Source organism: Coturnix japonica, chromosome 2 (genome assembly GCF_001577835.2).
Source record: "Coturnix japonica isolate 7356 chromosome 2, Coturnix japonica 2.1, whole genome shotgun sequence".
Taxonomy (NCBI): Eukaryota; Metazoa; Chordata; class Aves; order Galliformes; family Phasianidae; genus Coturnix; species Coturnix japonica.
Genome location: NC_029517.1, coordinates 124,239,452 through 124,302,832, shown reverse-complemented (window position 1 = coordinate 124,302,832; position 63,381 = coordinate 124,239,452). Strand labels below are relative to the sequence as shown.

Here is a 63,381-nt window from a genome sequence, read left to right as displayed (position 1 = left end):
ACCCATAAGGCGGTGCAGCAGTTGGCGTGGATCATGAATTGAAGCTACAGCCAACCCAAGTGGAGGTAGATGTTCTTGGGAGTAGAGCTGAATGTCTGTGACATCCTTCGGATCATTGCCTCTTGGAAAGGACTTTGTGAGAAAGAGCAAGGAATGCAGGGCAGCAAGAATTGGATAAGAGTGTAAGATGGCTTCTACAAAATAATAGTAATTTTTAAAAAAGTATGAAGAGGAACATTTGGGGTACAGAGAAGTTTCATGGCTATCCTGCTTACTTTGCCCAAGCCAATTTGCTGACAGTGAGCATTTACAGATTGGTGTTTGAGACCCATAGACCTCATTTCCATTAATTACTGATCAAATGACCGTGGAAGTTCTTTATTTCATTGATTCCAGTGGTCTTCCACCTCTGTCTGTTTTGGAGAACAAAAAGCTTCCTTTCCATACACTTCCCTTGCTACGTGGATACCACACTGCCTTGTGCTACAACACCGTGTGTGCCTTTATAGTTCTTTCCCATTTAAGAGTGTGTTTTTGCTACTGAACATTAGCCAGGGCTACTGGAAGATGATGGGCAAAGTTGCAGTGGTGGAAGTCTTGAATGCTACTTATTCAAATTCAGTGCAAAATAATATAATATAAAATAAAAATAATATAATAATATATAAAATAAAAATAAAACCATTTATCTGGGTTGCTGCTTTACCTGTGTATTTCTCTAAATTCTGAATTGTCAGCATGTAATTACTGTTATGATCATAATCATTCAGAACCTGCTTTGGTCTGCAGTGGTCTGGAAGGTACTGAGCTCCTGTTCTGGGGGTGATCCCTGCATCTGTAGTGCTGCTGCTGCATGCAGCCTCCCTTGCCAGTTGGTTTAGGTGATACTTCTAAAGGTTCACACCAGGGATTTGAGGTTAGAAATTGTGCCCCTGCAATGGCTCAGCTAAAAAATGGGATTTTATTGAAATGCTGACGTTTCTGCCCTGAAACTTTCCTCCCTCTGAAATTCTCAACTCTGAGGATAGCAGATGGGACTGTTATTTCCCAAGCGCTCCTTCGTGACGTGTGCAACGAAAATGTGTCACAAGTGATTGCTGGGGCAGAGATGCTTGGTGGCACGTTGCAGCCCTACTGTGGTTGGGAAAATCAGCACGTGGCAGCTGAGTGTTGGTGACCAGCCAAGAGCAGCTCTCAGCTGATGGCAGGCAAGAGGTGTTCACATCATCCCTTTCTGGATGGAACATCAAAAACGACACAGTCCAATCTATCAGCATTTGGAATCAAATTAGTGCCACAATCCTGGGCAAAGTTTAAAATTTGTGATTTCTATGCTGGGTGTTTTTCTGTGTCATTGTGGAGGGGATACTCACAGCACATGTCCTCCGGCAGGAAACCTGCTGCTTGTAACTCTAAGATGGGAATTTTCCTGCCTGGTGCCCAGATCAGGTGTTTGTTTCGTTCCCTTTAAACACATGGAAACCTTCAGCCAAAAAACCTCTCAACCACTTCCAAAAAATCAGGCTAACCAATTTGGCCTGCAAGAGAAATTCCTAGTGGCATTGATCTTAGAAAGCTCCGGTGCCTTGCAGGGGAATTACTGCAGAAGGGAAATGGTTGTGCCAGTGCTGCTTTTCATCACCTCTAGAAAAATACATTGAAATCTGGTCAAATTATGAGCAACTGGTAGCAACAGCATGTTCCTCTATATGGCAAGGCTGAGTACTAGTGAATTTCCAGGGATTCTGTGGTGTTTATTGATGGCTCTTCAGCCATGGTGGAGTCTTGTGTTGCAGTCACATCAGCTATAGAAAAACCTATTTTCAAAGCAAGGCCTGAATAATGGCAATAGGAAGCAAGTGGTGGCTTGTTCCCAATCACCATAGAATCTTTGATAATTCTTTGATGGTATCTTTGATAGAATTATTTGAGTTGAAAGGGCCTTTGAAGGCCATCTGGTCCAGCTCCCTTGCAATGAACAGGGACACCTACAGCTAGATCAGGGTGCTCAGAGTCCATCCAGCCTGATCTTGGATGTTTCCAGGGATGGGAATCCACCCCCTTTCTGGGCAGCCTGTTCAAAGTGTGTTATTGAGCAGGCAGGAAAGTTGTGTATGCATGTAAAGAAAGAACAGCCTCATCTCAGTGTACAAGGAGACTACACCAGGAAAGCAATGATTACTTTGTTCAGCTCATTCCTGTCTTCTGAGTGTTTTGTTGTTTGTTTGTTTGTTTGTTTTTTACAAGCAACATCATTAAAAATAATATAGCATTGCATAAATGCCTGCCTTAGACAGACCATGCAGAGGGGAGGCAGAGCTGTGCGCAGGGAAATCCAGCATCAGCAGCCTGCTTCCATCCATGTGCAATGAAATTCTGTGCCCAAGGACATCCCCGGTCACTGTGGAGCACAAACAGCGCCCTGATTGTGCCTTGCCCTCTCCTGGAAATGCAGTCGCTGTGGTGTTCCTAATTATAATGAAGCCTGCTTGTGGTGCCTGTTTTGCAAATTTGTTCAGGCGTCCACTTGAAAGCAGTCCTTCTGTGGCACTGGGATGTTCCTAAAGAGGAATCAGGATTGGCTTTCTGTGATGAGCATTTGAAGTCTTGGTCCCATCCATGACCTGCTCATACAAACCCATCTGCTTCCAATTGAGGCTGGCAAAGCTGTACTCTTTTGCAAGCAAAGTTTGTTTGCTCCAGGAGAGCTCTGACTTTGTTATCTCTACAATAGCAGTTTCCAGGGCTGCCACTGTTGTTCTGGTTGAATTGCAGTGATCTTCCAGGGCCCTGGTCCCTGCCCCAAGCCCTCTGTGTCTGGTGCTGTGCAAACACAGAAAGCCCAGGTGGGTCTTGTTCTGCTGAGAGCTCCTGAGATGCACAGAGCACTGCTGGTTAAACAAAGTAGGTCAGCACTCCAGACACACATCCTTACACGCACATTAGCCAGGAGAGACGCAAACTGGAATATTAAGCTGCCAAGTGGCTGTTCAAAACTGTGCACAAGGGCAATTAAAATATTAGCATCCTTTCATGTAAGCAAAGCAAGCAGAAGTGGCAATTAGTTTCTGTTACAACTTGCAGCCCCAGAGGAAAGGCGTCAGAGGCATTTTCTCCTTTGCCACCTGACACTCGCATCTATCCACCCAACAGCCCATGCTGGGACATATGATGCTGTGGGGGAAATCCAGCTATACGTAGACAGCAGATGCCCCGGGCTGCCTCATGTGCGGCTGCGGTCAATGACACAGCCCAGGTACGCACTCACCAAAAGGACACAGGTGCTGCTGGAGCAATGGGTCTCTTTTCTTACCTTAAATTTCAGCCGCTGTGCTGCTGCAGCACTTGCAGGGGTAAGGGACACCCCTGGCACAGCCCTGTGCCCTGGTGCGGTACCTCCAGCTGCTGGCACCACAGATGCCGCTACCAAACCCTGCAAATACCCCAAGCATGGGACAGAGGTTTGGTTCCCCATTCCCAGGCACTTTCATTTGGGAAACAACCATCTGATGCCAGGAAACCAACTCTCTGCAGGGGGTTGAACCATTCATTTTCATCTGGCTGGTGTTTGTTGATCACCACAAACCCAAATCACAGCTCTGAAGCCATCAAGCTCCCATTTGCAACGCAGCATAGGAAGAGGCTGTTTGTTTTCAATTAAGAAAAAAGGAGACAAGAAAAAGGTTACCAAAATGCCTAGCCTTTGTTTTATTGAGTTACAACAAATGAGCAACAAGTTAGAAAAGTAGGTTTTATTCAAACTCCCTAGCGTTGTACTTGCGCAGTGTGCTGAAACAGTGGTAGGGCCTGGCAACGCAGCCAGCTCGCGCTCCCGCGCCCACCGCTGCTCCTCCTCAGAGCTGCACGCACAGACACCTGCACAAAGGAAAACTAGCAGTACTTGAAAACAAGTGCACTCGGGGACCTAGAACTGATCTAACCATTTAGTGGCAAGGGTTAATCAGAAATGTCACTTGTGTGCTACAGCTTCTAGAGCCGGAGAATGGACGTTTGTTTCCATCGTCCATCTCTGTGCCAGCCAAGGAAAGGCAAATAAGTTCAGGTTATGAAGCATCATCGTTTTGTCACCCCAGGCCCTCTACATGTTCAAACAAAAAGTGCTAAAAACAAACGAACCAACAGAAAAAATGTGTTCCAGCGAGATCGTTGGAGAGCCGCGGCCCGGCCCACTTTGTGAGGAGTGGAGCACGGGAGCTGGAGAAGGCGCGCTTCAGAGGAGCACAGGAAAGCAGAGATTTAAATACTTCAGTAGCAAATGGCCATAAAACAAAAAAAAATAAGTCAAAACAGGAAAAAAACAAACCAACCCCAAATCCCCAACTGAACCAGACTGACCCTCCCCTCCCCATAACCCATAGCGCATTGTGTGGGCTGAAATGTAAACGGCTGTGGGGTGGGAACCCGGGATCGGATGTTGATTGGCACCAAAGAGATTCCAAAAAGATTGCAAAACTTTCTTCAAAGCTTTCAGAGAGGCTGTGGGCTCTCCTCCATGGAGGGCTCCAAAAGCCGCCTGGAAGCAGCCATTGGCCCCCTGCTCTGGGTGTCCCTGCTGCAGCTTGGGGTGGGTCGTATGGACCCCTGAGGCCCCTACCAGCATCAGCCATAATGGGATTCAGTGATTCAAAAAAGATCTCCTCTCCCTCCTCCCCACAAAACATACTTCCCTCCCCCAAACCATCCCTAACATTTTCCCATGGCATTGTATGCAAGAATAACTTGCACCTATTAAAAAGTTAACAAAATTTCCACATTGTACAAATCTGTTCCAGTACAGGAAGAGACTGGGCAGGAAAGTGGGTGGGAAAAAAGCTGAGGAGTAACCTATATACAAGGACCCATTTTTTCCTCTCTTTTCTTTCTCAATGCAGTAGTAGGACTTTGGCACTACGTACAACCCCACGACGACGTTCCACCAGAGGATTTCTCGCTGTGCCTCCGCAAGCACGATTTGAGATGCGGAAGTCGCAACGCGCCGTCTGACCCCAGGCAGGAAAATAGATGTTCTGTTTTCAGACAGAATTTCCCCTTCATTGTCAGGACAGTGCAGCTGATGAATATCCCTGCAAAAGATTAAAGAAATGTATTACTTTAAAAGACGTTCTGAACAAATACTCGAGCTGTCAGCTACCACAGCATCCAACTTTCACTCCTGAGGATGCACACAGTAGCACTGCATTTGGTAGGAACCACACCAGAAGCTGATCCCTGTCATAGCCTGATGCTGCAGGAGGATGCCTGGTTGGTTCTGTGGTATGAGCATCCTGATGATACCCCCTGCAGACTGCTGATGAGGACACACGGCCCAGCTTTGCCTCTTGCTGATCCCTTGCTGCCACAAACCCCTTGGGCAGAGCCTCACACTGATGGAGCAGACATGGACACAAGGCAAAGCCTCTCCATCAGGGATGACTTTCAGCATGGTTTCCCCCACTGAGCCAAGTGTGAGAGTGCAAGAAGTGTAAGAACCAGTGCTGAAGCTGCATGCAGCAGCACAGGGTTGCTCCTCTGCACCCATGCTCACCATAACCCTTATTTCACACCTTTTATGAAGGCTTCTCTGTTACCTCCCATAGAAGCAGAGGGCTCTGTCAGGCGTCCACAACTCCAAGAGCAAAGCAGCCCACCCAAGAGAAGGGCAGGGATCTACACCAACAGAACAAGCAAAATCCTCCCTGTCCCTGCAGCCTTTTCTCAGACAACCTCCTGCACCTTCTTAAAAACTGAGAATGTTTAATGGTTGCTTTGGTTTTGCTCCTCCCTCTGGAGTTCTTCATTGCTGTTCAGCCTGTGTCTCCAATGTGGCTTACTGCTTTCTGGGAAAATGGCGAGTCAGCTTCAGATCTGCACAAACCACTGGGAAGACCCACAGTGTCTTCAGGATGCCCAGTCTGGGCAGCAGGCACTGCAGTCATGGTTATGGATAGAACATTGAACCACAAGAAAAATGGGAACTTACTTGAACAGAAACTCCAGTGCTGGTGGCTCTTAACCATCTCAGTGAGGAATGTACAAAGCCACCTATAACTGACATCAGCTACTGGTGGAAAGAATTGAGGACACCAGCAGAACCCAGACGCACTGATGCTCATCAGCATGATGCAGCAGGGACAAAAATCATAGAATCATAGACTATCCCAAGATGGAAGGGACCCACAAGGATCATTGAATCCAACTCCTGGCTCCACACAGCACCACCCAAAAATCAGACCGTATGACTGAGAGCATTGTTTCTGTTCATCTGGCTTGCACAAATGGTGAGAAGAGAGCTGATTTTGCCCCACGCTGTCAGAAGGCAGGAATCTCTCCTCTTATGGATGTGAAGTAAGGCACTCTACTGGCACACAGGGGATATGAGACTTCATTATGTAGTACCAGGAGCATTTGTAGTGGTGGCTTCAAAGCAACTTGCTGCAGCAACTCAGCATCAAGAAGCCACCTTACTGAAACGGGGCTAGTGTTCAGGACACCTGATCTTGCTCCATGGATTTCATGTGACTTTTGCAAAAGATTCAAGCAGGCAGAACTGTCCCTAGAGGCTTCAAGAAGCATGTAGATATGGCAATGAGGGACATGGTTCAGTGGGCATGGTGGTGATGGGCTGACGGTTAGACTGGATGATTTTAACAGTCTGTTCAAACCTGAAAGATTCCACAGTTCTAAGCACAACAGAGATTTCATCAACCTGTGAATCAGATTTCAGAGCCATGTGTGAGTTCTGCTCCACGGAGGTTAGGTGGCTATGAAAGTCTCCCACCAGCTGCAACAGAAGCAGCAACCACTGAGCACACATCACTCCAGAAAAAACCATTTTCTATGTTACGAGGTGCATTAAGGCTGTAATGCAAATACACCCTAATAGCTTCTAGAACTACATGGGAAAACAAAAAGGGACCTGAAAAGTTCTGCAGCAGTTCAGGTTTTGCAGAAGCTGTGCATGAATTCATGCTACAACAGAAGTATGGAATCTGAATGCAGAAAAATGTTTACTTTAAAGAGTGCGTGCCAGGCTGAGAACATAACAACAACGTTAATATCAAAGGAACATCTCAGCAAAATGTAAAGTTCAGCAGTGGAAGTTTCACATCGTGGCTGTGCAAGGATCAAGAGGAGGAGAAATTCCCCTGTCAGCAGTTCAGATTCTGCAGTGCCTCCTGCCTGCAGTCAGGATGGCAACATTACTCCTCCGAGGTGCTGAGGGTTGTGATGCGAAGAATAATCACACTTATATGTAGGAACAAGCAGGAACAATCTCATCTTCAAGCCTCTTGGTCTTTCAGCCATACTCTGGGTGTCACCTAAGATAATGACCCGTTAGTTCAACTCCCAAGTTTTAGTTAAAAATTAAGCAAGACAGTAGATGGCCTTCACTAAACTGAGAGTAAACATCTATTCTGAAAGAAAAAGCAGGTGGATTTTTCATTGTTTCCATCAACGCAGAGCATAGAGCTCCCATCTGACATGTCACCATGGCTGGTCCCATATGGGTACCAGAAAGCAGGTGTCAACAATTCTGGGCTGAGATGTGCTGGGAGGGTAAAGCAGAACAGAAGAGAGAAAGGCTTTGGGCCTCCGTCCTGCAAAATAGTTGTCTGAACTTCCTGAGTGGCCCATATAGTGAAAACCCTGCTCTGGTGCATCACTTCTCAGCAGCTGCATTTTACAGCCCTTTGAAAGCTCCTCAGCAAAAGAATAAACCAGTGAAAGTTTATTGCAAAGCTCCTGTTAAAGTACAACTCAGATGGCCTCCCCTCCAGCTGTAGAGCGTCACAGTCAGCACCAGGGTGCAGCATTAGAGCTTTGTGAGAAAGCAGTCCTAGGTCCCCTCCACTGCTATAAAATCATAAATCATTAAGGCTGAAAAAGGCCTCTAAGACCATCTAATCTAAACATCCACCTACCAGCAGTGTTACCCATTAAACATTATTTCTCATGGTAACATCTCCACATTTCTTGGCCTCCATGGACAGTGACTCCACCACCTCCCTGGGCATCCTTTTCCATTGCCTCACCACACTTCTGAGAAGAAATTTTTCCTAACATCCAACCTGAACCTCTTGTGGCACAACCTGAGGTCATGGCCTTTCATCCTGTCGCTGTTACCTGAGGAAAGAGGCCAACTCCCACCTCACCACAACCTCCTTTCACAGAGTTGTAGAGAGCAATGTCTCCCCTGAGCCCCCTCTTCTATGACTGAACAATCCCAGTTCACAGAATCACAGAATGGCTTGGGTTGGCAGAGACCTCAAAGATCATGAATCTCCAACCCCCTGCCAGGCAGGGCCACCAACCTCCCCATTTACTAGACCAGGTTACCCAGGGCCCCATCCAACCTGGTCCTGAACACCTCCAGGGATGGGGCATCCACAACCTCTCTGAGCAGCCTGTTCCACCACCTCACCACTCTCATAGTAAAGAACTTTCCCCTGACATCCAGCCTAAATCTTCCCTCCTTCAACTTAAGACCATTTCCCCTTGTCCTGCTGTTATCCACCCTTTCAAAGAGTTTACTCCCCTCCTGTTTATAGGCTCCCTTCAGGTACTGAAAGGCTGCAATGAGGTCACCCCACAGCCTTCTTTTCTCTAGGCTGAACAAGCCCAGCTCCCTCAGCCTACCTTCGTAGGGGAGGTGCTCCAGCCCCCTGATCATCCTTGCAGCCCTCCTCTGGACCCTCTCCAACAGCTCTCTGTCTTTTTTGTACTGGGGGCTCCACACCTGGACACAGTACTCCAGATGGGGCCTCACAAGAGCAGAGAGGGACAATCATCTCCCTGGCCCTGCTGGCCACCCGACTCTTGATGGAGCCCAGGATACCATTTGCTTTCTGAGCTGCAAGAGCACACTGCTGGCTCATGTTAAGTTTCAAATCCATCAGGACCCACAGGTCCTTCTCTGCAGGGCTGCTCTCAAGGACTACTCCTTCCAGTCTATATAGATGTCTGGGATTCCTCTGGCCCAAGTGCAAAACCTTGCATTTTGCTGTGTTGAACCTCATTAGGTTCACCTGGGCCCACCCTTTCAAGTCTGTTCCCTCAGCTGTTCCCCATAAGATTTGTGCTCCAGACCCTCCACAGCTTTGCTACCCTTCTCTGGACACACTCCAGGGCCTCAATGTCTACCCACGTACTTCTGCAGTACCAGAACAGCAACAAAAGGTGCCCCCAGCTCTATGTAGCCAGCACAGACTGCTAAGAAAATCTGCACTCCTGCAGCATGGAGTGGCTCAGTCCCAGCACTAACTCTTCAATAGCAAATGGCCTTAGTGCAAGTGTGGGGACCTCTACCAGTCCTGGCTACTGTATTACCTTTGGAAAAGTTTTAAAAACAAATATTGAAGTGCCTTGTACTTGTTAGACATCAGGGGACTATTGATTTTTTTCTGAATGATGCATTCTTTAATTGTCAGTGCTGTGCTTTCTGTCGGGTATGTCCTAGATTAAGGAGACCTCAGCCTGGGAGAGACGAGCTCTGATCCTGTACATCCTCATACATGAACAAAACACTGAAGGTTGGTGAGCTCAGCTCAACATGCCATTAAGAAGTGCTGATGGCACTTGCTCTAGTTTATACCTGTCTAACTGCATAGAGAAACAGACTTCAGGCCTCCGAACAACACATCCTTTCACACTGAAATATCATGTAACACTCCCCTCCTAAAAAACTGGCCCCTCAGCTTCCTTTTAAATTCAGGATCCTGCAAAGAAAAGCTGCTAAAACACCCACACTGCTTAGTCTGGGGCATTTTCTAAACATCTATAGAGTAAGCAAGCAGAACAAAGCAGGCTTGAGGTATTTCTCACCTGCAAGAGGAAAACAGCACATTTGCATGAGCCACTTCAGGCCCTACAGCATTTTTTTTTGCTTGCTGTTGCATACAGAAACATCTCTGGCTCAGGCCCTTCCCCCAGACAGCTTTTATTCTGTGTCAAAGGATGGAGAGAAGGGGTGCAAAGCCAGACATGGCCTCTGTTCGTGGGAGATCAACAACCCCTTAGCAAGAGGACAGTTAGGAACTAGTGTCACCAAGTCAGCCTCTGCACGGCTCCACTGGTATGTTTTACATCAACCTCAGCAGAAGTTGCATTTAAAGGCAGACATTTCAGGAGTTAATCGATTGATGCAAAAAACAAAATATTACTCTCAAATGGGATTTGACCTACAAGGAGAGAAGAAACCAGGCAAACAGCGCTAACCCCTGCCTACCAAGCAGCTGCTTCCGTTTATAGGATGGCCATCATTTGTGTTCAGGCACCTAGCAGGTGCCAGGATCCAGCTCAGGGATACACACTGTAAAGGGGCTATGGGGCACTGGAAGCGCCCCAGAGTGAGGTCAGCTCTGGGAAGCAGGGCACCCCGAGCATTACCTGTCTATACGTGGGCATTGTCTCCAGATATACTTTCAGAGTCAGAGTCTGTCAGCTCTGCCTGGCCCTCAGGTGCTGCCTGGCTCCACATGCCCATGCAGTCTGATGCGGCGTCATCCTCGCCCACCGTCACCTCCACCCAGCTGACCTCCACTGGCTCCTCATTCTCCTCACGTCCATCGTGGCTGTTGCACTCCAACATGTCTGTACCCTCCGCTTGATTCCCCAGCAAAGAGTCTTTCAGTGGTTCACAGTCTCTTTTTGGTCTCACCACCAGTTTCCCCGCGTTCTCTTCATTCAGCTTTTTGTGCTCCTGGTAATGCTGCCGAGATGACTCATTACCATTCTTTGGACTCTCAGTGAGTTTTGATCCCTTTTTCTGATTCTGCTCGTTATGGCCATCAGAATACTGCTGCTGGTACTGATCAACCCATTTAAGCAACCCCGATCTTAGTGAAGACCGGTTTTCCTTGAACCAGCGAACAATTTCAGTTCTTGTGAGCCCAGTCTGGGATGCTAGCTGGTCATACTCTTGTGGTGTTGGCCACTGGGTTCTTGCAAATGTACTTTTCAGTAGATGAATTTGCTCCTGGGTTTTCTTAAGTGTGGCAGAGGATCCTGATAAAGCACCAGGGAGCTGGGAGCTGTTCATTAGTTCTGCTTGGTTTATTGCACCATTGGGAGTTCCTTGTTCCTTAATTTTTCTGTACGATCCCATTGAGTCCAAGACAGCTTGCTCCATGCTGTCCCTTATCTTTCTCCTCTCAGAGAACCAGGAATCAATCTCTCTCCTGCTCAGTTTTGTTTCCACTCGAAGCCTGTCCAGTTCTCCCTGGGTCGGAAAAGAACATCGTAGGAAACTCTCCTCAAGGGCCCTAAGCTGCTCTTGGCTTTTCTCTTTGAACCTCTGCGGTGCAAAATCTGTATATGGGTGGAACGAGCGGCTGTGTCGGCCCAGTGAAGGTGCTACTGGATCCTTCCCTAAAGCATCACCAGCCACTTGCACAATGCCCCGCTGACTTCTGTACCTGTGGTCACTGAACCACTTCTTGATCTCGCTCCTGGAGAGCCCCGTTGCCTCTATCAGCCGGTAGACTTCTGCATCATCGGGAAACTGGCTTGCTATGAAACTGGCCCTCAGCTCTGCTATCTGCTCCTTTGTTTTTTTCCGGTCGCTGGTAGGTGTTAATGGTACAGCAGTCAGTTTGGCAGGACTCTCAGGCACCTGAACTACATGAGGTCGCTTGGCCTCCGGGACGTTTGACAGGGTCTGTATTGTCCTCTTTTGTCCCTGGTTTGGGGCAACAGCAAGTGTGATTGGTGAACAGGAAACTGCTGACCCATTTGAAACAGGAGTTAAAACCAGACCAGTCTGGCCCAGTATCTGACAAGGTAAAGCTGTCTGGATGATAGGAGGGGGAATTTTTGCAGTTGTCAAAGGAGCTGGCAGGACGGTGATGGTTTGGGGGACTGCCTGGATAGTACCATTGAACATCTTCTTTCTCGCCTCTTCCACTTCTTCAGGTGACCAGCTGATACCATGCTTCAAACGTTGCGTAGCAAACCAGATTCGGATCTGTTCTTCAGGATGCTTTGATGCTGCTGTCAACCACGACAATTCTGCTTGTGTGGGGTAAGGAAATTTGTTAAAGGAGTTGATCATGGTTGCATTAGTGTCCAGTGCAGAGTTGTATTTGGTACTGTTCAGAGGTACCGGGACCTTGGGTACAAGGTTAATATTTGGTGGTAGCTGTACAGAGGGCATAACATGAGCTAACACATCCTGGAGAAGGTCTCCGTTTATACACGCGATAGCTTCAGTGGCTTCAGTTATGATGCGGGGGAGAGAACCATCCACGTGGTTTTCCGTAATTCCCTCTTCTGGCTTTTTGGGACCCTTCTTGGTTTCCCCTTTAGGCTTTCCCAATTTCATCATTGGCGTTTTACTCACACTAATTCCCCCATGAAGTGAATCCTCACACTCTGCATTTTCCAGCCCACTGCTCGTGACAGTGACATCATTAGTGGTGGTCTCAATGGACTGCTCTAAAACAGTCTGGTTATTGCGTTTAATTAATTTCAGTTTAAAGTTACTCTCTCCTGGGTGGTACTTTGTGTTGTGGTCTGATAAAGAATCATATTTTTTGGTTGTGAAGTTGCATTCAGCACAGACATACAGGGGGTTGAGAATGACATTTGGATGCTGAGTGTCAACATGCTCTGTAAACTCATTTAAGTTTTGTGTAGAGTAAGGGCAGTATTTACACTCATAACCACCCTGAGGTTTCTTAGACTGACTTTCAGCAGGGGGCTTAGCCTCAACCACTTCGCACTCTTTCACTGAGCTTTCTGAAGGCCAAGTTTTTTTAGCATCCTGCTGTGGTGTGTCAGGCCCCTTCTCTTTAGCAGTTTCTGCACCCTCCGGAACTTCCTGCTCCACCACTTCAGAGGTTCGCACCATACAGGGTGTTGTTGACTTTCTTTTGCTAGCCATGGCACCTGCAAGGTGACTTCTTTGACAGGCTGAGCAATAAACTGGAAAGATCTTGTGAACAGCTCCAACCTTCTTCGTTGGCTTGACTCTTGTTTTGTTTAATTAAGGATTTCTGCCCCAGCTGTGACCATCAGCTCACATTGGCTGCGAGACACCTGTGAAACAAAGCACACCCATTAGGCACTGATCTATAAAACATGGCTTTTGCAGAAAGCCACCACTCAAGATGGGTGCATTTACAATACCATTTTGGACAACAATGAGCTCTTCCTCTTGGTACTCTCCCCATCAACTTAAGAGGAAAAATCTGTCCACACAGAATAAAAGCAGCGGACAATTCACTATGAAGTGTGCCACAGGTAGAAAATGGCTTTGAAACAAGTGGGGGAAGCTGAAAAGACAGGAGGTTTTAATCTCCATGAGAGTCAATGCATTTAGCTGGAAAAGAAAGCAGACGCTGCTATAAATACTGTACCTTTTTATAGAAGCTGTAGTTTCTATTAATTATTATTTTGAAGCATGCAGATTTGAAATTGAGTATGATTATTAAACTTAATTACTTCCCACTGTCACTTACCTTGTAAATATGTCTAGTAAATGATTGTGGTTACTAATGATGGGTGATTTCTAAATAAAGCTATGGGGCTTGCCTTGCTCGTAAAAGTAAAGGCAGAGAGAGGAGTTGATGCAAATTAACATTTTCAGAGGTCTGTGTCTTGATTAGAGCAGATCAGTGGAGGCCTATCAAGTCTCTTCTGGAATGAAAGTTTCCTCAGTACACCACTTTTCACTGTATATTGACTGACAGACAGTTAGCAAAGGTCCAAGATGTCCTCAGATCCCTTTTAAATGGGGTCCCTTCCTGTGACCCTACTGACATTTCCATTGAGTCCCGATCTGTGCCCTTGAATGCCTATAGAATTAAACACTTTAATCCATTTTTAAAGCACGATTCACACAGCAAAGTAGTTTTGGAGTTCCCAAATGCAACAATTCCATCAAAACACATGTATTTAAAAGGATATGAAGTCAATATTAGTCAGTATAACCACGAAGGAAGAAAAACTATGTTGTCTCTGTTACGGTCTACCCATGCTCATCAGGATTGAGTGGATGGAGTGTAATTTAATAGCTATAACAGTCTCATCATGCAAAAAAATAAACTGATATAACTCTCCTATTTGACAGGATACCTTATCTAATGATTCCTTGACTCTACTTTGCTACTCTTCCTGACCAGACAGGCTTGGATATGTAACACTTCCAGGCCTGATGGGAAAATCATTGTTTGCCATCCAAGGGATGGGATGTGGGGGCTTACAGATTGTCATCATCGTTACCCAAAGCATCAGCACCTACGATCAACCCATGTTTTGGGTTTCTGCCATCTCTCTCTTTAAAAAAAATAAAGAAAAAAAATCCCTTTTAATAATAAGCAAGTAGATGTACAATGGAACAAGTGATGCCCAGTTTTTTGCAGATTTGTGCTGACTGACCTTTAAACCGGATTACTCTGAATATTCTGTTATTTCCACATATTCCTTCAAAATTCCCCCCTATTTCCCTGCACAATCATCCTCCCACCCACCAAGTATTTTGTCTGAGCTCTACGGCTTGCTGTGTCCCACTGCAGATGGGATCAGAAACACAAACACGCAACTGTCTGAACACCCCTCTTCCCGCCCACTCATTTTTTTCTATGATTCTATGATTTTTAATGAAGTGTGCAGAACTTAATTATTTCTGATGCTTCTTCCCTTGTATCAGATCTGGCTGAAATGGGTCAAAAGGTGAGAGAGGGCTGCAGAATCAGCTGCCTAAGCCAGGCTGCTGCTGAAAACAAGGTGCAGGTAATGGGGTCACTCCCTTCTGCCCTGCAGATCCCACTGCATTTGTGATGTTGATGTTTGTAGACAAGGGAAGGGAAGTGTAATTTCACCCTGGAAAAGGGTGATGGGAGGAGAATGGAACACAGCTCCCTGATGCTCCTTTGCTTTTCTTCCACCCAGGCCGTGCTGCTTCACTTAATGGTCTGCTCCTTTTCTGATGTGTGACCTTCTGCAAAATTCATGTGGCAACATCAGCGAAAGGAAGAAAGTCAAAAGGCATCAAAGACAGAGTGAGGCTTATTTATATTTCACTATCACCCCCTTCCTACCCACCCCAACAAAAAAAAAAAAAAAAAAAAAGAAGTAAGAAAGGGCTAAGAACAAAAAGATAAAGGAATGGGATGGGAGAAGAAGAGTGGAGAAAAAGAACTATCTAGGTTACAGAATCACAGAATCACCAAGGTTGGAAGACCTACAAGATCATCCACCTGCTTTGGATGAATCAAATATTTCTTAAAAATGTTGAATATGTTGACTTTCTGGAAGCTCAGCAAGTTGTGCCATGTCAGGTAGCTGTGCCAAACTCCCACCTCGCATCAGGGCATGAGGATCAACCTCAGGCAAGGATGCTCTGACACTAAGCAAAGGCCAAGCTCTCTCCAAAGCATATATACAATGGTGGGTGGGAGAAAAATCCAGTCTGTGACAGTTTGAATAGAAATTTTTACAAGCTGTTTCTCTTTTATGACACAGTGTTTTTCTATATTTCTAACTGCTTTGCTAACTCTGCACACCAGTTTTTCTGCCACAAAGTAATCCTTATCCACCATAGCGGATAGTTTTGTAAGTCAAGACCAAAACAAATGAGTTCCAACTCAAGATGTGCTTGTTTTCAAAAGGGAAGCGTGAAGAGACCACAACCAGTAAGATCTCTTTTGTCCTTCAGCCTCAATGCAAGGAGCTTCCCTAAGGAGGGGGAGGAAAGTGAGGCCCAGCAACTATCTGAGCGAGGAGTTTATTGAGACCTCCAAGCTGTCCCTTGAGGACCTCGGTGAGTGTCTCACTTGGGATAAGTCCATGTGAAGTTGCTCTGGATCTCCTGGTCAGTTCTAACAAAGAACACAGACCAGCCATACCACAGCTCTGAGAGATGGGAAAGGTAAACACACAATGATTGCACAAACCATTGGGTTGTACTCACTGGTAGCTGGTTCTCCAGTTAGCGGTGACTCCCAGCATTTGTTGGGAGACACAAGGTACCCCTCAGCAACAGCCAAAGCTTAGCAAGCACCATGTCAAGGTAGGAACACAAGTGACACTTCACCACCTAGCCCATGTTCACCATGCTCCAAGGGACAATATCCACACCCAGTGCTCAATGAATGGGGCTGCACCAGGGACAGACTTATCCTGGCAAACTCTGTCACTAAATTCATGGGTTGGATCAAGGCAAGTGACCTCAGTTTTGGGAACAGAGAAAAGCAGCCCTTGCCCTTGCAGCTGCTATGCCTTATCTTCTGTGGTGTTTCCCATGCTGAATGGGGGAAAAGAGACCACAAAAAAAAAAATTTCATTTTATTGTTTTAAATTTGAATTTTTGTTTTTAAATGAGCAGATGCGCGAAGCAGCAACAGGCAGCCAGGTTAAAACCAAAAGCACTCGCCTCCAAGCAGACAGCTGCCTCTGAGAACCAGCTCCAAAGCAAACCACAGAGACCGTCTGCAGCAACAGGAGCTTTCAGTTTGCTTTGCTTCTGCAAAGCAATCACGATGGAAGCACGTAGGTCAAAAGCAATGTATTCTTTTCAGCATCTCTGCTCAAAAAGTACAGTTATGAGAGAGGCCCCAGCCTGGCTTTGTTTAATTTCCAAGAGCTAACAAACGAACCCAGCCACAGCCCTCTGATCTTTCAAAGCCCAACTCAGAGGGCTCCTGAGCATCAGGCAGAAGAACAAAGAGGCAACTCAGTGGTGACGTGGTGCATGAGCAGAGCAATGCCAGATCCTCTTGCTGCTTGCTTGGCTCCCAGACTGGGAAACTGCAGAGCACCATGCAGGGAAAATAAGCCATGTTTTCAGGTCTGCCTGTCACTGGAAAAATGTCTGTTTGGGTAGCAATGCCACCTTCCAGCAGAGAAAGGTATCTTCTGCCTCTATGGGTTTTTCAAGTGAAGAAAGTTTGGGTGGTGAAAGAACTTTCACTTTGGTAAAGCTCTAATGGTCTCAGTGCATTCCTCCGTTCAGAGCTGTCAAAAATAAAACCCCAATGTGACCTGCTGTTCGCAGGTATACTGTGGTTTTGGTTTTTGTTTTGTTAATAAAAAACTGTTACAATGCTTGTGGTTTTCCACCAAGTCCTTTCCAGCTAGGACTCAGGACACAAGTCCCCATGTTTTGGAATATTACCCTGCCTTACCAAGCAGCAAATCAAAAACCAGTCAACTACAACCAATGTCACGCTTATGGTTTGGCTCAGAGAAGGAAGGACAGCCCCATAACCCCTTTTGGCCTTTTACTCCACTCTCATGGAAGCTGCTGGGGTGGGAAGGTGCATGGTACAGTAGAGCTCCTCTTCTGCTCCCTATCACAGAGACCAAACTCATAATCCTTAACATTGCAGTAATATTGATCTCCTACAAATGCAAGGATGAGAGATGAGAGATTATTTCATGGTGCAAGGAGGAACATGCCTCGGGTGATGTTTTTCCTGCTTTACAACTGTTTTCAGCATGCAGCTGCTGCAGCACTATCAAAAAGCATATCAGCTAGCGCAGCAAAAATGCTGTTGGTCTCCACTGTGACAATACACTTTAAAACATTGCTTAATTATATGCAGGAGAATAAGCAGAAGCAAACCAGGACAAATAATTTCTGTGTGATGGATCAGGGCTGTAAAGATTCCAAAATGGGAAACAACAGAAAAAAAGGAAGGTTTTGTGAACTGCGGAGCTGAGCTTTTGAACATCATTTAAGTGAGAGCAGCCAAGAGCTCTAACTCTTTTTCTGCTCTTTATAAGCTGAATAAAACACAACCAATGGGTTTTGTTTACAGATTGCCACAACAATCATTTTTGAGACATGAACAATAGATTTGAAAACACTACATATTTTCAGTTCTTAGGAGCTGCTGTAGACATTTCTAATTAGAAAATAACCATGTAGATATATATAGCAAGTGCCACAAACAGTGGCATTGTGTGTGATGGCCATGAACTTCTGCCTACATGGGAGAAGCAATTTATGATTTTTCTTTCATTTCACAGGTGAAAAGCAAAGCAAAGTGCCTCCAGGACTTCTGACTCACGTCAACACAACTTGTGAAACTGGGTGCCAATACCTCCGCGAAGCGGGGCAGATGCAAACATGATGCATGCCCAGCTTGGGAGAATCCATGCCTGCAGCAGGGCAACCAAGAGGCTCTGACAAATGCAAGCATAAAACACTACACACAAAACACTGTAAGACTGTGGGTGGGATGAAATGCCTCAAAAGGTGCTAACAATAAGAGAAAAGCCTGGAGAACAGCGTGCCAAAGCCAGTTCACACAAATACTGCCTTCTTGCATTTACATCTCAGCTTCTATTTGTGCAGAGGAAAGATGTGGACAAACGTATTCTGGAAAACACAGGTGTCCTGGAGAAAGCCTCAGTAAGCTTTCCTAGATGAAGCTGTGTTAGCCAGCACCCTGCTCTAGACATATTTCACAGTATACTGCTCACAGTACATTTGCTGAACAAAAATGCTCACTTTCACTCTGTTGCAAAGCCAAAGAAATAGCAAAAATTGTGGGTTTTCTGTGCTGTTGGTTGTATGCATGGATGTGGCCAATCCCATCTAAGAAATGGGTAAGCTGAGCATGGACTAGGCCTGTTTTTAGCATTTTTGCTCTCTACAAAGTGGTAAGAATAACCTACCCAGAATGAAAAGCACCATCTGGTTCAATATTTATATTGCAGCAACATTTGCTTGTCACATTTAAGAGACAGGTTTTGCCCCTAGGAGATATCACCCTCCAGTGCTGATAGGATGGGGAAAGCCCAATGGGCCTGAGGTCGTGTCCTGTGCATGTGGTGGAGATGAGGAACACAGCCAGAATTCTTCACTTCCTGACCATTGCTTCCTCTTCTGGAATATAAGTTGGCTGCCTACAGCTTGAAGACCAAAAGGGGCACGTGGCAACCATGACTGGCACACAAAGGCCAAATCTCCCACTAATGGATGAACTCAGCACAGCCTGGGGAAAGCCATTTTCCTTCATAGTTTGTGCTTCTGCAAGAGGTTTTAGGGTCCTACTGGACATACGGCTTTGCTGGTGCTATCCACTGGAGTCACCCAATGAAAACCAACGTTCTTTCCGCACATGACAAGAAAGGACCTAAAATCCCTGTAGTGCCTTCAGCTGCCCAGGCTCAAAACTCAGAAGGTGCCAGTGAGTGTGATTCTGTGGCCTTGCTTTCTGCCTGGGGAGGGAAAAATGTCAAGTGGCCTCTTCCAAGCAATGAGATGCACGAATCATAAATGCCACTGGATACAAGCGCAGTTGTTCTATACCAACCCAGGGGTAAAGCCTCTTTCCAACACCCTCCATCAGTGGTTTCCTGAGGCAGTAAGTTCCAGAGATCAGTAATGCACTGTGTCAAAATTGTCTCCTCTCATCAGCAACGTGTCTGCTTGGAGGGTGGGTACTTGCATGTTCATCAGAGAGAAATAAAAAGCAACAGATTTCTTAAGGGAGAAACAGAGACACTATAAAAACATTCATTCTAATTAGTTTAATTACTTGTCTGTGCAGCTCCCTGAATCCTCCTCATTGGAGTGGATTAAAGTCACTGGATTTAAGTAATTTTTCATATTGAGTTTTACCCAGCACCATGTGGTGGAAGGACAAGAAATTCACAAACACAGAACAAAAATTATCTGTACACAGCACCTTCAGCTACGTGGCCAAAATCCACAGGTAGCCACATTTGATTTTACACACTAAAACCAGATTATTTCACTTGAATATTCAGGTAATTTCTTATTGTTATTTTGAGTTATGCATTAAGCAAAGGATTCCTTATGGGGCTAAAAGTGGCAACTTCTAGAAACCATTTCCCATTTGTGCAGATTAAACCTCTACAGTAATGTCTGGTCCTCCTTCTACTTAGGCAGTTAATTATTGTATATATTATTATAGATTTCATATATTATTATGCTTTCTTTCTGTTTAGACTTAACAGTTAGTTATTACAGGGACAACATCAGTTAAATGTCTACAGAGCAGGAAGAAAACAGGCTACTACAGAATCAAGGCATTTAGTTTCTTTACAAACTTGCAGAACTTAAGGGACAACACAGAAGTTTTCCTGCTTCGGGACTTCTCACACTGCTCGTCTCCTCCAGCAATTACTCCTACCCTGGGAATCACAATACCCAGCCAAGCACCACATTTTTCAAGTAAAACTAAGGCACTCACAAACACTTTTGCCAGTGAATTGCAAAGGGGAAACAAAAATCACATGTGCATACTGGGTATTCCTCTTGTAAGACTTCAGAAGAGAAATGAGACCCAATGTTATTAAAAAGAAAGTTTTAATTTATCAAAAAGCAGTCCCTAAATCCCACTTCTGGCACAAGGCAGCACACATCACAGCACAAAAGGGAAAAGTGCCTGGAGGACCTGACAGAAGGGAAGGAATGTGGGCTGAGGGCAGGAGACGGGTGGTGACCATTTCTCAGCTGCGTTTAGATTTATGTTTGAGGGAGAGAGAGAAATGGGAAGTCTGGGTAGCAGGGTGCTGAGTCTGAATGACAGACGCCAACTTACTGGATGTTTGGCCAACACTATTTGTCCGACACGTGGAGCATCCCTTGGATCAGCCTCATCCAACACAGCAGCAGCACTGAAGGCATCTACGGAGTTCCCAGAAGAGAGGAAGGAGCTCAACAAGGAACACACAACATTAGTAACCTGCGTGTCTGTAGCTGCACACCTCCCCCTTTGACTCATTCAAGATGTGGTAGAAAAACGCAGATGGTTTGTGATTAATAACGCTGGTGACTCACTGCACCTCTTCCCTTTTCTCCACCCCCAAGGGCTTCTCTGTGTATCCTCACGTTCCCAGATGAGGAGATCAGAGGAGAAAATGCTACAAACAGAATGATGTAACATTGCCCTCCCATGGAATGACTCTAACCTTGCCCCCTGCACTGTGCCACTCTTCCCTCCTGCTCCCATTTCCACTTCCAGTTGCCTGTGCTCTGTTGAACTCAGCGTCTATCACTTCACACCTTTCAGACTGACATTGCAGTCTGAACGTTGGCACTACCACAAAAGGCTCCAGAACAGTTTCCCATTTTATAACATTAGGCCTTGCTTATAATTGTAACACCTAAAAATATTCACCATCCACCTGGAAAGTCCTGAATTACAGTGTCACAAGCTATCGTGGGGTTTGAGGTACAACACACAATGCAGACTTGCACAGTGATGAACAGAAATGTTGCACCTTGAGATTTCCAGAAGCAGGAATTTCAACCAGCCCCAAAACTACCAGCCAGGTTTTCACAGAACCTGGACACTCAGCATCCTCCAGATGAAGCCAGAGGATGTCAGACAAACCTGATGCTACAAACACTTTCAGAGAGCAACAACTTTAAGCAGTCAGTTTTCCTAGTGTTTCCTAGTGCTCTACCCGTTTAAAGGATCAATCGTTTCAAGAGAGGACTCACCTCAAACCATGATAAAATGTAGTTCCTCTTTTGGAGGCTTTTCTTCTCAAAAAGGAATCATGTGATATCCACTATGTAAAACAGGCAGCATTCCTAGGTTCTGTCCCTCATGCAGGAGTCTGCCTTGCATAGTTAATCACAGAATCACACAGAATCACAGAATGACCTGGGTTGGAAGGGACCTCAAGGATCATGCAGTTCCAACGCCCCTACGGTGTTCAGAGGATCCATCGGCCCACTGTCTGTTGGCCTTACAGTTGTTGAGGCAGAACCCTCACACCAGGGCTGTGAATTAAGGCAGCACCATTACCCCATTGCTCAGATGGGCAATTAAGGCATGCAGACATTGTGGCTGACAATTTACTGCTTGATGCTGTCAAATGCGATGGGGTAGAGAGAGTGCAAAAAATCATGCCCTACCCAAGACCACATGGGAAGTAAGCAGGGCTGGAAATTGTACCAAAGATGTCTGTGCACCAGGCTACTGGCCCATCCTTCTGTAAATTCAGGTCATTCTCATGACTCGCAAGTTATTTAAGAGCCTATGCAAAAGGGACTGGGACTCTTAGTTTAGGTCCCAGTAAATGAGTACCAAAGTCACAAACCAACTCCAACTCTCACAACACAGCAGGCTCATGGCAGGAAGCAAAAGATCAAAGGCCTGACCTATCTGCCTTCCCTTAGAAACCACTCATCAGGCCCAACAGCAGACACAGCCGGCTCTGCATGCAGGCTGCAGAGAAGCCCTCTGCTTCTGATGGCGCCAAACCTCCCTCAGTCCTAACACAGGCTGAAAGCTTAGAGGAAGTTCTGCAGCTGCAAAAACACACAGCTATCCAGGCTGCAACAGTTCCTCCTGGTCTTCCTTTGCTTGAATGTTACAGCTCTCATTTTTCCTTTTTCATTTTTGGCCAAATTCTGGAAAAATCCAATATTACAGGGTACTATTCCATGTGACAAAGACCTTCTCACAGCAACATCTCATTCAGTATACTTGCTCTCTCTTGATGGTTCTGGAAGCCCTGAAAATTCTGAAGCTGACCCATGCCCTCCTTGTAACCTTTCAGTCAAGGACAGCCTTTCTCCTGCTATTGGTAATACAAACTCAGTATTCTTAGTGTGCATCACATTATCCTTTAGTCAGTTCCTTGGTCAGCTCTGAGGTAAACAACTGAAGGAGTAACTGTATAAGATGCTCGGCCGCTGTTTTCCATCACCATTATCACACACCATGTCTGCATAAGTTGTTTTATTATACCTGCTGTCTTGCTGAAGTTGTTTTATTACGCCTCTGTTCTTCATCTCCTGCAGTTCCCATTTAGACCACTTCTGCACATCATTTCCACCTTACTGGCTTCCATTTTTATCTAAGCACTTTGTTTTCAACACATATCCAATTATCCCCCAAAACTCATTCTATATAAAATGCTTTACCTTAGTATTTGCTTTAGTATAATCCTATGATCAGTATGATATAGGCAGAGGACCTACAACACCTTCAGCAGAATAGGTAAAGAGTCACAAAATAGAAGACTTGCAAACATTTACATGCATCCTCTCCATAGCAGGCCACAAAAATATATCCCCCATTTTACTGGGGTTTAGGGCATGTAATACATAACGAAAAGCCACTAAACACTGCCTATCATCAGAAGCCAGCTAAAGCATTACTGATGCTCCCAGTGTCTACTACATCTAGAGCCTGAAATTAATAGTTGTTTGGATCTTAAGTTATTCATAAAGTAACACATTCTTGCTCTGTACCACTGTTCTAACTTGTCATCCAACTAATATACTAATATGCAACTAATAACCTTGTATTAAAGATGAATATTTACTTTCTTGAAGATAATCACAGATTATACGTACAACTCTTCAAAGGGAAGCCAAGCACAGAGTTAAAAGCCTTTCAAATCCTTGCTTACTGATGGGGAATGGGCCTGCCTGTACCCCTTTGCTGCTCTGATCTATCACAGGGCAGAGCCACTGCCCTCTGCACACTGCAATGCTTTGCTGTTGGGAGCACTTGGCAGGGCCACAAAGGACCTTTGTTCACACCAGGCCCTGGGTGCACAATGCAATCCTTCCCCCTTGTCACACACTGCTGGGTTTCCATGGCTGGGTCAGAAGCTCTCCCCCCACTGCAGTGTCACCTCCTGCTTCCCATGGCAGCGCTGAAGAACGGTGGGGACAGAGGGGAGTCAGGCACTGCTTTTTTGGGGCATGAATTCTACAGACTCCAACGTGATGAGCAGCACACGATAGATCTGTGAGTGCCAGAGCTCTGCCCTCAGTTTCTTCTTCACAGGACTTTTGCTACCAGGCTGCTGCAAAATCACCTGAGTAAGACTCTCTGATTTCCAGGTACATTCTTGTCCTCCAGAGGCCAGGAGCATGGCATTTAAATTGACCTAACATAATTCCTCTGAGTCACATTTCTCCACTTGCATGAAATCTGGCAGCCCATGTGTGTGTGTGTGCGCCAGTGCAGCAGGGCTCAGAATGCAGCCCTGTAAGTAGTGAGAGCAAGAAGTGTCCCAGGGTAGAGGATGGGAGCTCCAGGAAAAGATGCCAATGTGGGGCAGGGGAGGGTGAGCACAGCCTGAGATGTTGCTGCTGGGAAGGAGTGGGATTTGGCAGCATGGGAGTTTCCCTGCGTTTTCATTTCGCTGTGAAATACAAAGAAGAGATGATTGCTGGATCACTCACAAATTATTTAAAATCAGTTCAAAAGAAACAGCGCTTCTTTTTGAAAAAGGGAGTGAAAAGCATCTCTGGAAAGAAATGAAGCTCCAAAAGACCTGATCATGTACCAAACACAGTCAAGAGACACACTTGGAAATAGGATCAGACTAGCATAGCATAACCCACACCTTCACAGACTTCTGCCACAGAGAGAGCCACAGAGAAGGACACGCTTTGTTTCTTCCATTTCCCATTTCAAACATCACAGGATTCAGAACAAACCAGTCCCTGTTTCCAAACCCAACTCTGATTTGGAACAGCCAAAGTTCAGATGCTTTGGCATCTGCCTGGAACACCCCTTGGACTCCCAAACCACAGAGGGACAATGTTTCACCCAGACAGATTATTACTGTGCCAAGGAATAAACTGTCAATGACAACAAGAAGAAAGAATTGGCAAAACCTCCCATTCATTTCTTCCTAACCAGTGTAAACATTTGCCATCAGGACACCTTAAGCATGAAGGAGCATACTCGACAATTACCTCCTCCTGTCTCCTCCAACACACTTTAATTTCACGTACTCACTGTTTCCTGCACGGATTCATTACAAGTACTGGCCTTTCTGTCTCCCTGGATCCCCCTTGGGCTGCTTCATATCACGTCCAGATGAACAAATTGTAACAATGGTTCTTGAGCAATACTTCAGAAATGCAGAAGAGCAGAAGAAGGGAACCGCTCGCTACGGCGACATCTTACTGAGGAATATTTGTCTAAATCCTTTTATTTTTTCTTTTCAACTGGGTTTCTTCTCCTGTTTCTGGTGAGTAGGAGGGATCTCGGTTGAAAAAAAATCAAGGCTGGTTTATACACATGAAAAACATCTCCCTGGGGGAGTGCGTCTCAGTCGCCTCTTACAAGGTCAATTGATTATTTCATGTTGCCTTTTGGCATGTCAGAAATCTCCTGTTGAGCAATTCCGCCCCACTAAAAAGTATCTGAAGAATTTATTTTTGAGTCGTTTCTTACACGTAATCAATTGTCCCCAAAAGCAAGAAAATCTAACCACTGTTCTCCGAAAAGATGACAGCAGAATGTAACGCAAAGAAGCCACAGGAAGGCAGAAGCACAAAACCAGGAACCGACTCGGGAGGCAATCCTGCTGCTCTATGCATCATCAGAAGGAAAGCAACCTGAGCTTGTGTCTGTAACATCCCATAAGCCTCATTAGTTCAGTTTTCTTCTCTTTTTGTACATTTCAATCTTCTTTCCAAACCAACCCTACCTCTACTTCTTGCTTTAACCCCCGAAGCTCACCCGTGCTTGCCTTACTCATGGATTGTCTTGCTAAAATTTTCAAAGAAGGCCAAATTGAAGTCAGAAGGAAAGCATTAACCCATACCCTCGCCCCATGTCAGGCGCAGGCTCTGGCCCTGTCTTCAGAGGAATGGTGTGAGAGAAGTGCTAAGCCTCACTGTTTCCAAGAAAACCTCTGATTTGAGCAGCTCTTTTGCCTCTGCAGCCAAATGGAGACAGAAACCCTGCAAAACCCTGAGCATAACCATCATGGAAAGCATTCAGCAACAGCTCATGAAATGCTCATTCCATAAGAACCCCAAACTTGAGCGTTATTGCATGGTGCTGGCACTGCAATAATCTCCATTCAGCCCATGCAGGCTAACAGCAAAGTTCTGCAAGAAGTTCAGACTCACATCTCATCTGACACAGCATGTTACCAATCCACAGTGCTGCCTACCAGGGCCACGGAGCGTGAAAAGCAGGAAAATGGCCAGAAGCAGGTCTGCAGCAAAGCAACCAGAACATGCACTCATTTCCAGTGATTTCAGCAGACACTCCTCCCTCCTTTCCTGTGAGCTGAAAATAGGCTCCAACCAACCAGTCACCGACGCTCAGCGAGACGCTGATGTTCGGGATGTGTTTGCCAAAACACGTGTGTTCCTTCCAGGGGATGAAGGAGAATAAAAAGAGCCTTAACTGCACGATATCAAAAGCCACTGATTTTGTGACCTGCTTGTGCTTATTGAGTTCATCTCTCAGTTTTATGATGTTTGTGAAAACTTCTCTCCTTAAAAAAAATAACCAACAAAAACCCTGCTCTGAGATTGGTGCAGTGTGGCAGTTCTTGTCATGGCAACTCATCAGCTCCAAGTGTGCATTTCTGCATGGACCTCACTGCAAAACAAATCAGGATGCGGAAAGTGCATGCAAAAAAATTTCTAGTGTTTGAGGCCAGCCTGGCAATCCCACCACCAGGACATGTAGGGAAGGAACCTCAGCTCAAACCATCGAACACCCACTTGGTCATTTGCTGGTTGGTTATCTGCTTGCTTTGTAAAACACAGTCCATGTATTTGGTTTCCCAAACAGAATGGAAAACTACCTTTGCAGCAGCAAGAGGAAGCACAATTAAGGAAACTGGACCACGTATACCATAAGACGTGCGATGTCTCCAGCCTGAGGACACAGACCATCTCCTTTGGTGCCTGCTAAGGCACCACTGGATGATGCACTATTAGCACCGACCTGCTGTGGATTCAGCACCCACTGAACACATGCTGTGCTTTCAAGCTTGTCTTCACAACCACAAGTCTTCCACTGACACAGCCCCCTCTCCCTCGCCCTTTAATGAATACTTTAGGAATTCAGCACCCTGAGACATTTGCAGTTGCTGACACCTCCAGGCACATGTCATCTTAGGATATTTTTCAATCTAGCTATCAAGCCAAATCCTTTGTGTAACTGCTCAGGATCCAAAGCTGGCACTCAAGCCAACTTTTTCATCCCTCCCATCAGCATTCCCTCTCCATCTTATCACCTGCAAGACACTGCCCTAGCTGCTCGGATTTCAGGCTGGAGCTATCTAGAGTTATTTCTCCTGAGGCTTTATGTGAAAGTTTAGTTGCACAACAGTTTCTGAAGTTTAGGGAATACTATGTTCCACAGCTGAAAAAAAAGGCAAGAGCTGAGGCTGTTATCTGAAATCACCCAACCCCAAAATCCAAATAAGGTGAGAAGAGAAGAAGCAATAGTCCAGTGATTAAGGTTGAGTCCAACAAAGATTTGAAACCACGTCTCCAAGGAGTGTTCAAAGCATTATCTCAATCAAAATTCGTTTTCACAATTTCTTTTTTTGTTTTTTCATGGAAGTGTCACTGGAACAGGTTGCCCAGAGAAGTTGTGGATGCCCCATCATTGGAAGTGTTCAAGACCAGGCTGGATTTGTCCTTGAGCAACCTGGTCTGGTGAAAGAAGTCCCTGCCATCAGCTGTGGGAACGAGGTGGTCATTAAAGACCCTTTCAACCCAAGCCATCCTATCACCTAATTCCTTTCTGATGTCTTTTGCCTTCTTCATCCCCACCAAAACATGAAGGGATTTAGGCAGCTTGGTCAGAAGGAACAGGAGAAACTACTCACATAGCTCCTGCTCTGTGTGGCCTTCAGCAATGCTACTGAGTCTATGGGGAGGAAGGGTCCTTCTACCTTGTGAGGTAATCACGCCCAATGTGACCCGATGAATGAGTGAATTAAGTGTTTTAACATTAGGTCTAGAAAGATGAAAGAACAAAGGGCTCTCTGTGTTCTTCTCATCCCTTGTTTTTAGTTCTAGATCTTATTCTTTCAAAACAAGGATAGGACAGATTTTACTCCTTTTATAGAATAAAGTAGCCTAACTGCTGAGGTCAGTCTCTTTGGACCAACACAGATTCCACCAAGGCAAATGAATGTTGCTGGATTCATTATTTAGGAAGGATGAAGGACAGCCACTGTGGCATTTCAAGTTTCTTCCTTTGAAGACTGGACAATGTAGTGCTGGTATCATATGGCAAGGACAGAAAAATGCCCCTTTCCAGACTGTCCAAAGATACCTTCTCATTGCTTCAAAAGCTGAACAACATCATGGCCCAAGCTGTGGGGTTACAAAAGATGTCCTTTGCTGCCCATGTCCCAGGAGTGCCACCCACCAAGTCCCTTTACCCCCAGACATTTAACCCATGTACAGGAGCCTGAGATGGGATCTTAGCCCCTATGGTTCAGCGGAATCAAGGCACTGTCTGATGCTCGCATAAAAAACAAAATCACACATAGCAGAAACCTACCAAAAGCATACTAGGAGGGCAAGAGAGCAAAAGAGTGATGTGAGATTTTTACCAGTTCTGAAGTAAGAAATCAAGACGGTGTAAGTGAAATATAAGCCTTTCCTCCTTGGACAATACTGTTTCAACATGTGGGTGCACACATGCTTGATGTATATGAAACTATATAGTAATAGCACACCATCACTGTTTTTGTAGAGAGTAAACAGTGCAAGGAAAGAAGCATCTCTGAACCCAGCTCTCTGCTTCCAGTCCCATGTGATTCAAAAGAAGGGCTGTCTGAAGATGTTCAATAGAGGGTCAGTTTTACTCAGGAAGTAGGAGAGCTATAAATCAGTGACTTTAAAATAGGATAATAATAACTGGAAAAAAAAGTAATAATAATAAAAGAAAACACCCAAAAAAACCCCAAGAAAAATCCCTGAGGCTTGCTGGGAAGAAGTAAAACTGGAGAAAAATAGATAAAGATGAAAAGTACCTGTAATCTCTTTAATGTGGCACTGAAGTTCTTATGAAGAGAAAGCAGAGAAATGATAAGAAAAGGAAAGAAAGGAAAAGAAAGCAGCCCGTTGACAACTAGCTGCAGATATGTTTTTCTAATGGGCAGTAGGTCAGCAGGGCATTTCCATCTGGCCTGCTTAAACTGAAGCTTTGATGATGTTACATATATGATTTCAATACAAATTTGATCTTTGTGGAGTTGAAAGTATATTGTGTATGCGTGTGTGCATACATATCACTGCACGGATGATAGTGGAGGGTCTTCCAGTGGGGAAAAAAGGGTGATTTTTGGGTAATGATGAAAACAGCAGGTGTTGGGTTGCACCTCGGCTTTTTTAGAGTTGGGCAGGGGAAATGAGAACAGAAAGGAAGAGGCAGTGACAAGGGGGCTTCAAAAGTCCTGGACAGAAGGGAACAGGAGAATAACTAACCTGCACCCTGCTCTCCACCTGAACCCAGAGCAGGAGCTACCATATGCCCTCGCTTCTGCCCATGCCCACCTCTGCTCCCAAGGTTCAACACTTTGGCCAAGGCAGTGTTCATAAAACACTTTGCTTCATTTTCAACAGCGATTTGCATCTACACATAGATGGAAAGACATCCTAAGCATCCTATTTTAAAAGGTCTACAAAAAAGGAAAGACCATGAATCCACATTCTGCTTTTCTTTGACGTTCCACAGTGTTTTTCCAATCTAATTCAATAAGGTCTGTGCAAACAAACTGGAGCCAATAAGTTTCTAATAAATTAGCCATCTGACTAACACCAACGATGCTAAAGAATGTTTGCAAGGAGCAGAAGTCAAGGTCTGAAGCACAGGTTAGGCACAGACTGAGCAGATCTGGAGTCTGGCTTTCAGAAAACCCTACACTACAACTTCAGTAATCTCTTCAGTTTACTTTATGCAGGCTTAGGATAGGTTAGCAATAATGAGACGAGACTATACTTTCTCTTAAGGTGCATAAGATCCCCAGAGAGCATCACTGTGCTGGCACAGATTTGCTGTACACTCAACTGCACACAAAACACAACTACGTGCAAATGCATTTAATCAAATTGATTCTAGGAAGTCATAAATTGCAGCAGGAACAAATAAGGAGTTAACAATTTCTGATGGCTTTACTTTGCAAAGGGCAAGATAGGATGCATTTTTTTCTTTTTTTCAAATTGAATTTCACAATCCCTGTAGATTATATTCCAGGAAATTACTCCGTTATGTGAACACTGTTATTGAATGACATTTTGGTCCCATTATCTCAGACTCTTCTTGGCATGTGTGTCAGATGTGATTCACCATATGTTTAATGACATGCAACACACTGGTTCAAATATATCCTTCTAATGCAACCAGCCAAGAGAGCCTCTATTTTCTTACGCTTCATGTTACAACTTAACTCAGAAATGCCTCAGTTAGTCACACAGCCCTCATCCAATTTTAAGATCTCCCATGTAGATTTATGGAACTTTAAACAACAAAAGAAAACCTCACGAGACAGATAAAACTGCCTTTCATAAATTTGAGAAAGACAGAATACCATTTAACTGTTAGCACTGGGAGTATCCCAATCCCAATACCTTCTCCAGCATTTTGGAGCTATTCTTGTGGAATGACTTCTCTGTATGATATGATGTAGGATTTTTATAGTGAGACTGTTTTCCCAGACCAGCAGTTTTTCTTCAATTCCAGCTTGAGTGCTACAAAAACAAACAAGCATCAATCCCTGCCCCAAAGAGTTTACGCTGTTTCCTTCCTCGAAGCGGAGTTAGAAGGATTACCAGCTGTAAACTGCTTTGAAGGTAAAAAGGAAAAAAAAAAAAAAAAGAAAAGAAAAATGGTGTGCTAAATATGTGCTAAATATTGCTGTCCCCATGAGTCAACACAGACTTCTCAAGATGCTCTACTAACCATTTATACCATGATAAAAATAGTAATTTAGAGCATTAAGCTAGATGCTTTACAATTGGTGGCTCAGGAACAACAAGCAGCACCAAGTGTTACTGTCTGTGATTTGCCTCGCAGGCAAATCTGCTGGAAGGTTAAACCTAACAAATTTCCACTCATTCAGTCAGATATGTTTTGTTCAGTCCCTTCAGCCCAATGAAGGCAAAGAGCTGAGGGTACTTCTGCCCCACAGAGAGCACAGAGCAAGTGGTGCCCACTACAACTCCAACACACGTGCAGGCGTCCCACCCACACTGCCTTCGCCCTCACTGAGGCAAACAGGACATCAGGCTCCTTTGCTCAAATATGTGAGGTGACATCTGAAAAGGAAAGCACAATTGGAACCCACTGAGTCACCATCACTGCATCTGAAGGTATGTGTATTAGGTGGACACAAAATAGGACACTACACCTGAGCACAGTGCTGCTGATGCAAACTGGAGCACAGGGGGGCTTTCAGAAGGAGAAGCGTCATTTTCAGTTCTACTGCTGCCCAGAGACCTGATGAGCACAGCAATGCATGGGTTGGGAGATTTTGTTGCAGAAGGGTGATGTCAGAATCAGGAACACAACGACTGCAATTCACAGGTGTGCTTCACCAGCTAAACTTACTGGATTTTTTAATTTGCTCTGAAGATTTGCCATTAAATGCACTGGGTTGAGAAAGCAATAAAACCATGCACAAGCAGGACAGGAGGGCAGCTGGGTTGTCCAGAAGCTGTGCAGCATGCTGAGTGCAGCCGAGCAGAAGGGGATCTGCAAATGCAGCCATGGCACAAAGCGGCAGCTTCAGGAGGAGGTGATGAGCCCTGGCAGAGACCTCATATGGGAGGGAGCTAAGGGAAACCCCAGCCACACAAAGCCCCTGCTGCAACCCAGACCGTGCTACACTGCTGCTGCAGGGTGGCAATGAGTCCATCTTGGATTTATTTTTGGCTGGTTGGTCTCATTGGAGCTGTTCTCCACTGGAAGGGAGACGTGCATCACCGTCACCATGTGCTTACAACAGGTACACAGTAATCCTGCACCTCTAACCCTCTGACATACAGCAAGAACACAGAAAAGAACATCCTGAATTGGAGGATACTCAAAGGGATCACTGAGTCCAGCTCCTGGCTCCACACAGGACCACCCCAAAATGGACCCTGTATTTGAGAGCACTGTCCAGATGCCCCCTGAGCCCCAGCAGCTCAGGGCTGTGCCCACTGCCCTGTGCAGCCCCTGTCCCTGACCCCCACCTTCCCTCCCCTGGCACAGCTCCATGCCGTTCCCTTGGGCCCTGTCGCTGTCACACAGAGCAGAGCTCAGAGCTGCCCCTCCGTTCCCTGTCAGGAGCGGCAGCCGCCATCAGGCCTCCCCTCATCTCTGCTCTGGGCTGCACAAACCCAGCAACCTCAGCTGCTCTTCAGTCCTTGCCCTCCAGACCCTTTCCCACCTTTGCAAGCCCAGGCTCTGGTGGCTTTGTACCACATCTTCTTCCTCACAGCCTCCCCACCACCTCAGCACTCGCCCAAGCCTCTCGTCACAGTCAGTAGTTCATCCGAGTGACACAATTACTCAGCCAGACGTGGCTGGAAGGAGATACTCAGCCATCCTCATGACACACAGAAAATGCACACTTCATTGCTTTTGGAGCTTCTCTTAGTAAGGGAAGCAGCACAGTTTCTACAGTAGCACACCCGAGCACAACTTAGGGCTGCAATAGGCAGCGCTACACATTACCCTAGAACTGTGGGATGCTCAGGTTTATAATGTGTTTAATATAAAAACAGCCCTTACAGAATCACAGAATGGCTTAGGCTGGAGGGGACCTTAAAGATTACTGGGATGGGGATTGAGGCCATATTACTGGACTTGTGATACCAAGTGTGTGCGTGGATCCTAAATCGCTAACAGGCATTTGGTCTCGCTTTGCTTTGGGTATCCCTGTCACTGCAATGGCTCTGAGCACTGGGGAGATTCGTCCTTTGTGCCAGCTTGGACCTTTTTGCTGCCTTACATACTGTGAGTTGAAGCCCATATAGCACCTTGCATTGCAGTTCACCCACATGAGGAGGCCAAGCTGCTGAGGTTGCACCAGGGACCAAGCAGTTGAGCTCTCCTACTGCAGTCTATGTTTGCAGCAGAGCTTTTATTTCCCCTTGCAAATCATATTTCAGCTTTTTTAGGAAGAGTCCACATGACACATCAATGGAATCACAACTCCCACTGCACCCCTAGATCATGTCTGGGCTCCCTGAGACAGCCACCAGCTATCAGAGAGGATTAAACAGAGGGATCCCATGTACACAAACATGGAAATGCAGAAGAATGCTTTAAAGAACTGCCTAATGCACTATGTGCAGTACAGAGGTGTTGAGAGTTAGCAGCATGACACAGGGTTCAATATCATCAACAATATTATCACTGAAATTGGTGTTGCTATACAGCATGACTTCAGCATAAATAGGAAGGAAAGCTTTATGTCTCAGTGCTGTGCTGCTCAACCCTATCCCAGCCTTCTGGGAGAGTACCAGCGCCAGGGACCTGGTGAGGCACGACGGAGATATGTGATGCACTACCTGTAGTTTCAGACTCTTCTGTGTCTGTCAAAACACTGAACAGCTTTCCCCTCCCTCCAGGAAACAAAGGTGTTATTTTCCAAATGCCGTTTCACTACAAGATTAAGTGATGCGATGCAAATGGAGACAAAGTGTGCAATACTGGAGTTAATCAGAGAAAATAGGGGCCGGGAGGGAATCCCACGGGAGCGACACATTTATTTCATTATTATACCACAAATGACATTAAGTATTCACCGAATCCCTGAAGGCAGCATGCCTGCATAAGAAGCAACCCCACTCACCGAACCCGCGACCATTCTATAAATAACAGGTATTTACAAAGAGAACTGTTCAATATTTATTTTTCTCTTGAGACTGAGTTCTCTGTTCATTTGTGTCTGCACAGCACCGGGGAGCAGAGGAGCTCACCTAAAAAAAGACCAGGAACCAGTCCAGGGACCGGCCCCAGCACCAGCCTCCTCCACAAGCTGGCGAGGGAAAAGCATCCAACCTCGCATGGAAGAACAGGCAGCGAACAAAATGGGCATGAGCTCATCCGGCAGGCAACGGTAGAGCGAGGAAGTCCGGCAACAAAGCAGCATTTAAGAAACGCTACCAAACCCCGTCCCCACAGAGCAGCTTGGTGTTAGGCATTAAAGAAGCGACAACCTTCAGTTGTCAAGTGTAACTGCAGATTTGCATTACATTTGCTTTGTGTCTTGGGAACACGCATACGTTTCTCACAACTAATGAATTACAGTGATTTATTCAGTTTTCTCCTTTGGGAAGCTGACAGTTTGGGGGAGGAGGGGCTGGGGGGGGAAGAAGAAAAAGCCACCAAAACCTGTGGCTCTGAATACACTTCATTGCTAACCCTTTGTAGTAGTGTTTGTAATAGTTTTTACTCCGGCTCGCCAAAAGCTGAGTTTTAATTAAATATTAAAAAGCTATTTGTTAAAATAACGTTGCCATAGCAACTGGAGAAAGCTAAAACACCCCGGTGTTTCTGACTCACAGCATATTAATCAACCTCCAGCTATTATATCATGAGCACCCCCCCTGCCAGGCCCTGTGGCCCCCCATTGGGGCAGTGCTTGCTGCTGGACTCTGCCCCAGGTTCAGCAAGGCCAGCTCCTGATCCCAGCCAAGCATGGGAGCCACGAGCTCCAGTGCAGCTTCCTATCTATTTCATACAATATCACTGAGTCTTATCGCAGAATGGCTTGGGTTGGAAGGGACTTCAAAGCCAACCCAGCACCAACCCCTGCCATGGGCTGCTTGCACCCTACTAGACCTGGCAACCCAGGGTCCCAGCCAACCTGGTCCTGAGCACCTGCACGGATGGGGCAACCACAGCTCCCCAGGACAGCCTGCGTGTGTCTTCTAAGTGAAGGGTTCTTAAAATTGCTGTGGTCTGCCCTAGAGCAGATGCTTCCCTACTGCCAGGCCCAGTGTGTGGAGCCGAATCATCAAGGACCCAGGCAACTCTTACATAAGGAAGTGGAAACAGAGGCAGAAGTGTGGCTGCATGGCTCAGATGGAGACAGGGACAACATTCCCCTCCCCAACAGCTTCATTTTGTTCGTTTAGCCTCCCCTCTGCTCATCTTTTTCTAATGGAAAAAAAAATACCTAATCGCACAGTTATTAATCAAAGGGAATGTGATGAATATTACAGCATTTGTACGCCAGCATTGGTTTCCTGCTGCTTTGTTTGGGTGTCACAGACTGTGACTATGACAACCGCAAGCAGTTATTGGACTGATGTCATTTGTGACATCATGCTTAATGGAAAAGGAAGAAGAGACACAACCAGAAATAGGAAGAATGGAACAAAACCTGCTTTCTTCTCTTTTCCTCATTCCTCCCAAGCCAGGTCCTTGGGGGGATGGCTGCGCTGGGGCTGATGGAAAGCTGGAGTAGCTCTGGCATTAGCAAAGCCTGGGATGTGCTGAGCACTGGGGAAAAGCTGCCTCCGGCTGCGGGGCGAACGTGGATCTGATGTTACATGGAGGAAATCTCCTCACCCTCTCCTGGCTGGGGGCTGAGGGCATCATCCAGAGTTAAAACCCTGCACAGGGTGCTGCCACACACTGCTGGCAAAGCTTTGCTTTGCTTTAGTAAAAAGTGTTTGTAAATTCACCGCTCAAACTCCAAATAACAAAAAACAAACCTGCAGCCCTCAAAACCAATACAAATCATATGTGGCAGAGAAAGGCTTCCTGCTCCTTCACAGCACACGTCCAGAAGTTCCATCAGAAAACAGTTCATTTTTCCAAGTGACTTTTTCCAATCTTTTCCAATCCACAAAATGTGCTTCTTCGCCTTCCACACTCCCTGGCCAGACCTGCCATGTCTCACCAGCCCAATGCTGCAACCTGTGCTGGTAACTCCTTGTTCCCTGCACAGCATCCCAGTGTGGAACAGATGCTACTCTGCTGTGATGTGTCCCCCTCATAGAATCACAGAATGATCTGAGTTGGAAGAGACCTTTAAACGTCATTTAGGCCAACTCTCCTGCAATGAACAAGGACACCTACAGCTAGATCAGGTTGCTCAGAGCCCTGTCCAGCCTGACCTTGAATATCTCCAGGGATGGAGCATCCAATACCTCTGTTCCAGTGCTTCACTGCCCTTATTGTAAAATACTTCTTCCTTATAGCCAGTGCAGAGGGACAGTCTTTGAGAGCTGCCACATGACATAAACTCTCTCCAGCAGGCAGGTCACACTCTGAGTGACAGGAGATAACTGGGGGTGGATGAAGGAAAGCAGAAAAGCAAAGCAGCCTTCTTTCTCTCGCCAGTGTACCTTTCCAGGCTGAATGCCCAAAGCATTTTGCAGGACAACACCAGAGAGCAGAGATAAAGGAGATGAGCTCTTCTACCTCTGGTTTCTCCTCCACTCTTTTGTTTCTCTGTTGGCATTGCCATGCTGCAGCCATCTCCCGCTGCCCAGTTCCTCTTGGCTTTGGTCAAACAGCCTTTCACAAGCCAGAGCATGAGAAGACAGGAAAATGGGAATTTACTGTCTCCTTTCTCTGCTGAACAATGACTGCATCTCACTGCAATAACTTCAGAGCCATCTGAGATTACATGTGTTACCTGGGCAGCTTCCAAGCAATTCTGCTTTATCTCTCACCCTCTTAACACAGCCATGATATATCAGAGCTCCTGCATCACTGCTTTGCTTTGACTTAACAACACAGACAGCATTTGCGTGGCACCAGCACTCTGCCTTTGAAGTGCTTGAACACAGAACAAGCAGGTCCCCATTTGCTCCTCTTGAAGCAGTGAGCACCATGCGGGTGCATTAGAACACACATTCGTCAGGACTTCAGAGATGCTTGCAGAGCAGAGGCCAAATTTCAACACTGCCTACTTAACAGAGAATGAAACATCTGAGAGCAAACGTTGCCTGAACAGCATTCCTAATGTACGGTTACACTTTGAGAGACACGATGTGCTACACAGCACCTTTCTGCTGAATGTATCTTTCTAACTTGGTCTCTACCCATCCCATCTCTCTGCAGCCAGCACAGTGCAGAGAATGAGGCCAGAGTCCCTCTGAGCGATGCTTTGTAAATGACTGACAAATAATAAACCCACAGCTTGATTAGCAGCTCTCCTGCGGCAGCTTGAGCACCAAGGAAGGAGAAAATACTTTTGATTCAAAGGGAGACTAGACGATGGAACTTACTGAGGACAAACCCCAAACACCATCATGATTTCATGCCACTTTTCTGCCAGTAATAACTGGACTCATTGCTGGAATCCATCACAAAAGGCAGAAAACAGGATTCCCTATTGCAGGGTTTTTGCTTACCCATTTCTGAATGCCTGCCAGTTATTTATTTAGCAATTTTTACCACGTCTTTTTTTTCTGAACGCTGATGGACTCCATTTCATTCCTGTTAACATAACAAAGCCCTTTCTTTTTTCAGGCTGATTTCAATTTGGGGTTTTATTCTGCTGTAGCCCAAATAGATTTGTGTTGGTGTAACAGAAAACAGGCTTTATGCCACCAAAATAAAAATGGAAACAAAATTCTGCTGATTTTCAAGTAACCATAGATTTCTACCACCAACAGAAGAGGGTAAAAACAGAATTGGACTTGGGCTGATTTTAAAAGCCTCAAAAAACCCCAACCCCTTTACAAGTGCTCTGATAGGAAAGTATATGGAAAGCAGTGAATTCTGGCACTGCAAAAGGAAAACTCCTAGTGTGGTCATTGCTTCTATATATAACTAGATACCTGTTTAGCTTTATACATAACTACATAGCTATGTATAGTTATATATATAGTGTTCATATATGTATGCATAGTATACATATACAACATATACACACACACATATATATACACTATGTAAGTTCTGTATATATACATACACACACACACACACACACACACACACACAAGATACTGTCTGAGCTGCTTTGAAGCAAGGAATGGAGCCAAGCATGCAGATGTCTCACATGGTGTCAAAGTACCTCTGAAGTTCCTCAATCAGATCAGACAGGAGCCAAATCTTGGGTTGTTTTCTGTGCTGATGATAGGGCTGGGTTTCTGTATGCACCCACACGCACTCAAAAACAACTTTGTAGTAAATCCATGTTTTTCTCCCCTTTCAGAACACACACGCTTTCTTCCTGAGGAATTCCTTGCCTCAAGTCTCCATTAATGTTTTTTGTCTTTTAATGTCTGGTAGGGCTTGAAAACAACAAACAAGCTTCAGACGGTGCTAATGGTCCATTCTATTGACCATATTCAAAGTTAAATGCATTCATGTGGTTCATATCTGCAACGAGATAATTACTCAGCCTATGTGGTAATACAATGCCGACTTTATTTTGTGGGTTGCAAAGAGGTGCCAGAGACACACAACTGGTTCCAAAGTACTGGAGTTACTTGCTGTAAGCAGTTCTAAAAGTGTCTTCTAAAAAAATTGCCATTTTATTCTTCCTTCTGTTCGAGCAAGCTCAGGTTTCCCACTTAAAAGGAAAATAGAATTAAAACATCTACTCACTGCACTGCATTTCTTACATCCTGGGGATTCAGCAGTACTTTTGAAGGTGAGCAGAACTTCAGACACCTACGAAAGAGAGGGAAAGCTGTGTAAGTCCAGGAGAATTGGGGAGAAGAACAGCAAAATAGCAACCATCCCACTCTGCTGCAATTGAGTTTATTTGACAGCACCCGAGAATGCTGACTGATGGGAACTGCAGCAATGCCTCTTCCATGACTGCTGACAGGACCACACAGATGTGCTCCAGGATGGAGTGCTGCATACCTTAGGAAAAAGCAAATCCACATTTCCAAGGCCAAGCAGACAGCGGGGTGTGCTCACATAGGGATGTCCTGAGATATGGCTGCTGTTGGGCTGGAAATACCCACAAACATCCGCTGCAGCAGACACATACCAGAACTGGCTCTGGCTACTGGAAGCCTCAACAAAACACTTCTGACCCACTGCCCTTCTCCTCCATCAAAGGACTCACCGGCTGGGTCTTAAAGTTAACATTGGTTTTCCTTGTTTTCTATTTTTTTTCCCCTTTTTTTCTTTTTTTCCTGCAGACAGGAGGGAAAGGTCTGAGAAATGCCCTGCCTGAGGGCGAGGGAATAAACACTGATGATATGTGAAGGAAAAAGAGTGGTCACAGGGTGACCTGAGTGAAAGCAATACATCCAATCAAGCTCCCCCCTGGTGAGACAGAAGCTTATCGATTGTTTGGCAGTGCCCAGAACACAGCTAAAGCTAAATAATTTGAATTTGAAACTACACACACACTGTGCTATCTGGATATGGGAAGGCTAGCTGGGAAACTTGACAGCAAGTCAGAGACATAACCTGAAGTCTTGTGCTCCTTTCCAGCAGGCCAGGGAGTCTGAGGCTCTTTTCAAAGGAATCACAGAACCATTAAGGTTGGAAAAGATGCCTAAGATCATCCAGTCCAACCATCAACTCATTCCCAGCATGCCCATAAACCACGTCCCTCAGTGCCATGTTTCTTCAACACCTCCAGGGACAGTGACTCTGCCACCTCCCTGGGCAGCCAGTTCCAGACACAGCTTCCAGATACAAGATAGAACTGGATTTCCTGAAAGAGTATCAGAGCTACTCAAGTAGCCAGGAGCTACACAACCAAAAATGCTTTTTAAGAGCCTAGAAGAGAAAAAAGCTGCATGTTTATTCACAGATAAATGGGAAACTGCTTCCCATTTTGCTCCATCTCAAAGTGAGGCTAAATGATGGTTTCACTGCATTGTAATGGAGAGAACACCTCAACCTGCTGAAGGGGTGGAAACTGTCTGGCACTGGGATTTTGGGACAGAATCTCCCATTCTCCCATCTTGTGCTATAGTCCTGGTGCCAAGCAGTTTCAGTATTTAATGGGATCAGTTCAGTGATTTGATACAGAATCCACTCTCTGAAGTCTGCCTTTTCAGCGCTGCGTCCAACATATAAGTGACTCTGCCTTGCTAAGAGGCCTCAGACCACCTCTAAAATAAAATGCTTTTAGCCACCAACCAAATACCTACAGTGCTAAGGAGCCCTGCCATTCCTTTCTGGTTAGACAGTTAATTAAAATAAATACATTACATACAGTGTCATCGTTTCTTAGGACTGTATAACGAGCCTTCCAGTTGTTGGTTCTTTTCCTAGAGACCCAACTGGTGCAGTTTCTGTGAGGTTCCCAGCTTTAGGGAACATAAAGAAGGAAGAAATCTCCAGAGTGACTAAATCCAGCCCCTCGCTGTTGTGCTCATACAATGCAATCCTCTTCAGAATGCACGGTAAGAAATTCTACCCTTTGCTGCTATGAAAACATGATTTAACACAGCAGCTCAGAAACAAGTTGGGAATATACATATACACATATATATGCATATATACATATTTCAGATCTCACAGTCTCCTGGTGCTGAGAGATGTACTACAGCAAAAGGAGTCACAAACACATTTCACACAGAGAAGTCTTTTTGGTTTTATTTCTGTTTTTGCAACCGGTGGGTGATTATTAATACAAAGAAACTGGGTCTTGCTCAGCTTTGTTCAACCTGAGCAATCCTTCTTGGGCAGCAAATGGATCAACACAACCCAAGCACCACTCTGAGCCCTGCATGGTCATGTGGGATGCTTGCCAGAAAGCAGTAGCAAAAAATAAAAAGCAAAACTAAACTAAAAGAGCCCAGAAATAAACAAAATGACTCCTAAAAGTATTTCACAAACACCGGCAGGTTCCAAACATCACCGCTCTAAGCACCTGAAAACGGGATTATTTTTCACTGTTCACAACAAGATTTCTTCCAAAAAACTGTTGAAATAACTTTAGCGAGCTAAAATGTAAATCTGGAGCTGCTCTTAGGGCATGAAAGAGAAATAGTTGTACTGTTTAGCAGCTCGACAGTCAAGTTCCTCTGAGACTCTCTCAACCTAAGGAAATAATCAATTTTGCAAAGGAAAATTTTACAAGGAGAAATGGAGTTGGGAGTCCTGAAAGCACTTGCTTTCCCCAGCTGTGCTGGAGTCAAAATAAAATGAAATAAAAGCCAAACTGCTCCTCGACCTGTTTTCCTGAAAGATGTCGATTTGGGAGTTTAACCCCACAGCCTGCCTACCCAAAACACTGTCTCAGAGCACCTCTCACACCAACCCCCTGCCAGCTGCCAGCAGCCCTGTGAGGCTTTGGTGACCCATCACCATGCTCCCACAATGGGCTGCTTCATTGCCCAGACTTGGGTAGTCCCAAAATGCTCTGGCTAAGGGAGATGAAATGGGTTGGATTCTCAACCCTCCATCTGACCATCTAAGCTTGCCTGGCCATGCCTTGCCTGAGATACAAGACATGAAGGCCACGGGACAACAAATACCCAAATCAGCTCCTCAGCCCCTGCTGTCTGTATCCCAAGAGGCATTTATTAAGTTTTCAGTCTAGCTTATATCTGTATTTCCCCCAAAACTACCATGATAAAAATTACCACCTTAGTTGAGCTGAATTTGCTTTGAGCACTAGAACAGAAATGCCTTCTATCAAATTAAATATTCACAGCTGTGTAGGAAAAGGGTGGTTTACAGCCTGGAGATCACAGACTGTTATTATGGCAAGATTAGCAGACACGAGCTTTCCTGGAAGCTGTCTCAGGATAATGGGGATTTTCATTATCCTGGTGGGTCCTGAGCACCCTTGTGTCTATCAAGGCACTGCTGTGTGTTGTAGCTGCTCCACTTTGGGTATTCACCAAAAACCAGTGGCCCTCAGCAGAAGGAAAGAACGCATTCATGAAGATCCTTCACTCCAACACACTTTTATAAAGCATATGTGTTCTCATATGTATGACCCGTGCTTAAATAATGCAAGAATAGCTAAGTACATACACAGGGAGAACACATGGATGGTACTTCTGGCAATGTCAAAGTCCTACCCTGGGCTAAGCGAAACCACTTCACAGTTCCTGTTTGCAATGCAAATAATGAATGCACAGCTGGAAGGTTCAGTGCAAGGTCTAATTAAAATCATTAAAATCATTAAAAAGGTCTAATTAAAATCATCCCTTAACACACCTGTAAGAGAAGTCCAGAGTTCCCCTCAAATACCTGCATATGCACTGGACAAGCTATTAAAATAGGGAACATTGCCCTGAGGCCTCCGAGCATGTGCACTGGATGCCACATCGTGTGACTGGGAACACCCAATGATGCCTGGATGCCCCCGCACCTCTTCATCCTGAGACCTCATCCACGTCCTGAAGGACACTCAGCTGCCCTTCTCCAGCACTGAGATGGATGAGGAGATGGATGGCAGTGGCTCCACAGCCTCTCAGGTATGATGGGTGTGCTAGTGATGGGTCAGTGGTTGGATCAGATGATCTTAGTGATATTTTCTATCCTTAATGATTCTATGATTGTACAGAGGAAGGCAGGAAAGGCTGGACTGGGAGAGAGAAGGCTGCTGCAGCTTCTGACATAGATGGGCATGGCAGGCAGCTCCTGCGAGGGACCATCCTCTCCACCCTGGCAGCATGACATGAGCACAGATCCATGTTGCTTCTCCACTCAGGCCGTACAGCCTTTCCACACTTCCCCTCCCTGTGATATGGCTCATCGAGAACCAAGCTATAGAACCAAAATGAAAGAGAATGGGAAAGCACTGCTCAAAGTCAACTATATTTACTTTTCAACACCTTACTTAGCTGTGGATGTTAGCACAAGAGAAAGATATACTACTTTCCATTCTATTCTATTCTATTCTATTCTATTCTATTCTATTCTATTCTATTCTATTCTATTCTATTCTATTCTACTCTACTCTACTCTACTCTACTCTACTCTACTCTATTAACTGTTCCTAGTTTCCCTCAACAAATCCAAGTGTTTTCTTGAAGGGTGAATTCACATTATTCCTATCCCTTGCCTAAATAGTTACCTATGAGATGAGGTACCGAAGGCTCATACTGGAGCAGAAAGAACTCTGTATGCAAGTTTGTCAGGATCTATTGAACCAATCCAAGGGGAAGGTGATAGTTTCCTGGATCACATCATTACTGGAGATAAGATGTGGTGTCGCCACTACAAGCTGGAGTCAAAACAGCCATCCTAGGACTGGCAGTGTGAATTCTCCACCAAAGAAAAACTCTGGTATTTAGCCCTCAGCAGGTAAAGTCACGTGCACTGCCTTCTAGGTTAGGAAAGGGTGAATGAAAGATGGGCAACATGGACAACGTTTTCCTATCTATGATGCTGACACAGCAGCTGTGAAAAAGTGGTCACCCCCTGTGGTGCATATCTTTAGGGCTGTAGCATGCCAACTCCTGTTCATTGCTGGCAAAAATCATGGTGACTATGTAGAAAAGGAGTGTCTTGTAGTTAAGAATTTGCTCTATCATATAGTGCTATTGTGCTCTTCGTATCTGTTGTAGTTTCCATGGAAATAAATAGGAGACATTTAGAGCAACCTATGTACCACCTAGTTTTCAGCTCCAAGTGATGCCCAGACTTGGTGTTCAGATCCATGCAGGTGTCATCATACAAGTTTGCCAGGGAGACACAGAGGCTGTTATACACTGGGGATGCAGACAAGTATCACACACTCCTTCCTTCTCCCCACAAATTTCTAAGCTCAAAACAATGGCAATGATAAAAAGGAAAAGATCAACAGAGAAAGATAACAGCAGTGAACAGAATGCAAAAAGCATCCTAAATCCACACCAGCCATCACAATTTAAATGCATGTGCCAGCTTGGAAAGGACAAGGGTTACCAATCGAGATTCCCTACAGTTGGAATCTTCCATGAGCATATGCCAAATGATGCAAACAGCAGTCAATGAGCATCTCTCCATATGGGTACAAACCTATTTGAGTTAGACAGCAGCCAGAAACATCACTAGCAGTTTTTACCACTTAGACTCAGCGTCAGAATGACACAATTTAAAGCCTCCCAGTACTGTTGTTGGGTTTGGCCTGGTCTCTCCAGTTTCAGCCTGATTTCCTCACCAAATGACATTCAGCCATACAGCGGTCTTTCTCCTGCTCTTAATTCATTCCTCCTTTGTTTCCCTCAACTCCCAGGCTGAAAAGAGAAGAAAAACAACTTAAAAAAAAAAAAAAGGGAAAAAAAGGGAAAAAAAAGACCAATTGAGGGCAGCCAGCAGTTACATTTTGCTGCTGTAAAAATAAATACGAGAGGAAGGGGTTTCCCTCATCCGGCTGTTTAGACCATTCCTACTTTTGGCTGCAAGTATCAATGCATTTGCAAATCCCTGCCAAACACAGCAGCCATCAGTGCAAAAGTGGTATGAGAAACAAAATGAGCATAGGGTGTAAATATAAAGCAAGAAATCACTTCACTCCGTTCAAGTAACTGTGTTTGTTTCTCAGCTACTGTGGAAAATCAGCACCAGTAGGTGCTGGTAAGTCTTTTTATTTTCAGAAAGAGCATCTCCGTATTGACATCAGGGATGCTGGAGCTGAAGCACCAGCAACCACTGCTCAGGTGTCAATGTCTTGCAGAAATGCTGTAAAAGGTGAAGGTCTGCACATATTGAGCGCTGAAAAACAGCATCCAAGGACAAAACTGATGTTTTCCATGATTACCACACAGAGCAGGGCTGGCAACCTCTTGTGGCAGAGATCCCTGTCCTGGTGTGGCTCCCCAGGCACCCCAAGGCTCTGATGGCTTTGCTTGTCCCTAGGACTAGAAGGTTTGTAGGACAAACCCATGAGCCTGTCACTTTTGTGGCTGTTGCTCTTTGTCCTGAGGATACCCAGCACAGCCTGGGCACTGTATCAGCATATTCTGTTAGGAATCAGTAATTTGGGTCCCATCCTTTCCCTCCAGCTACATCTTACATTTTATTTATTTATTTATTTATTTAAAGGCAGAGAACACAAAGAGATGGAACAAAACTTTCTGCCTATCCTGCAGCCCAACCAGTCTGCCCTACCCATTCATCACCCTCACGGCTGTATTGAACGTGGATTCGTTACACCTCCAGGTCCCACATAACCAAACACCCTCTGATATTTTTGGAAGCCAAGAGAGTACAGGCTCAGACACTGAAGCTTCTATACATATATTCAGACAGGACCTTTTGCTATTTCCCATTGATCTAAATGCTGCATGTAAATTAAGATTTGGGGGCTTGTCTTGAAGAAAAGTCTGCAGCAGCAGATGCTTTTTCCAGCATTCTACCTGATTTGGGATCCAGGGCACAATTACATTTCTGAGAGCAAATCCACGTACTGCTTAAATGCATCTCTGCTACACACTCCAGGAGGAGAAGTCCTAAACGAAAGAAAATAGAGCTCAATTCACATCCTACTGTGAATAGCTGTTGAGAAGAAACACACTTTCACCATTTAGAAATCAGATAAAAGGTAGTTCATACAACATTTACCCTATCTTTCAAAATAACCTGCAATATGACATTAATTTCCTCCTCCTCATAATATATATTTAACAAGGGGGAAAAGGAGCACACACGCCACACATGCACACCCCTTTATGCACACCCTTTCTCCAGTGCTCCTTGTTATTCCTCCAGAACAATTCTTCAAAGCTGTGGAGATCACTGTATGTCTCCTTCTTTTTGAAAGATCAGATACACCGCATCAAAAAGCATGCAGGAAAAGTTCTAGGGCATGGAACCAATTTCTGCACACTTTTATCTGGGTCAGCTTTTCTATTGATTCTGCAAATACCATTTCTTTCTTTTTCTTTTTTTTTTTTTTAAGCTAAGGTTTTTATTTTTTATTTTATTTTTTGTTCAAAAAGAAGAAAAAGAGAAGATCAGACCTTAAGTCAAACACTCTCCCGAGCCAAGGACTAGTTCTGTTGGTAGATAAAATAAAGTCTAACTAACACTGAAAGAGCATCTAGATTGATTTCTAAATTCATTAAATACCATTTCACAATACCTCATCTTTCTTTACTGGGCACATTTAAACCTCGCTGTTACATGCATGAGACAGCTCACAGTGTATAGGAATGCTAATGTGACGCAAGCACATGAAAAGCACTCACACTTTTTATCATTAATGTATCTCCCTGTTTCTCTGCCAGCTGACAAGTCTTGTTCCATGGTTATGACCTCTCTGGCACAGCTTCCAGCTTTGCTTTATGTTGTCTCATCAACCCTAATGCCTGTCTTAAGGTGCTCTGTAACAGAAATAACAAATAAGAGCTGGCCTCAGGTGATGAAAGGCTGGATTTCGTTTTAGGATGAGATATTTCTTATCACCTCCATCTGCACACACAGTTGGCAAATGGAGAAGGGGTACTTCTAAGACAGAGCCTACCAACAGGTGACAGTCTGTAGCAGTAGCAACTTAAAAGACTGCTTGCAACTCCAGATGACAGCTGAAAAAAAAAGTACTTGGGAAGTCTAATTAACTCCTGGTGAAAACAAAACTAATGAACTGACTGACTCACAAGTGCTTTTCCAGCATGCAGTCCTTTTAATTCTGAGCTACTTTTTACACATTTTGATGGTGGTGGGAATAACTGGGAATAACTAAGCATTGCCCAGGAGCCTGATTAGCAAGCTTACTTCTGCTGGAAGCTAGACTCACATTCTGGCAAGACTTGGTTTTGCAGGGAACCAGGCATGTGGCAAGTGGGACCATTTGCATGAGTGCTTCTGACTCAGAGGCAGAGAAGGATCTGACTCAGCTAAGCATCTCCTTCCTGGCCCTGGGAGACCAGCTTGTAGGATCACCAGGATGGATCCCTAAGCTCTGTCAGAGCTGCATACTTACATTCCATTTTTCCCATCTTGAGAGCTGAGATGGAAAAATGAGTCAGTTTCCTCTACAGCATCTGTGTGATGCCATCAGCACTCCCAACCCAGCAGAAAAATGATTTTGGATACCTGAATGACTAAACCCCAACACTGGGATGGTGCTCCCCTCTCCCTCGTGCCTTCCTGCTAAGCTGTGTGTTCTCCATTCTCCAGCACTTTGCTGGCAGCTCCATCTGCTTTTACTCCAGGCATCACAAGGTCATCATTACCCACTGCAATATGAGGAGACCGATGGATGCAGCTCCTGCTCAGCACAAGGAGATGCTTCCCCAAATCCTGCTTGTCTCTCGAAAATGGGCTCAAGGGGCTGAGATGAATCATGGAATCATAGAATCGCTGAGATTGGAAAGACCACTAAGATCTTCTAAACCAACCACCAACCCAAGCCGTTGACTGCTCCAGACCATGTCCCTAAATTCCACGTTTGCCCTTTTCTTGAACACCTCAGGGTTGGTGACTCCATAAGCTCCCTAAGCAGCCTGTTCCAATGCCTCACCACCAATTCTGAGAAGAAATCTTTCCTAATTTCCAGCCTTAACCTCTCCATCATCCCGGACCAGCCACCTTTCTGCTCCCCATCAAGTCATGCTACACTCAAAGCTGAAGTGCAGTTTCTAATACACTGCTAATTGCAGAATTGTTGCTGTATTATATCCAGACTTCTACCTTCTGCTGTTATTAATTGATTGCTTGGAGCTTTGCAATCTTTCGAAGAAAACACCTTGAAAAATTAGGCTGGGGAGAATCACATTAAACAGGGAAATGTAAACATCTTCCTAGCTGTGCCGTAAAAACTAGGCCAGGCTTCTCTCCACCAAATCTCCATGTATCCCTGCAGCAGTAACAGTTGGCACGATTCTTAAAATACATACAGGTTGTGACAAGGCCAGCTGATTAAAGACCAGCTCACAGCACTGGGAAAGCTCAAAGCATTAGTGGTGAGTTTTAAAACTGGAGAGAAAATGCGGCTTCAAAAGAAACCTCCTCAGCCTGCTGCTCCTCCATCAGCTCCTTTTGGCCCTGTGCAAGATGAGTGACCAACACAGACCTGTCCCTCCTCTCCATCACCTCCATGGGGATGTGCAGGACTGCTCTACCTCAGCTGCCTCCATCACTTTCCTGTCAATTATCAGTGACCCACCACCTCAGTAGATCCAATGTGGGAAATACTCTGATCTCATTATCACAGATGAGGTAGAGCAAGGCTGACTGGAAATTGGTTTTATCACACCCACGTCTTCATTAAAGTCCCCATGTCCCAGCAGCACAAAGTAATGCCTGGCCACGTTCTCACAAAACTCCAGCTCCCAGCTCTGTGAGCCACAGGCCTGGCCACTCCTCACCACCTCATACACCCCAAACCCTTTTCTGCCTGCCTATGTCCTCTGTATTTAAATATTCAGGCAACTTTTAAACTACCACAATGCTTTTTATGCTTGTAGTCTTCCACATGGACTTCAATGAGCAGCTTTTGGCTACCTGTTCCATAGCAAGTCACTATACGTGGGGTGGTTGTCTTTGACAGAGTTGTTGGGCAAATGAGTCAGTGACAGGTGTAGGTACACATGGAACTTGGGCAGACTCTTAAACCGAACTGTAGACAACTACAGGCAAATACTGTGCTCAGGTTTATACACGGCACCTCAGTGCAGGAAATGGTGGTTTGGAAGTACCTGGCAGAGTACAAGTTTGCCTCAGAAATTGTCTCCTTGTGACACTCTGTGATGACTTCCCAATAACTATGGAGAAGCAGCAACAGGGACCAGGGTGAGTCCCCATTGCAACCTTTGTTGATGCAAGTGCAAAATGCTCAGATTAGATGCAACTCAGACTTTATTTGTACTTACATGCTAGCATCTTCCAGATTAAATGCAGGGGATAAAGCAAAACCCTCAGTGTCTCTACTGCCTTGATCCTAACTCTGCCACAAACTCACACATATCCCACTGAAATGACCAGGCCCCAGAAATCCCTTTATGCACAGGCCTTAGCATTACAAGGGTCTGTAACGCCCTGCTCAGACATTTCATTCTTGGTGGAAGCTATATTTGAAACATTAACCTACTGTTTTCAGAGGGGTTTCACATTTTACATGTGTGACAAAGCATGTATGGATTGCAAGAAAATAAATCATGACTACATAGCATTGCCTGAAACCTAAAGCATCCATGGACCAAATTTCATCTCTAGCTTCAAGATGCTCAAATCACCTCTGGTACTAAAATAAAGGCAGAATGTGGTGCTGGAAGATTAAGATCTCTCCAAGTCCTGTCAAGTTATACTGTCTACAAGCAGCAACCAAGGTAGGGCTTTATTGTCATGGAATGCCAACAAATACCAGGCAGTGCTTCTGAACTATCTTAGTTTGGTGCATATAATCTTAATTAAAGCATTTAAGTAAATACAGATGCAAATTAGGCTCAGTATATCATCTGGTAAATTGCTATCAGAGCCCTGAGGCTACTAGCAAATTATCAGCATGTGCCTCTGTGATGTGAAGTTACCAGATCCAGTCCTGGTCAAGGCACTATGAATTCTGTTTTGCTATTTGGTTTACATTGGAAGTAAAACCTCATATTGGTACATACGTAAGAAGTTAAACTGTCCCCTGTTTAAAAAGGAGCTCTTAGGAGGTAAACCAACATCATTAAAATCTGTCCTTTAGACAGCCTACGTCTAGCAAGAAGAAAAAAAAAAAAAACCCTTTTGCATTACTGCAACACCTATCAAAGGAGCTCAAAGCGCCTCTGAAATGTTAATTAATCCACACTCTCCCCAAGGGAGATCTATTTTAAAGATTGTTATATGTAGTTCGCATTATTCTTGCGTTTGCCAAAGGCTCACAGGAGGGAAGCCACAGAGATCGAATCTGGACCTGGAGCCTCAACTGCCTGCTCCTCTGTGTCCTGATCACAAGACCTCCCTCCCCAAAAATCACAAGAACTCGCTCGCACCAGAAAGGTGTGAACCTCTTTGGCCTAGATATCACTGCCTCAAAGCGGTGTTAGCTTCAAAACCTTGTTAAAAGCATGTGAAGGCAATTACATGACAAGGGAAATAAGGGAAAACAAATCACAAGGGGAGAAATTTTTCTGCTTTTTGGAAATGAAGGAATCTTCAGATCATGCTGAAAGGATCTTATCTTTGGAGAATGAAAAGGTACAGCCAAGATAACTTTCATGGTAATACCCGCATCAGCTCTGGCTGATTGTTGCTCCTCTCAAGGAACACTTCCATCTTTACAACCTTGCAAGCAGAGATCAATTCTCCTTCTTTCAGAATGTGCATTAAGACCAATGTTTGGAAAGAGGCAATAGTTCCTAAGGCATAACTACACACTTAACTTGAGCAACAGCAATGATGCTTAAGCACTTGCTTAACGCTTTCCTTACAATATACTCGTGAATTGCCCAGGGTATGAATTTTCCACCAGTACTGAACACACTCAAATAAACAACATTTCCAGTTTATTCAGAAATTCTCCATAAAACAAATAATAATAATAATAAAAAAACGTATGTTACTGATTGCAAAGAATAGGACAAGAAAACACAATAATGTTTGTAGTCCCATGAATATGTTCACGACGTGATAAAATGTGACACATACATGACATATCATTACTAGGACAACAATGTTTGGAAGGCATTTGCAACCAGTATTTTGTAAGCATATGGTCATATATTGGCCCCTTCCTGTGCTCAAAATTAAAAACAAGACAAAGGGTCAGGAGCTAAAAGCATCAAGCCACACACTGGCTTGTTTGCATTCCTGTGCCTTGATATCAGTTATAATGACTGCATATTCATTTAAATGCTTTGCTCATCAACTTCATCTTTAGTGTTTAGTGTTTAGATTAACACACACACACACACACACACACACACACACATATATATATATATATATATATATATATATATATATATATATAAAAACAGGTAAAAATAGTGAATATTGTTTTTAAGCATTGGGATGTCGGTATGAATCTCTCCAGTAAGAATGAGTTCCTGGCAGCAGGAAGTATGGAAAAGGAGGAATAAGGACATTGCACTGAGGTCCCATGCCCTGTGATCTATGGAGACAAGCTAAATATGAGTGCTTCACACCCTGGGAAGTGAGGTGTCCCAGTTCAGCAGTGGCATATATGTGGTACAGCAGCCACATTTCAGTGCTTCAGGCTCAGCTCCTCCACAGCACCTTTGCATTTGGGCTGGATCTTGCTTTAGTAAAATCATTTTGGGGCCCACTTTACAAGAAGAATAAATGACTGTTTTCACTGGATGGGGAGGAAAGACTGATACAAAGATGACACAGTTCTCTTTCTTACTATGTGAGAAAAATAAGCCAAAATCATCGCCTTGCCACATACTTATTTCAAGTCAGAGTCCACATTCCCCACAAAGGCCAAGTTGGTGATCTTGATGTTTTCCTCTGGACACTCACATCTCAATAAACTGTGATCTGAGTCTTAACTGGGTAATGCCAAAAGATTGAGTTATTTGACCAGCTTTGCTAAAGGTAATAGATAACTCCAAATGTACAAACAGATTAATAAGAGGCTTGCAAGTCTGGTGTCGCCTTAGCTGCCTGTGGCACTCAGCTGGCACATCCTTAGGGACCAGGTGGAAATCAGGGCCTCCTATAGTGTACTGAGAAACCAAACTACTTGAATAGAAACTCAATGGACTTTCAGAACTAGGGGGCAGAGGAAAGGAAGATGCTCTATCCAAGAGGTAAAATGGTACTTTGTTTCCTCTGTCCACACGTTTTGCTTCTTTTTATTTTTGGATCTTGCAACATTATCCAGTACTAAATCACACTCAGACAGAATAACAGCTGCTGTGCCCTATCTCAGAGAGCAGAGACATCAAAACCAGCTCCACAAAGAGAGCTGACAGAAGAGGACATGCAACATTAAACTGTGCTTTCACCTCTTTGTTCTGGAGGAGAATTTGAAAGCACTCCTTTAAAAATTATAGGTACTAAGAACATCACGACACAAGAAGCATCTCAGCAGCAGCTGAATATCCCCGTCATACTGGCAAAGTACTAACTGGTAGATGAAGCCAATGCAGAAAGCCCACCCTCTACAAAAGCACAGCAGAACAACCCCATAGGACTGAGGAAGGGTGTTTTTTCCCAGCTAAGCAAACCTTTCCTTGGGGCCGTGCCAGCATGCATGTGTCACTCAGGAATCACACCTCTTTGTGCTTTTGGCCAGTACAGCCTTGCTGGCAGAAGTCTGCAGTGTAGGCATGGCATAACCCCAAGCTATTTTCAGAAAAAAACGAGATGCAGTCTAACTCTCCAGCATGCATCACAACTTTTGTTTTACAAACTACAAAATTCAGCCCTTGTGACTCTCCTCAAAGAGCTTCACCATTCATAGAAGGGACTGCCAGATAAAGCAAGTTAGAGGTGCCAGTGGTGTGAAATAAAAGGATTTACCAAAAAGCAAAATAGGATAGACCTCACTGATAGGCAAGCTCTAGCTTAGTGCTGTTTGGGGAGAGGACCTGGTACCCAGGGTGAAACTGTAATGTGTCTTGCACATTCCTCAGCTGTGCAGAGGGAATACAACCACATGAGCACAGTGCAAGCAAGGTGAATTTGCACTCCTGAAGCTAAGGCAAGCACTAGAAGCAAAGAACATCAGTGAAAAATACAAGAAACCAACCTTTTCACAGAATCACAGGGATTGGAAAGACCACCAAGATCATCTAGTCCAACCATCAACCACCACCATACCACTAAACCATATAACTCAATGGTTATAACTCATATAACATCTACTCTTTCCTTTTCAAAGGATGATTAAAATACTGTAGGATAACTTCATCTCTGACTTAACATTTCAGAAACCATGATTTGAAAACAGAGTCAATGGTTTTCATCTTGACACAATATGACAGCAATACAGTGGGAAAAAAAATGACTAATGAGTTCCAGCATCCTGCAAAGCATGGTCCAGTCTTCAGCCTAGAAGTGCGGAAATCAGGAATCTGACAAAGAGTGCAAACAGATGCACATTTCCTTGTACGTGTCCCACGTAGCTCAGCAACATGCAGGAGATGCATCTGGAAATTCTCTGGCTGCGGGCAGCTCTTCAAGTTACAACACCAAGAACCAAAAGCTGATGTTTCTCCAAAGAAACCTTCTTCTTCTTCTTCCAGTTCTTTTGTAGGATGTTAAGTTTCTACTTACTGCAAATGTTGTGTTTTCTCACATCGATACATGATCATTGATGCTTCTGATAGGATGCTGTCCCCAGTGTTCTGAACTATATTGGGCTTCCCTCTGCTCAGGATTTTGCAACATCCTTCACCTGTGATTCAGTCCTAAACTGAGAGAGGAGGAGAAGTCTGTTTTGGGCTGACTCCTCCTAATTGCCATGGAAGAAGTAAAGGAAAGGCTGTCCAAACTTATACGAGGAGCTTCATGCCCTTGGTAAGTGAGAACAGTGTGATGGTGGAGTCCCATACAGAGCATGATACAACTACATTGTGCCACCGAGCTATACTTACAGCCAGGCTACCCAAGCAGATTCCTTAATTTATCCTTGCAGTATAAAAGTAAGGTGTCAAGCTAAACTCTTGAACATGACTTTACTGAAGGGTACGATTTTAAAGTTCTGTCCTGCACCCACTTCAACTTTGCTTCATCATCTACAAGTAACAGCTTCAGGAAAGCACCAACCTACTTTGATATGATGTGGGTAACATATTGTACTCTGTAAGAGATAATAATAAGCATCTTCTACCAGGCAGTACTTCTGACATGGATCTGTTTTGCCACTTCGCACCACTCCAGTGCTACCTGCAAGTACAGAAGCTTGCAGGGCACTACAGGCTGCTTGTTCCTGATACACTCTCCATCTTCCAAACACACCAGAGGCTTTTTACTTTAGAGGGCAGCTGCATGTGGAAAAGACATTAAACTCTGTGTACAGACTAGTTCTCACTTCTGAAATCACACTTCAGAAAACAGCTTACGGTAAAGCCAGTCCACAAGACATACTTGTTCTGTTTAAAGCCTATCTATCTTTTAACAAAAAAATAAAGGAGAAAGAAAAAGAAGNAAAAAAAAAGAAAGAAAGAAAGAAAGAAAGAAAGAAAGAAAGAAAGAAAGAAAGAAAGAAAGAAAGAAAGAAAGAAAGAAAGAAAGAAAAGCCTTTCACATTTATTTACACCACTGTTTGCTCTGCAGACATCTGTGGGAAAGAAATATAGATTCTAATCTGTCTGGTGCACCACCAGCTGAATGCAGTTGAGATTTAGTGGACAGGCTCCTTAGTGCTGGTAGATGTGACAGGAAGACCACTTTATCTCCAGAATCCAAATAAGATAACTTTCCTGCTGCTCCTTGGTACCAGTGAAGTCAGAACAACTGACACTTTCACAAGGAAAGCACTGTTCAGTGCTCGTCTGTCTGATCACGTAGAAGCCTTGTCTGGCATGAGATGGGAATGACTGAGAGCAGCACTTACTGAGGAGGCTTGGGGAGCCTCATGGGACTGTCAGCTTCCAGGAGCTTCATGGAGCTCCTATCTCTGTTTCACCACCCTTCCATTGAACCACAGAACCACAGAATCAGAGTGGCTTGGGTTGGAAGGGACCTCAAAGATCATTCAGTCCAAATCCCCCTGCCAGAGTTGCTGATCACTAAATCGGACACTAGATCAGGTTGCCTAGGGCCCCATTCAATCTCGCCATGAACACAACATTCAGACACATAGTATCTAATCCTCTACCGGCAATGAGTCAAGTTCATAGTCAGTGGTTCCAGGACTGAAGCTTTCCCAGTCTGCACCTCTGTGAGACTTACAGATTCCCTAAGCCAGGCTTAACACAGTTTGTGGCTTTTGAGTTGAATTAGCAGATCAGGCTCCAAGCTCAAGGAGAACAGAAAGGGTGATAAAGGCACCTCCACTCGGAGTGGTTGCAAAGGGACTCAGTGCTTGCTGGGGGTATGGCATTGGGATCTCAGTTTCCTGATAGATCCACATCACATTAAACCTGAGCAAAAAAAAGCAGTGGGAAAAAGTAGGAGATAGAAGGTCACTTGACACCAAGTTCAGGTTGCCTGCAAGAGAATTCCTCCAAGCACACAGAAAAACTGCTAATATTCCCTGGCCTGAATCCTCCCTTTCACACTAATCAGATTTTAATCAAAAATACCAAGATGGTTTTGGCAAAACCATTCCATCCTCTGCTAGCTTCCCATTGCTTGGTTACAAACTGTTCAATGTTTGTGCCTCAGTTTCCCCATCTATTAAGCAAAAGTAACATAACCTCTTCAGGAGGGAATTTTCACACCTTGGATTTTGTAAGGCACTATGCAAAAAGCACTACAGGACCCACAGATCAAAAGCAGAGCAGACAAAACTCTTAAGAGCAGACACTAGAGTGGGTCAGCCTGACTATGAAGCAGCTGTGGTGCCTGGAGTTATGGGCACCAAGGGAGCAACTGAACTAGCAGCACTGCAGCAAGTGTGTGCTACAGGCAGCTTATGCCATTGCAGCCAGACACAGCGTGAGCTCAGAAAGCCAAAAAAAAGAGAGAAGCAGCCAACTTCTTCATATTCATGAGCTCTTTAATAATGCTCAACAAAACTTGGAGGCATGTTCACTGCTGTTGCTCCTGCCCTTTTGCATAGGGAGCAAGTCATAAATATTTCAGGGGAAGAGTCCAGAAAATTTGCAAGATTGGTCGTAGGCTTTTACAGCATTAATGAGCAGGCCATTAATAGTTAATGAAACAGCTGCTGGTGATCTCAGAGGTACAGGCAAGATGAGAACAGCAGTGTTTGCCCACTCACTACAGTGTGATAATGTGAAGGATCAGCTTGATCCTTTTATCAGATCCTCCCCAACAGGACAGGACCGTGGAGATGGGTGGAAAGCCCCTCATACAGCTGCACCCAGCCCCTCTGCAGGCCATACCCCAGTGCAGGCCTCAGAGTTGGAGGATGTTGCAGAGGAGCTGCACTGCTGTCCCAATGCTGTACTGGGGTGAGGAAATGGAACATATGCACAGTGTCCCAAAAGCATGTCACAGAATCACAGAACGACCTGGGTTGAAAAGGACCACAGTGATCACCTAGTTTCAATCTCCCTGTTATGTGCAAGGTTGCCAACCACCAGACCAAGCTGCCCAGAGCCACATCCAGCCTAGCCATCCACAACCTCCTCGGGCAACCTGTTCCAGTGTCACCACCCTCTGTGAAAAACTTCCTCCTAATATACAACCTAAACCTGTCTTCAGCCTCTGGAGAAGAGAAGCTGAACCTTCTCTTCTCCAAGCTAAACAATCCCAGTTCCCTCAACCTTTCCTCATAAGAAAGTTGCTCCAGCCCTGTGATCATCTTCGTGGCCCTTCTCTGGACCCACTCCAAGAGCTCCATGTCCTTCCTGTACTGGGGGCCTCAGGCTTGGACTCAGTACTGCAGATGGGGTCTCATCAGAGCTGAGTAGAGGGGGACAATCACCTCCCTCTCCCTGCTGGCTGCTCCTCTTTTAATGCAGCCCAAAACACAGTTGGCCTTCCGAGCTGCAAGCACACACTGCTGCCTCATGTCCAGCTTCTTGTCCACCAGGACCCCCAAGTCCTTCTCTGCAGGGCTGCTCTCAAGGAGATCTTCCCCCAGTTTGTATAAATACCTGGGATTGCCCTGATCCAAGTGCAGCATCCTGCATTTGGCCTTGTTGAACCTCATTAGGTTCTCATGGGCCTACTTCTTCAGCCTGTCCAGGTCCCTCTGGATGGCTTTCCTTCCTTCCAGTGTATCAACTGGACCACTCAGCATAGTATCCAGATAGAAACATGCAATGTGTATATACAGGTGTATGTGTGCAGCTCCAACGGTGAAAGGACAGGTCCTGGTGAGCAAAGCCATGTAGGGAACAGGACAAAGGAATTCAACCTCAAGAGTCAAACCCACCAGAAAGTGGTCTTCATTGGTCTGCTGTTCCCACAGCCTGAGAATCAGAGCTGGATTCTCATACATGAAGCTTTGCCTGCTGACCAATTGCTAGAGGTCTGCAAAAAGCAGCAAGGATCTGTAGGGAGGAGGCTCTTTGATGACCCTGAGGGGGTTGAGGACAACACAAACCCACTACTAGCCAGCACATACTGAGGGGTTTGTAAGCAATCTCTGCCTTAGAAAAGCGTGCAGATTGCACTTTGGGCCATCAGCAGCCTTGCAATTATTGGGAAGAAAAAATATGGAAAAAGAAAGCTTAATTTCAAAGTCATAATCTTCATACTGCCCTTCAGAACAGAGTTGCTAAACAGTGTTGAAGTCAAGTACAACTGCAGCGTAGGGCCCTTCCTTTAAATGCCCAAGCTATCTGCAGGTACTGGTTGGAGAGACAAAAGAATTCTCTGTCCTCACATCCAGATTTCGCCTCAGATGTTTGCTTCTGGATGAGAACCTCTTGGCACAACGGTTGCTAGTTTGTAAGCAAACTGGTCCTTGTCTTTGCTTGCCCTCAGACAAGACTCTGCCCAATTAATTTCAATGCAGATCAAGGGTGGCCTCAACAGATCATCCCTGTATGAAGACCTGTAAAATAAGGGTTTACTACATCCAATTTGAAGCAATTATTTCATTCTGTAACTAGATTAAAAGCTGTCACTTACCAAACACACTTTGAAAAAAATACTGCTGTGTACACATAATAAAAAGTAAATAACTAGCAATAAATGTTCAGTGTTTCCTTTTAAAGTCCATAGCAAGCAACTTTACTTCATGATTCAACTGGAGAGCACCTTAGAGCCATCATAAACCTTGATTTAAAGACTTCAACGCCTTGAACTGTTTAAATCATTTTAAGGATGAAACTTCATGAATGAAGAATCCTGCCAAACCCAGATGTGCATTGGGCTTTCCCTCACCCTCATACCAGATGTTTTACATAATTCAAGAGCGGGTATTTTAAAACCGCTGACAAGTCAGAAAAGGTTAATGACTGAAAAGATATACTCAATTGCTTATGTTACTTCCTCAGCTTCCTATCTTAGTCGTCCCTTTCATTAAAAAAGAAAGTAACGTGATTATTGATATTTTCCCTCCTCTACAAGTAGTAGTGTGAAATTTCAGTAAGAAGTGTGGGTTAAAATTTGCTGATCCCAACTTTTTGAGTATTTTTAAACTGATTTCAAAACACCCAACAGGCACAAGGATCACCCGAGGACCAGCCAGACATTCAATGAGCTGCCATGCAAGCCAAGCCAAGCAGACACAAAAAAGGTGAGCAATGCTTTAAGATGGGTATCCATGGATTGTAAGGGACCGGTAATAAACCATAGCAGATAACAATCCTTTCTTCTGCCATGCATGAAAGGGAGGCAATTAAGTATCCTCCAGTTAGGCTGCACCAGGGAGAGGCAACAGAGAAGGATGTGCTGGGTTCAAGGCAGCAAAGGGAAACAGATGATCAAACTGCAACCCTTGGCTACACAATCACAGAACTGTTAAGGTTGAAAAAGACCTGTAAGATCACCTAGTACAACCATCAACCCAACAACTCACCCCCACCATGCCTACCAAACCACAACCCTCAGAGGCACATCTCCATGATTCCTAAACGCCTGTTGGGATGATGACTCCATCACTCCTTTGGGTGGCCTGTTTCAGTGCCTCACCACTGTATCTGAAAAGAAATTTAAATGTACACAGAATTTAACAGTCCAGTGTGCAGTGGTTTCATGTGCAAATACATCCTTTGTGAAACACAGTAAACTACACCTTGCACCACTGTGCACAAAGCATCCAAAAAGTCAGACAGGTGGCAGAGATGGATACTATTCCCATCCCCATTCACTCCCAGCTACCTCTGCAAGTACAGCACTCTGCAAACAGCCCCAAATCCTTTGCTATGAAGTGTCACAGGCCTTTACTGCAATAACACCAGTTTTTGGAGGCAGCACTACTAGGATCAAACATCCAGCGCCCTCCTTGCAATGCAACTCGCATACTTTCAGTGGTGTGCTTCATATTTAATAGCATGTTACCGAGCAGGTCCCTCACTCAATCACAGCTACTCTGGGCAGCCTGTACCAGCACCCTACCACCCCCTGCAAAAAGGCTTTTCCTTGCCATGGCTTCCCCAGCACAGAAACAGAAAGCCACTGAACAGACCATTCACTGAATGATGCTGTGACCATTTTTTGCTATGTGGAATTATAAAGGTTTGCGGCTTACATGTGTGTGTATATGTGTGCCCATCCCCTGGAGATTTTTGAGCAACGTGTACTCAGCTTGGTTGGGAGCTGGAGCTGTTGAATCTGGCTGAGAGCTCCCATACTTGAGCACCCTTTGGGGCTCTTGAGTGCCTTACAGAGTGAAGAGCGTCCATTTACAAAGGAGCAAGAATGGAGTAAAAGAAAACAAATTCAGATTTCAGGAGATAAAGTTTAAACTCAGAAACTCAGTGCTCAGATCTTCTAAGTCAGAAGAGAGGGGGCTGGAGCTAATGCATGCTCTGCTCAGCATAAATAATGCCTTGTGACATCGCTCTCTGGCTCAGACGTGCGCCGGGGGCTCACTGGCTCTGCAGGCGCGTGGCACCAAGGGGCACAGACCCTGGAGCAGCAGTCACAGCCAGCATAGCCCAGTCTCCCACTGGGCTTCAGACAGCCCCGCTGCCTCCCCAGAGGTGGTTTCCCACTGTAGGAAAGCATGAAAATAAGGTACGTAGAGCTAAACACTGGGATACTGGATAATAGGACATGAGCAGAATTTAAGGCACCTCAAGAACATTTAGGCTTGAAAGCAAAACACTTCAGAGAGCTAAGCTTTTACTTATTTATTTATCTTGTATCTGCTTAACTGTGGATTTTGAAACTTGTGTTTGTCTTAAGCAGTATTTCTCAAACCACCCCTAACCCCTAATTTAACTACAAGTGCACAGATGAGATGCTGGCAGATCCGCAGACAAGAAAGGCACAAACTGTTCTGAGAGACAGCAAAACTACAAGGATGCCCTAACTCCAAACAAAAAGATGTCCTGTAAGGGTGGTCGAAGAAAGCAGTTCCCTCCAAACATACTGCTTATCCAGTACTTGAAGGAAGCTTACAAGCAGGAAAGAGATTGACTTTTTTCACATGGTCTGATAGTTACAGGACAAGGGGGAATCATTTTAAATTAAAAGGGGGAAATTTGGTTAGAAGGAAATTTTTCTCTGTAAGGGATGTGAGGCACTGGCACAGGCTGCTCTGTGAGCTGTGAGTCAATCCCCCATCCCTGAAGACATTCAAGGCCAGGTTGGATGGGGCCCTCGGCAGCCTGAGCTGGCAAACAGCACAAGGCAGGGGGCTGGAACTGGGTGGGCTTTGATGTCCCTTCCAATCCAAGCCATTCTGTGATTCCACATCACGCTAATTGACTCCTGCCGGCTGAACACAATCCCACAGGTCCCCAGGGAGCAGCAGCCCAGCACCCAGCAGCCCAACCAGATACCATCTCTGGCACAGAAACCCCACATGATGCTCTTCCAGCGTCTTGTCACCACAGACTTCCCCAAGAAAAGCCGTGCCGTGTGACAGTAATGACAAATGGCATCGGCAGTGTGGCTGCAGGAAATGCCACAGGAATGCCTGGCAGGGACAAGAGAAGGGATGCAGGACAAAGGACGGTGTCACTGCCTTGGGCTGAGCTTCCCCAGTTCTCAAGGAAACTAACACAGCGTGGAGGACAACAGGCACCAGAGCCCTCATCAGCAGCGCGCTCTGAGCATATCATTTAAATACAGCACTTTTTGAGGAGACAAAAGATGGGAAAAAACTCCCTGCGATTCCTGACAGTTTGTGCTGAAGAAGATACTGAAAAAAACAAACAAACAAACAACAAAACATATTTGCTTTGGAGGTGGGAGGCAGAAAGAGGGATGGGGAAGGCATCTTGTCAAAAACACTTCAGTCTGCAACCATCAGGAATTTCCTTTATTTCATGTGAGAGCGAATCAGCAGCGCTCCCCAGCAAGGCAGCAAACCTTGGAGATGCCACTCCTCAATTCTTCTGCCCACCATTCCTGGCCAAGAGCCCCAAACCCAAAAACCCTTCACTGCTTTGAGCTGGTTATGCTTGGATTTTTTTCCTGCAAATAGTTTGCTGTTTTGTTTTTTTGTTTTTTGTTTTTTTTTGTTCTTTTTTTTTTTGTTTTGTTTCTTTTAAAAGAATGAGTATTTTCCCACTTTTGTTGTCTGAATGAAGCATAACAGAAAGTAACTGAAACTAATAAGCATGAAATTAGTTTGAGAGATACAAAAAAATCTCCAGAACTTGGGAGAGTGAGAAAAGGGAACACATGGGTTGGAGGCACCGAGATGGGGCACAAGGCCTCTCCAGAAATACTGGTGTTTTACTGAGCCCCTGTGAACAGTGCCTTCAGTTCAGAACCTGCTTCATCAGCGTGATACTTAGGTAGAAAAATCACAGCAAGATCCTATGTAAAAATAAAGGAATCATTTTTTTTTTTCCTATTCAGCTCTGCTTAAGAGATACCCATCAGATTTCCAGCTTCCTCCTCCATGCATCAGACTGCATGAGAGGTGAAACAATCCTGAACTTGAAGGGTTACGGCCACTGACGTAGAACATGCAAGAAAATCTCTTTTTTCTCCCTCCAGCAAGTCAAATACACAGCAAGCACTTACTAGAGAATTGTGGAAACAAGAGACAATTAACAACAACAGAAGAGATGCCAAAATCTACAGGTAACTTGAGGTTTCAAGTTTAAAAAGCATCTGGTATTTAAGAGGAGAAGTAAGGTCAGGAGAGAAAGACTGGGAGAAAAAAGGGGAAGGAAAACTGAGATTTCAGGCCCACAATGGGCAAATCTGGGCACTGGAGGAGTTCCAAACTCATCTCCCTCTGTTGATATAAAGTTAGTTCTTCTTGCCATTGATGCCAGATGGGACCACATCATAAATCACATCATTGAAATGCTAAACATTTTACATGTATACATATAAATACATAGATAAAGATACATCAATAAACTTAACAATACATATAGCCTCAGTGGTTTCTGCAGTGCCAAACACACAGCACACACAGGTCAAGTCCCACCAGCACTTTTGCTGATGCAGCTCATCAAAACCATGAAGGGATCCGGGTGGACAAACCCATCATCAGTGAATTCACACAAGGTGCACGTTTTTGGTATGGCTGTGGAATTCTGACCACTGAAATGCTCATAGCATCATAGAATCACTAAGGTTGGAAAAGACCACAAATATCACCTAGCCCAACCATCAACCCATCACAACTATGCTCACTAAGCCATGGTCCTCAGTGCCTCATTCATACATATGTACAAACTCTCCAAGGGCCCCCAGGAGGACTTTCCACAGGTCCCCTCCTGTTCACACATCTCATCCAGAAACCACACGTCCTCCTGTCAGACCGGGTCTACCAGTGCACAAACATGCTTGTGGTGCTGGTGTATGTAAAGTGACAACTTCTGTAGTCAAAGAGACTTCAGGTTTTGTTTCAGAGTCATTCTGCGGATCTCTCAGTTCCAGAGAACAGCTTGCTGAGTGAACTGTCCTGACTGAGGAACCACAGTGCTTCTCGAAACAACAGGGTTTCTTTTCTTAATCACAAAACAAACCGAAACACCAAACCAAGCCAACCTCATGATGTGTAAAGCCATGGCAATCTCGGAGAGGGGGCTGGAATGGCAATTCCTGACCTATCTGAGGACAACAATGCTGGAACTGAACTCATTTGAGGATCTGAACTCATTTACCTTGCAAGGGCCTAGTTCATGTCATCCCATCTGGAGCTCCGCACCAACAAGCACCACTGTGTGTTCAAAGTACTTTCAATGTTCTGGAAACCAACAGCTTTTGCAGCTCCTACATAAGAATCTAAAACCTGCTGCTGACCTCTGACAACACAAAGCTGGCACTTTTAGTAAACTCCAGACCTACATACAGCAACACCACACATGTGAGTTTCAGCCAACATAGTGCACACACACACACCTTGTTAGAAGATCAGGAATTATTTTAATGGATGTAAGCTAAAGCCTTTAATGCCTTATTTTGTTTAGTACCTACTTGGAAAAGCAGTAACAGAGATTTGAAGAACTTATTTACAGTAAAGGTAATGAAGAACTGGAACAGGTTGCCCAGAGAGGTTGTGGAGTCTCCTTCTATGGAGATATTCAAGACCCATCTGGATGCCTACCTGTGTGACCTGCTTTAATAAGAAGGTTGAATACAATGACCTCTAGAAGTCCCTTCCAAACCCTGCAATTCTGTGATGCTGTGATGCCACAGCACCAGCTTCACAGTCACTTCCAGGGAAAGGCCACTCTCTCTGGATCATGATTATACTAGAAAGTTAAACTAAAATTACACTCTGCACATAAAAAGTAAATGCAGCTCTGCTGCCACATGACAGCCATGCTAAAATCTCAGGAAATTCACTCGAGACCATGTCCATTTCTAACCAAATTATAACCAAAACACTACTTTTATTTATTCTCAGTGGTTGTTTTCATTTCTTAAGTGGACGCACAGAAATATGGGTCACAAGATCCCAACCACAACAGCCTGCAAGCACGATCTCTGAGGGTGATCCTGGTTAGAGCAGAGGGAAAGGAGTAACAGCAGAGGATGTCACACATGCAAACACTGTCACGCCTGGCATAAGTGCTTCGTTTTGTATGAGGGTGAGCTAAACTTGCTGGGTTAACATCAGCTCTCTATTTTGGGGCTTTCACTAAAAACACATTAAAATCCTGTCAAAGAGAAAGAATCATAGTGTGACACTGCCAACCCGGGCTGTCTCCTGCAATGGGTTATTGCTTCTACAGACACTGGAAATCACAGCTTGCAGCAAGGAGGAGAGAAAATCAGA

At 44.9% G+C, this 63,381-nt stretch overlaps 1 protein-coding gene across 2 annotated transcripts; it reads right to left on the bottom strand.

Moving 5' to 3' along the window:
• Nucleotides 1-3,684: 3,684 nt before the first annotated feature.
• ZHX2 (zinc fingers and homeoboxes 2) lies at nt 3,685-39,116 on the bottom strand. 2 transcript variants are annotated; one of them, XM_015856219.2, is made up of 3 exons: nt 38,232-39,116; nt 10,387-13,035; nt 3,685-5,084 (listed from the first exon to the last, which is right to left on the bottom strand). In XM_015856219.2, the coding sequence occupies exon 2, from the start codon at nt 12,878-12,880 to the stop codon at nt 10,391-10,393; it is 2,490 nt and encodes an 829-aa protein (XP_015711705.1). In that variant the 5' UTR covers nt 12,881-13,035; nt 38,232-39,116; the 3' UTR covers nt 3,685-5,084; nt 10,387-10,390. The 2 variants fall into 2 exon arrangements, with proteins under 2 accessions (XP_015711705.1, XP_015711706.1); XM_015856220.2 differs by lacking the exon at nt 38,232-39,116 and adding an exon at nt 20,517-21,333.
• Between the last annotated feature and the right edge of the window lie 24,265 nt (nt 39,117-63,381).

Bases quoted from the DNA above. Each gene is read 5' to 3' on its own strand.
- ZHX2 (XM_015856219.2), bottom strand. From the start codon at position 12,880: ATGGCTAGCAAAAGAAAGTCAACAACACCCTGTATGGTGCGAACCTCT.